Raw genomic sequence first — 72089 nt, 5'->3', positions numbered from 1 at the left:
CCGATTCGAGGAATCAAATCACGCTTTGTCATTGCTGTTCTTAGAGCAGTACAATCCGTGACTGCAGTAAACGGCAGACCCAACAAATACACTCGAAAACGCCTAATCGAATCAACTACCGCTAAGGTTTCCAACTCGTACGAGTGGTAGTTTTCTTCGGTCCGGGTAGTCTGTCTACTGTAGTAGCAAATTGGTCGTAAGGATCCATCGTGTTGTCGCTGTTGCAGCACTCCTCCAAGACCATGTTTAAAGGCGTCAGTGTGCAACCCGGTAATAGCTTCTCTATCGCACGCAAATGTTTTGAGCCTATGGGCGGATCATTTTTGCCTGTCGTCACCGAAGGAGGCGGTCCAAATCGTCCAAGGGCAGAATTTGTAGGTAGGCTCAAACTACAACGAAATTTACGTGCTGACCAAATTCTTACCCTAAATTAGTTTTAATTTTATAAATACCCTATCTAAAATGTTCAGAATATGATGAGTCTATACTTTTTGATTTACCATTCCATTAATATTTTTTGGATTTGTTTATACATACAGGGTGACTATTGAAGAAATCAAGAATTGCAAAACTGAATACATAGAAATCTTGTCAATTAGTTAGAAAAAAAAAACCTGTCCTGCTCTAATAACATCGAGAATATGCTCAAAATCACACTAATATTAGGTCTAATTGTGCCGACCATACTTATAAAATTCACATTAAAGTAAGTCACGGACATTTTTTGAAGTGTATTACATTTCAAAAAGCAAAAAAAATGTTCAGTTTATAAACTTCATAATTTTGGTTTAAAGTTTATCAATCATATTTGACGCTTTATTTTATCCGTTCCATTTGTTATCCTTTACTGCGGTCTCTCTTGGGTCGAGGTGTAAGACCGGACCGAGCGTTCTTCGACCGATAGGATAATTTATTACTTCCGACATCTTTTCGGTGACAAATTTAATCTTTGGATACTTCAGCGTAGTTAGTGAACTCGTTGTGACCACTGAAATATACAAAGAGTAAATTTTGAAATGGAACGAAAGTCGAAGAATACTTTCAAATCCACGATCAAAATGTATTTGCTTATCTTCGCCAAAAAATGCATGACGTCATCGTAAAATTTGATATGATGAGTCTATACCTGTGATTTATCATTGCAGTAATATTTTTTAGATTTACTTATACAGCCTGTCTCAAAAAAAGGTCACTTCGATTTTCGATTTTTCGTTTTTTCGACCGACAGTTTCATCGAATTAGATTTTTCAGTTTCCATTTTTCTATGAACTTTTCGATTTTATTACTTTCCAATTTTCTGATTTTTCAAGTTTGCGGTATTTTGAATTTTCGAGTTTTCAGTTTTTTCGTTTTTCGATTTTTTTATTTTTCGTTTTTTTGATTTTTCGATGTTTCGATTTTTTGATTTACCATTCTTTCAATTTTCGATTTTTCGTCTTTCCATTTTTAGATTTTTGGATTTTTCTGTTCGTCAGCTTTTAGACTTGGCAATTTTTTTGCATTTTTCGATTATATTTTACTTTCCGATTTTTTTGATTTTTGAATTCTCGATTTTTCAATTTTCCGGTTTTTTAATGCTTCTATTCTCGATTTTTCGATTTTCCATTAATCATTAAATTTTCCATTTTTCGGTTGTTTTATTTTTCGACCTTCGATTTTTCAACTTTCGATTATTCGATTTTCCATTTTCTGATTTTACGATTTTTCGATTTGCGATTTTTCGATTTTCGTTTTTCCGCTTTTGAGGTTTTTAGATTTTTCTGTTTGTTTCAGTTTTTGTGGTTCTGCAATTTGTTTTATTTTTCCATTTTTCGATTATTTTACTTTCCGATAGTTTGATTTTTGAATTTTTGGTTTTTCCATTTTTCGATTTGGGATTTTTCAATTTTTCGGTTTTTTAATTTTTCATATTTCGATTTTCGATTTTGCAGGTTTGTGGATTTGTGTCCGTTTTTTCGATTTTTAGAATATTGATTAATCGAATTTTCGATTTTTGAGCATTTCGATTTTTCGATTATCATTTTTACGATTCTTCAAAATCTCGATATTCGAGTTTTCGATTTTCCATTTTTCAAATTTTCAATTTTTAATTTTGCTTTTTTCGATTGTTGCTTTTTAGAATTTTCCCTTCTTCAGCTTTTAGATTTCAATTTTGTTACTTTCCGATTTTCCATTTTCGATTTTATTTTTTTTCGATTTTCATTTTTCCGATTTTTTGATTTTTCAATTTTTAGGCCTTGCAATTTTTTTTACTTTTCGCTTTTTCGAGTACTTGTTTCATCGAATTTTCGATTTTTCGAGTTTTCGATTTTCGATTTTTCGGTTTTTCCATTTTCCGATTTTCCATTTTTAGATATTTTTCGATTTTTTTTGATTTTTCGATTTTTCTGTTCGTCGGTTTTGAGACTTTGCAATTTTTACTTTTCCACTTTTCTATTATTTTAGTTTTGGATTATTCGATTTTTGAATTTTGTTTTTTTTTCATTTTTCGATTTCCGATTTTTTAATTTTTCGATTTTTCGGTTTTTTAATTTGTCGATTATCGATATTCCGATTTTCGATTTTTCGATTTTCCAATCTTCGATTTTTCAATTTCCAGTTTTCGATTTTCCACTTTTTGATTTTACGATTTTTCGATTTTTCTGTTCGTCAGTTTTTAGGCTTTGCAATTTGTTTACTTTTCGATTTTTCGATTATTTTACTTTCCAATTTTTTGATTTTTGAATTGTCGACTTTTAGAGTTTTCAATATTATGAATTTTCGAATTTTCGGTTTCCCTATTTTTCGATTTTTGATTTTTCCATTTTTCGGTTTTTTGATTTTTCAATTCTCGGTTTTTCAATCTTGCAAAGTTTCGATTTTTCAGATTTGTGAATTTACAGTTTTTCGATCGACCTACGTATTAGATTCATTGAATTTTCGATTTCCGGCTTTTCCATTTTTAGATTTTTGATTTTCCAGTTTTGTATTTTCAGATTTTCTGTTTTTCGCGTATCTGATTTATCAAATTTTCGATTTTTCGGTTTTTCGATTTTTCGATATTTGATTTTCGAATTTTCGATTGTTCAGTTTTCCATTTTTCAGCTTTTAAACTTCAATTTTTTTACTTTTCGATTTTCCAAATTTTCGAGTTTCAATTATCAGATTTTTGATTTTTCGATTTTCTTTTTAAATCTTTGAATTTTTCGGTTTTGATTTTTCGAATTTTTGATTTTTAATTTTTCCATTCTTCGGTTTTTAGACTTCAATTTTCTTTCTTTTAAATTTTTCGATATTCTATTTTCCGCTTTTCAGAATTTTCGATTTTCAGTTTTCAGACTTTCGATCATTAGAATTTTGGATTTTTCAGTTTTATGATTTTTCGATTTTTAGAAAATTTGAGTAGTCGAATTTTCGATTTTTCAATTCATCGATTTTTCCATGTTCAATTTTTCAATTTAAATTTTGCGATTTTCAATTTGTCCATTGTCGATTTTTATAATTTTCGGTTTTTCAATTTTTCTATTCTCAACTGTTAGACTTCAATTTTGTTACTTCCCGATTTTTTGGTTTTCGATTTTCCAATTTTCAAAATTTCCAAGTTTCTTTATTCAGATTTTCGATTTTCCACTTTTTCGATTTTAGATTTTTCGAATTTTTGTTTTTCCAATTTTTTGCTTTTTCGATTTTTCTGTTCGTTTCAGTTTTTAGGCTTTGCAATTTTTTCTACTTCATATATATTGATTATTTTAATTTCCGATTTTTTTTATTTTTGTTTTTGATTTTTTTAATTTTCAATATTACTTTTCGATTTTTGAGGTTTGTGAATTTCCACTTTTCGATCGACCTAGGTATTTGATTCATTGAATTTTCGATTTTTTAATTAGCCATTTTATTTTTTTGATTTTTACGATTCGTATTTTTCGATTTTCTGTTTTTTGCATTTGTGAATTTCATTTTTTCAGATTTTTGATTTTGCGCATATTAATCAAATTTTCGAAAAAGTTACCATGCTTACAAAAACTTCAAAACATCTACAATATTTCAAAGTATTCAATTTTGCTATTCTTGATTTCTTCAATAAAATAAATTGACTCAGTCATTATCTTTTTTGAGACAGCCTGTATAACCAAATCTAAAAAATATTAATGCAGTGATAAATCACAAGTATAAAAACTCATCATATTTTATACATTTAAGATAGGATTTATTCTGCAAAATTTTGAGGTGACGTCATAAATTTTTTAGAGGGGACACTTGACAATATCGTTTTTTATTTATTTATTTATTTATTTATTTATTTATTTATTTATTATGAACATTTAAGAGTATTTTATTGGAAAAAGTGATGAAATTTTTTATACGGAACAATTGGTCGAAAGATGTTAGAAAGCAAAATAATTCCTGTCGTTACTCACGAACGAAAGTGACCATTATTTTATGGGAACACTACCTGCTAAATCTTCTCCGACAAATTTGAGAGAACTGGTGTGAGCCATAAATACTTCTTACCAAATGTAAATTTCGTTGTAGTTTGAGCCTACCTACAAATTCTGCCCTTGAAGGATTTGGACCGCCTTCTTCGGTGAGGGCAGGCAAAAATGATCCGCCCATAGGCTCAAAACATTTGCGTGTACAAGGCCAGGACCGGCCGTTCAACTAGTTTGCGCTTCAGGGTTTGAAAAGCGTCTTCTTGTTGCTCTGTCCACGAAAAGGGTACGTCCTTCTTGGTCAGGTTAGTCAAAGGTTTAGCTATCGTTGCAAAATCTTTGATGAACCGTCGAAAATATGATGTCAACCCAATAAACTGCCGAATTTGGTGCACGTTTCGCGGTTTAGGGTATTTACTTACAACCTGAATCTTTTTGTGTTGTGGAATTTGGAACACCAAAAGTACTTCAACAAAATGTTAATGGCTATTTTTACAGATACGTTCATGAATATGAAAACTCTTCTTTAAAAATATAGCTGAATGAATCTGACTGCGATCTAATACTATAATTTTTCGATTATTCTAAAAAAAATAAAGTTTTGTGACAAATATACTTTGGATTAACCCTCCTATTTAATTATTAACTTTGCCGTTTTCATTCATAGCCGTGCACGGTCGTATTGGAACGCCAACCAAGGTCACACGGTTACATACACGACAATCAGAGATAACTGCACCCGAAAAACAAGCGATAGCAACTCGAACCATTGCAGTACAGCCCAGCAACTAATTTAACGATAACTTTTTTCTTAGTCATCGGTATAAAGAAAATAGTAAACTTTAAAATGTGTTGTATAATGTGTGTTGTCGTCGTGTGAAAAGCGCAGCTGCAGTCTTTTTCGGAATTTCAGCCACATTTTGCAAGCACTTGGACAACTGGCCAGTGAGTAAATCATTAAGACTGTTTATTCGACTGTTTATTTTTTCATCCTTTTTATTATGAAAATGTCTTTAGGACGGTCAAGTGCTATCAGCTTATCGCAGACACCCATGATTATGAGTCTACATTTTTAGTCAAATGTTATTCACACTATCGTCAGTAGCGGTAAACAACACACTTTTGGAAAATGGATTATTTCAACCCAAGCAAAAAATCCACTAATCCGGAGAAAACGGGCAACTGGTTTTCGAAGTTATTTTTATGTTAGTTAACAATCAACTCGAAGAATAAAAGTTGGACAATGTGTGTAATTTTAAATTTTAGATATACGAAGGATTAACGGGCTAAAGAACTGAGTTAACTCAAAATAATATATACAAAATCCTTTTACGATAACATAGTCATAATTTCGCCCCGCTTTCAATCATTACTGTTGATTCTAGTGCTTGTTATCAGACGTGTGTACCAATACAATTTTCAGGTAAAACTCTCACAATTTGGTATTAAACTGCGGACTGGTTTCACATCTTTAATGTATAGACATCAACAGCGTCATCAATGGTATAACTATACAATATTTCTAAATTCTTATTGGTAAATGACATTACAAAACATTTCCTTAAATTCGTAGGAAATAAATTAGTATTACTCCACTTACAAAAACGGTCCAGATGATTTTGCAATAATCGACAGTCATCCAAAGAAGAAATTCTTCTGAAAATTTTTAAATCATCTGCATATATAAGTGAAGGTCCAACAACTGTACCTGGCGGTACACCTGACAGAACCAAAATCTTATTAGACACATGACCATAATCCTTAACACATTAGGTAGATAATACGATATTAAAGTCAACAGGAATAAATTATGCAACTTTACCGAAATTACATATTAAAGATATTGGTCTATAATTAACCACATTATTTCTAGCTCCGCCCTTAAAAACAGGTATTATTGTAGATAATTTCCGTACATCAGGTTGTCGTTTTTAAAATTAAATTTAATGTTATGGCCAAAGCTTAACACAAAACCGCAGCACAGTCTGGCAACCAGAATGCAGGAATACCATCATGACCAGCAGTAAGATTGGATTTCAACTTTTTTAGAGCACCCAACCCTACAGACTCAGATATATTTGACAGGCTGATAGACACATTAAGTGTAGACTGTAAAATCATAATCCTCAATCTTGGTGACAGCACAATCACTACAATTGTTGGTAAAATACGCACTAAAGACATTGACAATCTGTTCTGAAATATCAAGTAATTCAATATGTCCAAAATTATTTACAATAGTATTTAATCTTAGATTCCATACCAAGCAAATAGTGGCGCTGTGCACGCTTAATGTCACATTTTAATTCTGATCGTGGTCTCTTGAAGTCATTGATCATCTCAGAGTTATTAATGTTATTGGAGGACCTTAAGGGTGCCCAGTAGCAGACCGAAAAATGAGCTAAATAGAATTTCATTTTGCGGGCGTAATTTCAACTTTGAAAAAAAGATCGACACTTCAATTGATAGATTACGTCTAAATCTCTGGGAAAGACACAATATTTTTTTTAAAATAAGTGATTTTTTAGTGTTTAATTAATCGTTCATTCTTCGAAGGAAATTGCATTTTTAGACGAGGACAGAGCATTTTTCGCTTCAATTTTTATATCAGTGCAAAGACAACATTGAGCTCTATGGGGAAGACCCGGTCATTTTTGTTTAAAATTTATATTTATCAAAATATTTGCTTTTTAAAACAATACTGAATAATGAAAATAAAGTAAATAGGCAACCCTATTTACAAAGATCCGTTTCAATAAATGGTTGAGTTTTACACAGCAGGGAGCCTTGCCGACCGACCGTTCCAGGTAATCAGTTCAGGTACTTTAGGTCATAAAACTCATAAATACTCTTAGCTGACCAACATTGTTGAAACTCTTTTACAAGTCGATTGCTTTCATTGCTGACATAATTTGATTTAAAAGTATGCGAATTTTTATAATTTTATACATTCTACTAAAATATTTTCTTTCAAATATTTTTTATTAATCTGTCATTTTATATATTAATCAATACACAAAACTGACAAGATTTAGATTCTCATCACTTCACTAACCACTTATTTAGCTGAACAATCATATTTATTTAAATTTAATTTTTTGATACTCTTTTCCGCACCACCTATGAGGTAGAGTATTATAGACACGTTTTTTACGTGGTGTCTCCAGTAAACTTATTCCACTAATACTATTTATTCCTGTGTGTGTTTATACTAGAAGGTCGAAAGATTTATATGAACTGCACATGACGCGAATGCAAATAAAAAATTTTAAATGTACAATTTTTTCTTTACAATTTGTCTAATGGGTTGACTTGACTTAATAACGAGAATCTACTCTCTCCGGAAGTAAGGCATATAAATAAAGTTTTTCTAGGGCTCTATCATATTATTTTCCCAAAATTTATCATCTCGTTGAATTAAGCATTATTTAAATTTGACATTTTATATATTTCTACGATAGCGTTTTTATTTATTAAGCCGTCTGGCGATGCCGCTAAAAATGTACAAACCGCGTTGTCTTATTGTCAGTTTGGTGTTACTGCAAAATGCTTCAGTTGCCCTTGCTTCATTTTCTATGCAAAGATTTTGGGAGAGTACATGCTGAACTAGATTTGCAGGGATGTAAAATGTTTTTCACAGTACAGTAGGATTAGCCGTGTTACTTGTTCTCTCATTTTGCAAATTTTACCAAAATAACTTTCGGTTAGTCTAAAGAATTTTTCTGCGCACCATTCTGGATTATTGTGTTCGCCAATTGTGTTTGGTTCGATTAAAAAGACATCAACGAGTTAAGTTTATTGGTTTAATAAACTTGTTTTTAAAAAGAACTTTTTTCTACTCATTAAGGTTGAAGTTTGTCATTTTCCCATCGCTGGCAGTGGATGAAATTTCATTTCACCCTCTAGTGGAAAAATACTCGGCCGTCTACGATTTTAACGGGTCGTCCAGCCTGAGCGTTTCGCAGCTAGCGAAACGTGTCGCGTATCGCCTGCACCGACCGCACCGTCCGCTTCGCGCGCTTCGAAAATCATGACGCCTAGGCTGGACGACCCGTTAGTGTTTGACGTTTAATACTGCTAGTTTACACAAGTGAAAACAATGAACATGAGTGAGACTGACGAAGTTTCTGAAGAAATTTTGAATGCTGCCAATGCGGCATTTTCGAATCTGATACAAGTGCAGTTATTGATACAGGAAGCAGCCAACTAAGTTTAAACAAAGATACAAGTTCAAATAATACTTACGATAAAAGTGTAAATATTAATGGTGATAATTGCACAAATTGTTCTATTACAGTTAATGTATTTCAAAAATAAAATACCTACCATAAACAAACATTTATTTCCTAATTTCTTAGAAAAAATAGTATATGCAACTCGCGGATGAAGAAATTTCAACGGCTCGAGTTTCTTTTTCGCACTCGCTCGTTGCACTCGCTCGTGTGAAAAAATCACTCTCGCCGTTGAAATTCAACTTCATCCACTAGTTCCATAATGTACTATTTTTTTATTCACAAATATTATTATTACACTTGATTATTTATTATTGGATTATTTTATATTGATTGATTATTCACAATTATTTGATTATTCACTTATTTCTACTTCACAATTATTCACTTAAATTATTACAACATATTGGGAGAGCGCGATTATGACGGGCTTATAAACTACGCGGATGACGGATGCTTCTGAACTGTTACGCGGATGACGGATGCTTCTGAACTGAAAAATGAATTATTCCGATGCGTTTTATAAGGAGGAAAACTGCAGAATTGAAGTTCTCATGTTGATATTGATGCAAGTGTGGAAGCGCATCTTGCACGTGGCAGGATATGGGTCTGCAGAATGATTGTCCATTGTGGACTTATGCTGATATCATAACACCTCCCTCGTTAGATTGAAAATCGGGGGAGCCTGCGATGTCGAATTTTCAAAAGTCTTCCGGTGGTGAACCTGACAACCATCGGGAACGATATCTATGAATTCGGGGCTTGATACACTTGTGCCAAATGAAAAAGATTACTGTAACAATGAAAAATATACAAATTAAAATTGTCCAAATATTAGTGGAGTATGTGACGTATCCGTGGTCCTCCTTTTGAAGATCCTGTTGTATTTCGTGCATCCTGTGGTAAATTGGGTCGATGTCTGCCAAGTCGACTGTTTCGAGTTGTAACGGTTCTTGTTTCCAAATTTCTTCCTTGAGTGGTATATTTGATGAGATTTCTAATTTCGGTGTTTGGATTGACTGTTTCTTGAATTCAGGATTCTGGTAGCTTTGAAGGGTCGTTGAGTTGATTCTTAATTTACATCCATCTGGGACGGTGATAACGTAACTTTCTTTTACTGATAAGTGTTCTTCTTGTTGTCCGCATGTTGAAGTGGCTCGTTGCTCAATTGGGAATATTCCAATCCATTGGTTCTTGTCGATTTTTCTGACTTTTGTGGTTTTAAGGTTGACTTTGATAATTTTACACTGCTGGTAATTCTTTGAAAATTTGAGTAGTTGAATTTCACAAGGTGCTTCTTTGGAAATTTTACTGGTTTGTGGTAAGTTGCAGATATAGTCTCCAGGGGTGACTTCATTACATTTATCGTCGTTCAAACTAAAGTAAAGCTCGTTAAGGTAGAGGTATTTGTGGGATGGTAGGGTAAATGTGTACAAGAGTACGCACTTAGTGTAAAACTGTTAACAACTTTTTAATTTTTTTGGATAGACAAATTTTATGATATGGGTTCGTTATATACATGTTTAGAGATCAGATATATTTAATTGTACATCCCAAGACCACTATATTTTAAGAGTAATTTCAATTTTTGTCAAGATGGGTAAATGCGCACTCATAAACAGTTCATTGCACAAGAGTGCGCATTTGATCGCTTATGAGTGCGCATTACATTTTATGAAAAAATATTTGTTTCTAAGGTGAAAATAAATGGGAATAAGTGACTACAGACTACACATAAAACGGGAGACCTATTTCTTTGTACTCTAGGGGTCTTGAAAAGTCGAGAAAACGTAAAAATAGAGAGTCGGTCGACGGACTCGATTACAACACGCTCAGGAAGTAAAAATAAAAAAAAATCACCATAACCACCACCACACAACTTGAGAAGCAGTACAAAGTAGTAGAGTTAAATAATTCATTATCGTATGATATGTATCTCCAAGACTATTAGACTACGTATTACAAGCAATGCGCACTCTTATACAATACCTCGCTGCGCACTCTTGTACATTTGTACATAACCTAATGTTTTCAAAGTTAAAAGCTTTTGATGGATAGAAAGTATAAAACTGTTAGTGTATAACGAGACCTTAAAAGTTACAACTAAAGAAAATTATTACTGCAAAATAAAAGAACTGGTACGTACCTAACAAAAAACTAAAACTATGAGCGGTAAAAATTACATCCACACAACGTGTGAACATAAAATCGTCAGTACGACCAAACTATAAACTATATTCAGGTCACTTTTGCACCTTTATCTCAGGTTTCGCATTAAATTCTGAATGGTATAACTTCACCTTACCCAGATGGCACTAATAAGCAGAAATCATCAGTGCGTACTCTTATACATATTCGCACTCTTGTACACATTTACCCTATAATTATTTGATAAGTTTTGGAGTCATGCCGAATGGGAAATGGGTATAATTGGTAAAAATTGTAGTTATGAGGTTCGGTAAGAGGTATCTCAAAAATAAACGTGATATGTAGATCTTTTTGATAAGCCTTAATTTGGATTATTCTTTCGTAGGTTAAAAGGTTTGCTTCGTTGGCTTCGTAGGCGAGGCTTTTTTTGTCGAGTTTGTTCTCTACTATTTTTAGTTCATTTAACAGGTCCTTTGGGTCGATTATTGAATTGTGCAGTGTGTTCAATTTTGCGAAGCTGATTGCTGTTTCGATTTCTTCTAATACTCTTGGTCCAATACTGATTTATAACTGTGTTCTTCGTTATGTAAACGTGTGGGATTAATTGTATTATTGAAATTATTTTCTAATTCTTTTGCGTGTCTACGGAGATTATCATATTCACTAATAAGCTTTTGTATGTCGAATATTCTTATGAATGTCCAATGATCGATTATGTTTCTGGCAATACCTAATTTTTGGGGTAGTAGTCCAGAGTTTTCGGTGATTTTTGTTATCTGTGGTTGAAGTTGGTTGGATCCATAGATTTTGATGATTATCCTGGAACAGGGGGTCTTAAATTATCCATATGTACTCTCTTGGTTTGTTGATCTTGTGAGCGTATCATGCAGGTGTTATCATTATTGATTGCAGTAATGATGTATGGTCCTATGTATCGATTCTTTGATTTATTTCGGTCAGCTTGGGGGTTTTTCTCGTAAACTTGTTGTCCTAGTACGAATGTAGTTTGATTGGGTTGTTTGTTTCGTCTTTCAATTACATGCTCCTTGTGTTGTTGCATATCTTTAGTGATTTTCTGGTAGATTAATTTCATTCGATTTTTGTGGTCGATGTTGTACTGTTGGAAATATCGGGTGTCGTGATAAATATCAAAAGGGTTTCGTGACGTTGTATGTCCTAATAATAATTCGAGTGGAGTATAATTGGTGGCTGAATGGATTGCGTTGTTGTATCCGATAATTGCGTAAGCCATGGTGGTAATCGGTGGGTCTTTGAAGTATTGTTTCAGAATTCGGTAATGTTCTGTGAGAGTTGAATGTAGTCTTTCAATTAAATAATAACATTTCCCTCCTCTGGAAGTAGCTTTGATCACCTTGGGTGATACGTGCTTCCGAGGTTTACGATGCGTAAGCATAGCAAGTATGATATAATTAAAAGTGACATTGCAAGTCAAAGTAAATATGCATAAAAATAAAAACCATTTGATTGCGGATGTCTTGGTGTTGTAAAGTGAGATTTGATTTTGTAAGTTTCCAAAAGTTTTTTCACGGTATCATTTTGAAATTCTAGTCCTGAGTCAAATGTGATTTTTTCTGGTACTCCATAGTGTTGGAAAAAGATTAATAGTTTGTCACAAATTTCGATAGCGTTTTTGCTTGAAACTTGATATGCTTGGGCTAATTTCGTGAATGCGTCAATAACTGTTAAGAATGTGGTTCCTTCGATTGTAAATAGATCCATGTTTGTTTGTTGAAAGGGTCTGTCAACTTGTTCTGTTAGTTTTAGTGGAATCTCGGGGGGATGTCTTTCGTATTTTGTCCTTTTGCATATTTCACATTTATTGATGTAATCGGCTACGTCTCTGGTTAATTTTGGCCAGTAATATAAGCGTTGTAATCTGGTGTATGTCTCACGTATTCCTCTATGATTGGTCTTTCCTTCATGGTGATCTTTTATTAATTCTTTTTGTTCGTTTTTGTCTGTGATTAGAGTTATTCTTTTGGTACAGCGTTTGAGAATTGGTGCTTCGGCGTTGAATGTTTCGTTGTATACTTTACAAAAATCTGTGTACATTCTTTCGGTGTCGAAAAAGCAATAATAATGTCTTTTTGGTTCGCAATAATCTATTAAAAGATCCTTGATTTGTTGATTATTGTTGTCTTGAGCGATTTGAGCTTTGATTATTGTCATTCCGTTTTCCTTTATAATTTTTGGTCTTGACGAAGGGTTTGCAAAAACTGTGGTTATAAAAATTTGTCTTTCTTTTCGGTCGATTGCATCTTCACAGATGTTGATTGTTCTTGGTGTTTCGTTGTTTTCTCGTCGTGAGGTTACTGATGGTGTGTTTATTGTGTTAGTGATGCTACTTTCAGATTGACTAATTTCTGATTGATTGTAATTTGGTTGGTTATTTCCTGTTTGTCTGGAATTTGATGTATCGGATGGGTTTGTTCCTAAAATTGCTGATATTGTGTCTGATGAATTACTTGGTGATAAGTTTCTTGGTGAACTGCTTCTTGGTGAATGTCTTGGGGTATTGTTTGGCGTTGGTATTCTAAATGTTAATATTGAGAATTCTTCGGGAGTTGTTGGTGAGAAGTCTGTCAAATTTGGAATGGGAAGTGCGTCGTTGTTGCTCATTGTTGGTTCTGGAGTTCGTAACCCTGTATTTTGGTTTTCATTTTCTTGTATTAGCTCGTTTAGTAACCGTTCTAGTTCTTCATCTGGTTGAACTGCAATTGATTGTGCGTCAATGTCCAGAGGGTAAATTTGTATTCTTGAGAGTGCGTCAGCATTTGTGTTAAATTTTCCTTTTTTGTAGACGATGTCGTAATCGTATTCTTCTAGCTTTAATCTCCATCGTACTAATTTTGAATTGGGTTCTTTGAGTGAAAATAGCCATTGAAGTGGGCGATGATCTGTATAGATGGTGAATTTTCTTCCGTATAGGTAGGGTCTGAAATATTTGGTTGCCCATACTATTGCTAATAATTCCTTTTCGATAGTTGAGTATTTTTGTTCAGTCTCATTGAGTGTTCTTGATGCGTAAGCAATTGGTTTATCTTCTCCTAGTTGTCCTTGTGATAAGACTGCTCCTAGGGCGACATTTGATGCGTCTGTTGTTAAGATGAATGGTCTTGAAAAATCTGGGTATTGTAAAATTGGATGGTTGATCAAAATTTTCTTACAGGTCTCGAATGTTGTTATGAATTGTTGGTCATGTGTTATCTTGGCATTTTTCTTCAAGCATTTTGTCAAAGGTTTTGTGAGCTGTGCAAACTTTGGTATGAATTTTCTGTAATAACCGAGTAGTCCTAAAAATCCTTTAATTTCCTTCTGGGTTTTCGGTAATGGGTAGTTCATGACTGCTTTTATTTTGTCTGGGTTTGGTTTTACTCCTTCGGGTGTGATAACGTGTCCTAAATATGCTACTTCTTTTCGTAAGAATTCGCTTTTGTCTAATTGTATTTTGAAGTTTGCTTTCCTTAATCTTTCAAAGACTTCTTTTAATCGTGAGATATGTTCTTCAAGTGATGTTGAAAATATGATGATGTCATCAAGGTAAACGAGGCATTTTTCGTTCTGTATTCCTCTTAGAATATTGTCCATGACTCGTTGGAATGTAGCTGGGGCATTCTTTAATCCAAAGGGCATACGTAGAAATTCGTAATGTCCATTTTCTGTGCTGAAGGCTGTTTTTTCTATGTCGTCAGGGTGCATTTCCACTTGGTGAAATCCTGAGGCTAAGTCGAGTGTGGTGAAGTACATGCTCTTTCCTAGCTTGTCCAAAATGTCATTGATGTTTGGTAATGGATACTTGTCGTCGATTGTTTTTTCATTTAACTTTCGGTAGTCTACTACGAGTCTCCACTTCTTTTCTTTTGAAGCGTCCATTTTCTTATCTACGATCCATATGGGTGATGACCAAGGTGAAATTATAAAAATATTCCTTGTCCTAGCATTGAGTATATTTGTTTTCGTACTTCTTCTTTGTGTACTTCTGGGTATCTGTATGATTTTGTAAAAGTTGGATTTTCATCTTTGGTTCTTATTTGATGCTTGATTTGATTGTTGAACGTTAGGGGTAAACGTCCGGTGTGAAAGATGTCTCGATATGCATGGCATAATTTCCAAATTGCATCTTTTTCTTCTGTGTTCATGTGCTTCAGTCGGAGATTGTATAGATTGTCTTTTAAGATTTCGTCAATATTCGGGTGAATTGGACATAATGGTGGTTGTGGATTGAATTCGTATGTATTGACCGTATTGATTTCTAAAGGCTTGAATAATGTGAAGGTCAATTCTTGATCCGTTGGGTTGATTATGGTGGTCGTTGCTTTTTTGTCCTTGACGATGACGTATGAGGCTGGTATTTCGGCTGCGTCGAATTTTTGGTGATGTAAGATTCCTTCTGTGACATCTTTGTCAACAGGTATTTGAATGATTTGTTCAGTTCTTGGTTGAAGATTCATTTGAAAAACTGGTTTTCTTCTTTTTATTTCATCACATTCAAAGTAAATGGGAACTATGGCTTTTTCTGTTATCAAAAGATTTTTTCCAAAGTCTAAGCATGCGTTTATTGAACGTAGGAAATCAATTCCGATTAATCCATCGTATTTAGGATTGAAGTCAAATAGAAAATATTTTTGTTTGATGTCTGGTCTTCCAAAAATTTGCGAAATTGGGATTGTTACGCTTTCTGAATGTTGAGTGGTTGCGTGAACTGAATGTATTTGAAATGCATCTTCTCTGATGTAAGAAGGATAAAATTGTTGTGCGACTTGAGGGCTTAGCAAACTGCTAGCTGATCCAGTGTCTATCATTAATTTTAAATTTAATTCTGGTGTCCTTATGTATGGCAATCTTGAAATGTAGTTTGTGTCTATGTTGAGTTCGATTGTAGGCTGTTGTGGGCGAAATGTTAAGTCTGGTCCTCGAGAGGCGGGGTTAGCCAAAAATTTTGATTTGGAGAAATTTCTTCGGGTATAACAGCTTCATTAGAATCAGTTGTTGCGAAAGTCGATCCTTGAAATTGTGCAAATGTGCCATTTTCATCTGATTCATTTTCTTCAAGTTCATTCGGAAATGGAAGATAACTTGTTTGAGGTGAGTCATTGTCGTTGTGATATAATTCTTCGAAGGTGTATTTTCTTCTTTGATTTTGATTTGAATTTTGAGTTGGCCTGGCTATCTGTGTGTCCATTGGTACAACTTGATTTCTTATTGTTTGTGTTTCCATTGCAATTGGTCTTGGAAAATTGTGTCTCGCATTCGGATTTGGGGCGAATACATTTCTTTGAAAATTTCTCGGATTCGGATTTTGGTTGAAATTCGGGTATTGATTTTGCTGAAGATTTTGCGAATAATTTTGTTGATAGTTCGGCATTGTGGGAACTTGATGATAAATTGGTTGTCGCGGAAATTTGTTTGAGATATTCCTTTGTCCGGTATTTTGCTGATGTATGCGTTGCATTTGAGGTTGAGGTCGCGAGTGGAACTGTGTGCGTCCTTGATTCGGATGTGAAGGTTGATGATTAGAAGAATGTTGAGTTGCATTTCTATTTATGAAGTGCATAGGACTGTTGTTTGATTTTAATTCACGTGATTTGTTCTGAATTAAATAATTTGTCCGATTTTTTACGTATAAAATATTTTCTTCATTGAGTATTTGTGCTTGTGCTGCTTCCAGCGTTTGTGGATTTCTTGATCGAATTATTGAACCGAGTGGCTCTCGTAAACCACTTAAAAATGATTTGAGGGTTAAATTGTCGAACATGTTTCTTTTTACTATTCGAATTCCTTCATTGGGTTCTGTTACTGCAAGATTTGCAAGAAGAAGACTTTTCATGTCTTGACAGCGAATATAAAATTGTTGCGGGGTTTCGTTTTCTTGTTTTAACAGCATTAAATCTCGTAAGAGCGAGTTTTCGTCTCTTTGATCTGCGAAGTTTAATTGTAAAATATTTTTTAAGGCTCTCCAAGTATTAATTTCTCTTGATCCCGTTACTACTTTTGCCTGTCCGGTTAATTTGTTTTTTATCGCGGTTAATAGGAATTTGTTTATGAATGCTTGTGGATTTGCTGCGTCGTGAAATTGTGTGACGATTAATTCGCAAGCAGAAAGAAAGTCAGCGAGTTCAGATGCTTCTCCAGCGTATTTGGGAATGATGTCCAAAAACGATGAATTAAATTCCGCCATTTTTTGATTTTGATTGTTTTGATTGTCTTCGGTTTCAACGAACAACCGTTCGATTAATTGTACGAGATCCTCAATGGAATCGTTCATGCAAGGGATTTGATTGAGAAAGGAACGAGTTTTTACTTACATTAACGTCAGTGCGAAGTGTGTTTGCATTTTTCTTTTCTTGAAACAAAGTAGGAGTCTGGCGATTCTTGTCCAGGAGTCCTGTGGCGATTGTGGAGAATTCGGCGAGCTTGTCCGAAATTCTGCGGTGTGAAGGCGATGCGGAGATGATGCGAAGTTTCGGCGATGCTTGTCCAAGATTTTCGCGGTTGAGATGGTTCTTTTTCGGAATCGGGTCTCGAACGATTTTTGTTTCTTAACACGATCCGTACGACTGCGCCAGTTAAGTTTATTGGTTTAATAAACTTGTTTTTAAAAAGAACTTTTCTTTTATTCACAAATATTATTATTACACTTGATTATTTATTATTGGATTATTTTATATTGATTGATTATTCACAATTATTTGATTATTCACTTATTTCTACTTCACAATTATTCACTTAAATTATTACAACTTATTGGGAGAGCGCGATTATGACAGGCTTATAAACTACGCGGATGACGGATGCTTCTGAACTGTTACGCGGATGACGGATGCTTCTGAACTGAAAAATGAATTATTCCGATACCTTTTATAAGGAGGAAAACTGCAGAATTGAAGTTCTCATGTTGATATTGATGCAAGTGTGGAAGCGCATCTTGCACGTGGCAGGATATGGGTCTGCAGAATGATTGTCCATTGTGGACTTATGCTGATATCATAACAAACGTTTGAAAGTTTTTTGAGAAATACTATTTGCGCTGTGACATATCAGGTATTTCAACTGCCTCGTTAGATACATCGTCGCCCGAGAACTTCTCAGGCCAATGTCGATTCTATAAGCCTCCAGAACTTCTGTGGGAAATAGTTATTATTTAGATGCTTTTGTTTACACACATCTCACATGTTTCACTCGATTTTGCAACTATTTTTTTGTTTAACTAAGAATTAATTATTTCATTGCGTTTGATACTAACGTCCTAAATTAGCAATACTAGTGGAACAATAATCATGCAATAGATTTTTTTGGGAAAGTACAGTTATTTTTATGTTTTAGCAGCAATGTGTTCTACTTTCTATTAATTTTTACATATTTTTAGTCACAATTTTGGTAGTTATTTTTTACTTTTATTTTTAGCAATAATAAATAGTCCAAACATGAAAAAATGAAAAAAAAAACATAAATTGGAAAATCTAAAATTTAGAAATCGAGAAATTGAACAGTCGTATAGTTGAAAAATCGAAACATCGAAAAACTGGAAAATCGAAAAATTTAAAAAATGGAAAATCAGAAATTTAATAAATTCCGAAAATTGAAAAACTGAAATATGCATAGAGGAACTGAAAACTCGAGAAATCGAAAAATCTAGAATTTTAAAAATTGAAAAATTAAAATATCGAAAAGTTGAAAAATTGCGAAATCGTATCATTGAAACATCGGACAATTGAAAAATCGAAAAATAAAAAAATAGAGAAATCGAAAATTTGAAGAATGGAAAAATTGAAAATGTCAAAAATTGAAATATTGAAAAATTGAAACACCAAAAGTTGAAAAATCGAAAAGCCGAAAAATCTCAATAATGTATTTATAAACCACAAGTTCAGGATTATGCTACTAAAAAATTGATAACGTCATCTCAAAATTTTGCCGAATAAATTCTACTAAAAATGTGCAAAATATGATGAGTTTTTACTTGTAATTTATCATTGCATTCATATTTTTTAGATTTGCTTATATACCTAGGTGGCTTAAAAAAATTAATAAATGAGTCCATTTATTCAATTGATTAAATCAGGAACGACTTACTCCATTTTCCCAGAAATTTTGGGAATACTGTTATTTTTAGTCTAATCCACATTGATTTACGTGTCCTTGCAAAATGTTGATGATTTCATCACCAAATTGTGTACCTAAAGTAAAAATTTAACTCGAAAATGCTGGATATGTTTCATTGTATTTTAGGTGCGAGGGAAGTTCTGTCGAAACAACTTTCCACCAATTTTTTTTTGCTGTTATATTTGAACATAAACACTTTAACCAACCATGGAGGAAAAAAAGACTTACGGAAACGACGTAAGCATTTCTCACGTCGTTAAAATGTAGACAGTCAGAGAAATCAAGGAAATTGTTACGTCCGCAGTGCGTTCGCGTTCACGTTCACGGTTAAATTGGTTGCCTATGCAACTCCCGCGGTCGCATCTGGTATAAAACAAGGTATTTAGAGGTTTGCAAGGTATACTCGGGTTGTACTTTAGAATTGAACGATGCTGTGACGTCACTGGTGTAATCTAGGAGAGAGGAATGGATTATAATATCTTACTGTTATTATTAGTCTGTTCACTGAAATGAAATTCATTTGAAGTGTATTTTTTAACATAGAAAAGTGCTTCCACGTTTTTAATTAAAAGTAACCACAAATAAAAAAAACTGTTTATTTTATTTGTTGTTATTGTAGTTTATGCAGTTATGTATAATTTTTGTGTGTATAATTATATAATTCTTATAATTCAGAAAAAGTGTCATGAGGCAACGATTTTAAGAATTGCACATAGATTGAATAGTATGATGAATTCGGATAAGATCTTGCTTTTACGTCCCCGATCACGTCCATGAAACGACTTTTTTGGACTCAATTGTCACTTTTTTTTAATCAGTGAGAGCGCCAAAAGGAACATTAGATATTTGAAGTCCACCTTCACTGAATATTGTTACATAACTAACGGTACCAATTTTTTACTTAGTAAAGAAGCAACGTATCGCTTTGGTTTTTATTAAATCTGTACCAATTTTCGTCCAACAACGGCCGAAAAAGTTCTTTTTAATGGGTTTGATGCACAAATACTTAATTTTTTTATACAATTTTATTATTTTATACCTATCATATGTTTTATTTACAGATAGGATGCTTTTAAGTGTTATCAAAACTTGCTTCCATTCAGGCCTCAGTGTATATGGTATAAAAAAGGAAAATAAAATAATAGGATGGTTAATTTATGAAAATTAGATATGTTAAAGGCGTTCCAAAAATTTTAAACTAGTACAGACACCCATTTATTGCCGCAGTTCTTCACTTATACTCTACCAAAATGTTCTGCGTTGCAATAATCAAGTTATCTTTCTTGGTGATTTCAATGTTCCTGAATTCATAACTAGGAGTAATAGCGGATTTTGTACTACTTTGAATATATTTCAGAATTTCAACAACCTACAGCAATTTAATACTGTTGTAAATAGATATGGAAGGCTCTTGGATTTGATATATTCTAATCTTGAATGTTCTGTTGAAAATGCTATCTGTCCGTTGGTCGACGAAGATTTCCATCACCCAGCGCTTGAGCTGAATCTAAATTTCCAGTCTGGCAAACCTCCCAGCTCTTTCCGTATGAATAATTAATAGTGTTTCGAACTACAATGTCAAGAAAGCGAACTTTCCTCTTCTCTATGAACTAATTGCAAACGCTGATTGGTCCTTTTTGGAAAATATTAACAATGTCAATTTAGCATGTAAAAAATTTTATGATAAATTGTACAGTCATTTTGATTTATCTGTTCCGAAATCTGTTTATCGTGATCGCCGGTACTACCCACCTTGGTTCTCATCCGAAATTATAAGCAACTTACGCCTTAAGTGGTCTACATACAAACAGCATAAAAAACTCAGAAGTGACCAGTCCTATCACCTATTTAATACTCAGCGTGCAAAATGCAAGAAACTTATTAAAGAGGCACACAATCACTACCATTCATTTATAGAAAATTCAATCATCAATGATGCCAGCAAATTTTGGGCTTACATCCAAAACAAAAAAGGTTCTACGCGTATCCCGGGAGTCATGTGTTATAACAACGAAGAAATCTCAAATCCTGCAGACATTGTTAACGCCTTTGGCAATTACTTTCATAGTGTTTTTATACATTCTACTCCCATCGATCCAGCTGCCTTATCACTTCAACAAGGCGTCTTCAATAGTACCGTTTCAGTAAATGAGATCTCCGTTGATGATGTTCGAAAACACTTGCAGCGATCCAAAAATTCGCAAACTACAGGTGTTGATGGTGTTCCCAGTTTTCTCCTACGTGATTGTGCTTCTGTTTTTGCTGCTCTCTTAGCTAAAATTTTCAATCGGATCTAGCAGTATTCAACTTTTCCAGATATATGGAAAAAAGCCTTTATATGTCCTGTACTTAAAAAAGGCAAAGCCAATGACGTTACAAACTACACACCGATCTCTTTGCTGTGCAATTTTACGAAACTATCTACAATTCAGTCAAACCTTTTATCTCTCCGTATCAGCATGGCTTTATGGCTAACCGTTCAACGGTCTCGAATCTTGCTGTTATCTTCCAGTATTTGTCGGATTCCCTGGATGATAAATGTCAGGTCGATGTAATATACACTGATTTCCAAAAAGCTTTTGATAGGATTGATCATTACGTTTTACTGGAAAAGCTCAGCCGTTAGGGTTTCTCCGAACCACTATTAAAATTAATTCAATCCTATTTATTTGATAGAGAATTCAGAGTTAGATATCGTAATTTTACCTCTGTTGCATTTGTACCCGCCTCGGGCGTGCCACAGGGTTCCAATCTGGGTCCTTTGCTTTTTCTAGTGTTTATCAACGATCTTGTTGAATCGGTATCTTGTGAAAAGTCATTGTTCACCGACGATTTCAAACTCTTTTGTTTTCTTCTGCAACAAAATTTACCCGCTGGTGCGACAACAATCGTCTCCAACTCAATATTTTCAAATGTAGAGTAGTCTCTTACTCAAGAAAACAAGAGATTATCACCTACTCGTACAATGCAAATGGTATTCTAATGGAGCGTTCACAAACATTCAAAGACCTAGGTATAGTTTTTGACAGCAAACTTGCTTTCATTGATCATATTAATACAACCGTTAACAGTGCTTCTAAAATATATGGTTTTATCTATAGAAACTGTCGTCGCTTTTCCAATGTTGAAACTATCAGATTATTGTTTTGTTCGCTTGTAAGGTCGAGATTGGAATATGGTTCCTTAATCTGGTATCCTATTTATGATGTACATTGTCTTAGTTTAGAATCGGTTCACAGAAGTTTCCTCAAATTTATGGTATATTTAGAAGATGGCATTTACCCTCCGACAGGTTGTGAGCAATCCCTATTACTGTCGCGTTATAATTTACTATCATTAGAAACTCGTCGTAATATAATTGCTGTTAGATTTGTATATAATCTTTTTCATAACAAAATCGATTGTGCTGAGCTTCTCAGCCAATTCAACTTACTAGTACCTCGCGTAAACTCCAGACAACTGATGCTATTTTACACTAACTTTAGCAGAACCAATATGTCTATGCGATCGCCTATTATAATTATGTCCAATTTATTTAATAAAATTTCACACTTGCGCGATATGAACCTTGATTCACTTCGACATATTGTATCATGTGTTATAAACTTAGAATAACTTTTTTCCCCTGCTGCATCTGCCTAGCTTATTGTTCAGATGTATATTTATGTCTCAATGAAGCGTGTTTATTTCTTTACTATTAATAGTTGTACAATTTATATTTTGTTAGTTTAGTACTGTTACTACTTATTTAGTTGGTGTTTATTTGATCCTGTAAATGGGTGTCATACCTGTTGGAATCAATAAAGTTATTAATAAGACCCACCACTGACCCGGAAATGACCGGCATTCAGGCAAGACTTCTATCATTACGGGTACTAAGACCAAGTAATGATATGCATTGATTAGATTAACAACACAACTTTCGAGATTCTAGAATTACAGCATACAAATTAGTCTGCTATTATTCTCTAATCTCACCCCATCCCCAAAAGTCTAGCGTAACTACCAATCACTGATCCGCGCATCACTTGGAAAGTGACCTACACTACTCTGACCTACTGGTGCTAATCTAATCTGACTGACATGATCAGACTGTTCAAGAAACTTACGAACAATATGACATGTTCCTAACAAAACAGCTTTTTGAATTTTGACAATTATTGAATCATTCAAATGCAAAGACTTTAAATTCTCAACTAAGCTATTTGGAACTACACCTACATTAGAGATAACTAGGGGTAGAATTGAAATTTTTTTAAGATTCAACATGGATTTCATTTCTATCGATAATTGTAGATATTTTGAAATCTTGGTGTCGTATGTTTGAATAATGTTGTTTGTGTTAGGAATAGCAATGTCAATGAGAATGGCTTCGTTCGTGTGTTTTTTGATAAGTATGATGTCTGGTCTGTTAGCTGTAATGTTTAAGTCTGTAAGTATTGTGCGATCCCAGTATAATTTGTATTTGTTATTTTCAAGGAATGGAGACGGAATGTAAGTGTAATATGGTGTCGTATCTTCGATTAAGTTCATAAGTGTTGCTAATTCTTTGTGAATGATTTTGGCTGCGTTGTCGTGTCTAGCTTTGTAATCAGTTTGTGCTAGGATGCTGCAAGAAGAGATTATGTGCTGGATCGTTTCAGGTTTTGCTTTGCATAGGCGACAGCAGTCGTTTTTTATGTTCGGATCTTTGATGATGTATTTTCTATAATTCTTGGTATTGATTACTTGGTCTTGAATAGCAAACACAAATCCTTCTGTTTCGGCATACAAACTTGATTTTTTTAACCAAATCAATGACATCTTCTTATTGACATGATTTTCTTCTAAGTCTTTGTAGAATTTTCCATGCAGTTGTTTTTGTTTTAGCCCACTTATTATTTTATCTATTGTTTGGGGGGTGTGGATTTCTTCGGTGTTCGACAGATTTAAGGGTGTGTGGTTCAAATCTGCTCTTGTGATGGTGCGAAACATTTCATTTCTTTCCGCTCGTTTCAAGAAATACTTCTTCAAATCTGAGATTTGTCTCTGATATAAGTTTTCTAAGTTCTGGAAACCCCTTCCTCCATTCTGTCTTGGTAATGAGAATCTTTCAATCGACGATTTTGGGTGATGCCTTCTATACTGTGTGAAGATTTTCCTTGTTGCGATGTTTAAATTTTCAAGATCAGTTTTGGACCATTTAATGACTCCAAAAGAATATGTTAGCAGTGGAACGCAGAATGTATTTACTGCTTTCATTAAATTTTTTCCATTTAACTGTGTCTTCAATATTAATTTTAATCTCGCTACGTATTGATCTTTCAACTGTGTTTTCGTTTTGGTATGATTGATGTGGGAGGATTGACAGAAACCCAGATATTTGTATGTATCGTTTCGTTCTTGGGCTTCAATTATTTCCTTATTCTGTGTTATATGTGGTACTTGGTGAAACACGCCTTTTCTGATTGCTTGGGTCTTACATTTCTCAATACCAAAGGACATACCGATATCACCGGAAAATTGTTCAGTCAGATTTAATAGGTTTGTTAACTGATTTTGTGTACTTGCATATATTTTTATGTCATCCATATACAGCAAGTGACTTATTCTGTTTTCTCTTTGTTTGTTAATTCTTATATTGAACCCATAATTGCAGCTGTTCAGGATATCGGAGAGGGGATTTATTGCTAAGCAGAACCATAACGGGCTAAGAGAATCGCCTTGAAAAATTCCTCTTCGGATCATTATTGGGTCTGACTGAATTGTTTGTTCATTTAAGGTTATTTGGAGGGTGGTCTTCCAAAATTCCATGGAACATTTGAGAAAAGTGCAGATTTTAGTATCAATCTTGTATAATTCCAGAATTTTGCATAGCCAGGAATGAGGGACAGAATCGTAAGCTTTCTTATAATCAATAAAAGCAGTATATATGTTTCGGTTTTCTTTTCTAGCTTGTTCACAGATGATGGAATCTATGATTAATTGCTCTTTGCAGCCAAAGGATCCTTTAATACATCCTTTCTGTTCTTCATTAATGATGTCAGAGTTACAACAGTGTTGATATATTTTTTGTGTAATGCATGAGGTTAATATTTTATAGATTGTCGGTAAACATGTGATAGGTCTGTATTTTGATGGATTTTTTGTGTCGTTATCTTTAGGTTTTAAGTATGTTACACCATGACATAAGAATGTTGGAAAAGAGGATGGGTCAAGAAGGAACTGATTTAAGTGATGTAGTAAATGAATATGTACACAATTTAATTTTTTTATCCAAAAATTATGGATTTTGTCTGGTCCTGGTGATTTCCAGTTGTGTGTCTTATTGATGGTATTTATTAATTCGGCAAGTGTTATCTGATGATCATTCATTGGTGTAACTGTGGATAGTTTATTATATATATGAGGAATCCATTTGGCAGATTGGTTAAATTCAAATTCTTGAGACCAAAGTTTTGACCAAAATGTTGTTACATCTTGTGAACTTGGTAGTTCACCGGATAATTGAGTTTTGCTTGAATTAGTTAAATGTTGATAGAATAGTTTTTCGTTGTTTAAAAATTTAGTGTTATGAATTTTTCTGAGATGTGATTGTTTGTATCTTTTAAGTCTTTTGCTATATAAGGAAAGCTTTTGTAATAGTGTATCTTTAATTTCGGATAGTGTTGTGTTGTACTCATCGTAATCAGTTTGATGAAAATTATTGTTGGTCAGTATCGAATGCATACATGTCATGATGTGTGGTGTTTTAACTCCTCTAAGGTACTGTGTTATTTGACCCAGTTGTTTTCTAATGTTATTAATTTTATAATTTAACCGTGTTTCCCAATGAGGGGTGGAGGGTATGCGATTGTTGTTTGTATTTATTATGTTATCTTTACATGTGTTAATTTGAATACAAGTTAAAGCTGCACAGTAGATAATTGTATGAAGTTTTTCAAAAGAGATCGAGTTTGTGAGATATTTTGGTAAAATGAAGGAGTTCATTATTTCTACAATTGCCAGAAACTTTTTAGAATAACACTGGCGGGGAAGTGATTGTCTATCATTTGGTTTTAATTTAGAACATGTTTCGAAAGTTAATTTAAATTGGTCTTCAATTTCATTTTGGAAATTAATGTGAAATTTAAAATTTTTGTTTACAGTTTTGATTAATGTGTCTTCTGTGTTGTAGTACGTGTTTTGTAGATTATCTGTGATGTTAATTTGGTTTTGGATTGTTCTTGATGAATTGTTAAGTGATTTGTCAGTTAATGTGTTGGTAATTTGTGTTACGGTTGTGATCTTATTTTGAGGTGTTTTGTTTAATAAATCTTTAGTAAATCTGTCAGTTCGTGTCTCTGGTGTATTTAATATACTACTATTACTATTTTGTGGTATAATTGGGATCTTATTTTGAGATGTTGTTTTTGACAAATTGGTGACAGATGTGTCAGTCAGTAATGTATTTGGTACTGTGTTGTTGATATCTTCAGGAAGTGGATTAATGGTTTTAGAAAGTTCTTATTATTATTATTATTAATATTAATAATATTATTTTTATTATTAATTTTTGTGAAACTATTGTTTCAGTACCACTATTTCGCTAACAGCTTTTACAAGATCTGGGCTATTTAAAATTGTTGCATGGTCACCATCTACTGTAGTCACTTGTACAACATCATCGCATATTGTTGATAATTGATAATCATCTGTTTCATGAACCATTGGATACTTTGCTTTGAACAGATGTACTGACGATTGGATTTTCTTATTTTTAAATGTATAGTCAAGCATAGCTTTACAACGTTTATACAGTGCAATGCCAGCTTGTTTTTCTAATTTCACTTCGTCTCTTATTTTGGGAGGTAACAAAGACAAAAATAAGTCAATTTGTTCTTCAAAGTTATTAGACTTCATCAGCATTTCCTAAAAGATACGATTGCGCACGGTGAATACAATATGAATACAAATAGTCGTTTACCAGTTACCTCATATTGCGAAAATACGTTCAATGGAATCAAAAGAGAAGAGACTTTTCTCAAAACGGCGGTTTGAAATTGGGCTTCCGTTTCATGCGGAAAGTGTTTTTTTAAAGAAGAAGATGAATAAGCTGGTGAACCATCGATTAAAATCAGAATACCAGTGTAGCCCTTTTCTTCCAACAAACTGGTCATTTCTAGAGCGACTAGAGTTCCAAATGAATATCCAATAATGTAGAAGGATGTGTCTTTGGATAGAAAACTTTCTATATGCTAAAAATAGAAGCATATAAAATTAATCAACTTTAAAATATGTAAATTTTAGAGAACCGGCAGTGTGTTTTGTGCAGTTCTTTCAATAGAATCCTCTGGATTGTTATAGTTGTACTGTACTCCAACTACATGAGCTTTTAATGAATTTATCAAAAATTCTAGTGGTTTGAAGATGCTTTCCACTCCTGGTAACACGAAAACCGTTGGAACCTCTAGGTGTGAGTCAATATGACTATTTAATTTAATAGCAGGCAAATGAACAGTTTCGCGATTGGGAATATACGCAATGAATAAATTTTCGCCTTCTTCTGTTTTTTTGTCTAAAACTTCTACAGATTTTTTGAATTTCCCTTCTTCCATTTCAGTTAATCTGAAATTCAGCACTAAATTAAACCACTTTGTTAAACACATAATAATTACTTTGCGAATGTTAAACTTCTCACATCTTTGGATGTCACGTAGATTTCAAAATCTTTCTCTAAAACTTGAACAATTTCTGTACCCATCATCGAATCCATACCGAGTTCCGCAAATGTCGTATTGTGACTTACTGTTTTCATGTCTTTTATTCCCAAAACATAAGCAACCGTTTCTGCTGCACTAAGGCTGTTACCTTCCTGTCGTTTTTCGGTAACCACCATACTAGAAACAACCGGATAGTTATGTTTTAACAGGACATCTAGCACCTCAAGACAGCTGGAAATTTTTTGTTGAACGATACCACCAAACACTAACTCTTTATTTTCCCTCTGCATTTTTGCCGCCAAACCGACCTTTAAAATATTTGTAACCTTAAGAAACCTTTGAAAATGTGTTACGTACTTCACCGATTGCGCCCCATTGGATAGCCACAGCTGGTAATCCTTCTCGCTTTCGATTCTCACATATTCTTTCCATAACAGAATTTGCCATACCATAGTTGCTTTGACCCGGATTTCCACGACCACAAGATAGTGACGAAAATATGACAAAATACCTAAAACATATCGTCAGAATGAACCGGTACTTTTAAGTTGTACGTAAACCTTAGTTTTGGGCACAGTTTCCTAGTGACTCGATCCAAATATAGTGTAGCGCGAGCTTTTGGTGCTAATGAAGTTTCGAAAGTTTCTTGAGTTTGATCTTCAAATAGTGCATCTTTAAGAACAACAGCTAAGTTAAAAATAGCATCGACAGGTCCAAGCTCAGTCGCTTCATTGATTAAATCTTCACATCCTCGCTCAGTGGTTACGTCTCTCACAGAAATTTTAACTTCGACGCCGTATGTTGTCCAAATACTAGAATTGCTAGTGTGTATCTTTACTAGGTGATGAGATTATATTTTACTGTATTCTTTGCTGATGATAACCAGTTTGAATACCCGATCTCGAACTTAATACTAGTTTTCTTGCACCTCTCAAGACCAACCAGTCGCTTAATTCTAAACCAACTCCACCTAACCCTCCAATAACGATATAGGTGTAACGCACATCACAATGGAAACTTAAAAAACCATAATTTTGACGTACCTATTCTCAGTGACAACTTACCGTGGATTTGACATCATGTGGAGTGGACCGACACTATCTTCTTCTTCATTCCGCAGTTTGATCAGTATTCTACCAATATGTTTACCCGTCATCATGTATCTATACGATTTTTCAATTTCATTTGCACTGAACACAGTCCTGGGAAGTGGTTTTACAAAACCTGCCCCAATTCCGTCTATTAAACCTTTCATCACTTTAGCTTTCATTTCCGTAAAGCTTCTAAAAACGACATCAAACAATATACCGTGATAGCTAACTTCTTTTTCCATGAACAAAAGATTTAAAGAATTGTTAGTCGCCAAATCGTATTTCCCAATTTCCATAAATTTTCCTCCTCGTGCTAAACACCTAATCGAAGCCTGCAATTTATCCTCACTTAGGGAGTTCAAAATCATGTCAACCCCTTTATTTCGGGTTTCTGTTTTGATCATTTGTTCAAATGAGGTGTCTCGTGAATTTCCAATGTGATTGTCTGGAATTTGTGGATAATTTTCTTTTAAATATGTTCGTTTTTCCTGAGTGCCAACGGTTACATAAATTTCGCATTTATAGTGAAGGCAAATGTTCAAGGCAGCTAGTCCAACACCACCAGTGACGGAGTGAATAAGAATTGTGGAACCAGGTTTCAGATCGCCAACCTTAAAAAGACGATTATAAGGAGATTAATTTTGTCCATATGCGTACCATTAAAAGAGCATAAATAATAGTGCAATACACAATGGGAATCGTTGCTGCATCTTCAAGTGTCCATGAGTCCGGTATTTTCCAAATTAAGGAAGAATCGAAAGTAACATGGGATGAAATACCCTGTTCGTTAGTCATCGCAGACATTCTACGACCACTGTAAATAGTGTGTATTTGTTTGTTGTTTCCAATAAATAAATAACATCACCTTAAATCTTTTCCGGAAAATTCAAATCCTATTAGTATCTCTTGGTCAAGTCGATGCGGTTGTAATATTTCGAGATTTACGCGTCCAGAAGCGGCCATAATGTCTTTAAAGTTAACTGATGAATAACATGTCTGCAAACAGTTATCATTTCGTTAGAACCACATAATATATAACTTACTGAAACCAAAAGTTGTCTTTCTTTTAGTGGTACTTCTTCAGATAAATGTCCCTCTAACCATTCGAAACTGGATATGTCTCCTCTACTTTTTAAATCTGCATAAGAATGTTCACAGTCAATCTTTTGTATTTCCTCCAAAAGCAAATATCGATATGTTCCCCACGATTTATCCTTATAAATGTTTACAGCCAAATTTTTACTAATTTGTTCACCGTAGAACGAATGGTGAGGATCGAATTCCGGAGCATCGTCCATCATGAAGAAACACTTAACTAAATTTCCATTTGGTTCTCGCCTGATGCAATTTATCAAACCTAGTATTCCATCGGGATCTCTATTTGTTGCATATGTTATAACATCTTTCCTAAGAGTTAAAGCGTTTTGTAACTCTGGGATCCAGCCAAAATTACTCGAAGATACTTTAATAAACTCGGGTCTGACGTTTTCCACTTTTCTTCGCAATAAAATTATTCTTTCGTTTGGTGTTAAATAATCGGTCAGAACGTCTACTTCAGTAATATCGTTTTTTAAACTGAAATTGATATCTTCACGTGTTAGGATAAATCCGTTTTTGTTAAGTGGCGTGAAGAATTGTTTTAAAGTGTTTCTTTGTTGTAGAATTTTACTACCAACGTACAAATGTATATTGCTTTCAGGTGTTAAAGTAACAGTTTCGAATTTTATTCCAGGTGTTTCATCCATGGTTGTTTTTGACGAAATGGTTAGATCAGGAGTTACTCCAGGGATGCGTTCTAAGATTTTATTGACAAAACCTAAGATGTGTTCACTATTTACATTCGTGAATTCGTTGATGATTTCCACAGATTTAAATCTGTTATCTAAACTATTTTCTAAGATAATTTGAGTGTTGACTATTACTGCTTCTTCTAATCCTAACGATGAAATATTTGAGATGAATACGTTCTTTTCCAGAACTGGTTCCAATCGCATTTTTTTCTTGAAAATAGATTTTACTTGAATTCCGTGTATTTCAATTCCACCAGACCTAAACAAGACCAAGCTCTTTGTTTAACTGCAATCTAGTAAATAGTTTATATAGTTACTTGATCAAGTTGCAAGTCTTATTCACATAAACAGGTAGAAGACATTCTTCTCCATCCTGTTCGTTCACGATTTGTATGTGCCTTAAGGGATCTATAATGATTTTCTTAATGCCAGTAGGAACGAAAAGCAACCTTGTGTCAGACTGAAGAATATTCATTTGAAGCATATTATCCATAAAAGCACACCAGTTGTCCTTCCATTTAATCAGACCGGCAGAAGCGTCTACATTGCATCGTTTAATTGATTTGAATAAACCACTAAAAAACTAGATACAACAAGCTGTATCTTGTTGGAATGAAACCGACCTGTAATTGTAACCTCTTAGGTTAAATTCTCGATAGATATCGTCTTGTTCCAATATTTTTCGTTTATCGTCACTCAAAGAATCAAATTTTGCTAGGATAACTTGTTGGCTTGCATTTGGACAAAGTCTGATACGGCCACTAACTATTAACGAACCTTTCTCGAGAATTTCAAAGTTGCCTGTGCCTCTTTGAACCGTTACAAGTAATTTTACGTAACCACTCTTAGGTAATGTAACGGCTTTGATAAACTTACAATTTTCAAATAATACAAGAATATCGACGGCTAAAAATCCTCGAGATTCTGCGTATGATTGCCACACTAAATTTAAATATTCGGTAGCAGGAACAAGGTTACGTCCTGAAAACGTTGTTTTTAATGTTAAGACCATATGACCGAAAAAAAGTCTTCTAGTAGGCCACGAAATTTATTTTTAAAATATAAATATTGCCTTTGCAGTTATTTGTTTGACATTTTTGACATCATTTTTAATGTATCGTTTGAAAATATGAATGCATTGATAAACCACAAGTATAGAATCATCATACATTGCACATTTAAGATTTATTCAGCAATATTTTGATGCGACGACATTAATTTTTTAGGTAGGATGAACAACTAAATTTTGATCAGAAAGTTATCATGATTAAAATAACTCGAAACATTTTCAAGATTTCAAAGCATTCACTTTTGCAGTTCCTGATTAATTCAATAAAATAAATTCATGCATTTATTAGTTTGTTGAGCCACCAAAAGTTACTAGACAATTTTTTTCTCGATAATATGGTATCCTCTTTAGTGCTAGTTTAAATACGAGTATATTACCATCGATGCAATGGCCTTTCATAAACTGATGTTCGTCCTTTGAAAGTGAAATACTATATTCCCTCTGCTCAGCATCCGATAATGTATATTTGGTAAATTTATATGTATACCATGATTTTTCGTGATTCCATTGAATCGAAGGTGAAATCATGGAGGTGCCTCTACTGACTGGAAATTGTATTTGAGGATACAGTTTATGAATTTGGGGAAGATACCCTTCTGTATACAATCTACAAATTTATTTTATGATCTTTAAATTTCTTTGGTGTTCACTTCTTACCTTCCAAACAGACCGAGTAAATTGCCGGTGCCATCTTGTACTAGTAAATTGTTTTCACCACTGAGCTCCCGATCGGATAAATTTAATATTATTGTGCCTTTCGACGGTTTAATAAAATCTTCGTAGTTTAAGTAAACCTTTTTCATTGACTCTTTATCTTTTGAATCCAATAATTTCGCTGATGTTTGGAAATTCATATTAGAAACAAAATTTACTTTACCAAGCTCGATCGCTGCCAACACGGCCTCTTCCAGCTTGATCACGTTGTGATAATAAGCACTAACGATTGTACCACAAGTGTCACCGAAAATGCCAGTAGGACACAATTCCAACTCTTTTATAACATCTACCAATATCAGTTGCAAACATATTGACCCCAATGCGTCTTCATTTACTTTTGTTTGAGATTCTAAAATTTCTTTAAGAGCTTTCACTTTGTTGAACACCAAAATTTGATTAATCCTTCACCAAGAAAAGAATTTCTTCATTAGGAACACACAAATAAAATCTTAACATACCTTGATTCGATGCATTCGAAAATCGAAAATTTCTTCAAATAAGAAGCCAGTTTGCGGAAATTAGTGACGAATTGTCCAAAAAATACGTAAAGATGTGGTTTCTGTAAAGGCAATAATTTTGATGACATTGATACAATACCGCGTTTGGAAACAACTGCATATCCTCGATGTAAATGATTTGGGTTGTTAATTTTATATAACTGATGGAGAAGACCGACGTATTCTTCATCCAAACTTTTGTTACTAACGTCGTTTAAAATTTTCAAAACTGCTTCATTAGTACGACCACTGACACAAATTAATCTAGGAAGATCATCTTTCGGCAGTCCACCATCGATTTTTTGCTTTTTAAACCTCTGCAATATCACATGACAGTTGCTACCTCCGAAACCAAAGTTGTTAACGCCTATAATCGCATCATTGTCTAAAAGCTCAGTAGCTTCTGTCACAATTTTTATGCGTTGTTGCTTTATCCCTTCCAGTCCTTCTCGGACCCTTTTGAGGTTGATATTAGGTGGTATAAATCCTGTTTCCATTGCAATTAATACTTTTATAATCGAACACAGACCTGATACAGGTTCTGTATGACCTATATTTGATTTTACTGAACCTATGAGAAGCTGTTTTCCATTTTTTTTCGCCAGAGCCCTGTCTACAGCACTAATTTCTTCAGGATCCCCAGCTCGAGTACCAGTACTATGTGCTTCGAAATATCTCACTTGTGAAGGATTAATATTACTTTCTCGATATATTTCAGTCAAAAGCTCTTCTTGCGTTAACGATGAAGGATGTGTTATCCCTTCTTTTTTAAAACCGTCTGAGTTCACTTTCGTATTAATAATTTGTGCGTAAATTCGTTTCGCATTTTTAGACTTTTGAAGCAAAATACATACGCCAGCCTCACTTCTAACGTAACCGTTTGCATCCTGATCGAATACTCTGGATACTCCGTCCGGACTTAAAGCTCCCAGGCTACAAATGTATTGTTGTAAAAAGGAAATTATTATCGTGTATAAATAATAATTGTACCGAAAATATTGCATTGTGCCTCTAGGATGAATGGTTAAATTACAACCAGCGACAATTGCATTTTCACATTCACCACTTCTCATGAATTTAAAAGCTGAATGAAGAGCATTTCCAGAGCTGCTACAAGCCGTATCAATAGCGAATGATGGTCCTTTTAATTTCAAATAATAACTCAGACGATGAGCAAGCAAAGATGTGAGAAAGCTGAAAGAAATACCATTATAAATAGAAATTAAGTATATTGTATAAGGTACTAACTGCACTATTAATTTTGTACAAGATTTAGGTTTCTGATATTTTGTTTAAAACGATTCAAGCAAATATTTTCTCCAGCTCCAATCATCTTGATTTTTTTTTTAATTAAGTACAGTACTCATAACAACCGAATTGTTTGATTCGAAGAGTAAAATAAATTTGTTTTACTAATTAGTTTTTTGAGAAATCTCCCTAACATGTGTGTACATTGCACTACGGATAAAAAATGAAGACGTACTTTAAAGAATGATGTTAATATCTGATAATAATATACTAAAACTCAATTTTGAGCGATTTTGAGTTTTGCTTGTAAACAGGTGTGTGAATAGCGCTCCGTAATTAAACTTGTTGTAACAGGAGATTACGACGGTTACACACACGAATTTTGGAGTAGACTACGATAGTAAGGTGTTGAAGATTGGGGGAGAGCAGGAAAGAACGACAACCAGAAGGAACACCCAAAAATTGGCTGGACAAGCGATTTAAGGTTAGTCACAATTATCTCCGCTGTGGTGATAAAAAGAGAGATAAGTTTTTTTGAGAGCTAGCCTTTCCACAAATAGGTAACACAGAATACACGCTTACGAACTTGATTGTTGGAAATAAATGTCGGACTGCGACACAGACGATTATTCAACAGAAGACGGGAAGAGGAAGAGAGAGTACAGCCCGAGGGAGACCAGACCAAGTAAAAAAGCACAAAGAACACACACGAAGAAAATAAGCATCGAGAACGATATGGAAGAGTTGAAGAGCATGTTAAAAACTGTCATGCAGGACGTAAAGGATATCAAAACAGACCAAAAAGCGTACCAAGAAGAGATCAGAAGTATAAGAGAAGAAAATGCTAAAATGAGAGAGAAGCTATTAGCGCTGGAACGGAAATAATAGAGAAAAAAGAAAGGAAAAATAATATTGTTATTAAAGGACTGGAAACGGATGAGACGAACATAAAAGAAAAGGAAGAGGAGTTTCTAAAAAACCAAGTAGGAGTCGAAGTTGGCCTTGAAAGCGTATATCAAGTACAAACCCAGAAGGCAAATCCTTTAATAATAGCCAAAGCCAACAACTGGCAAGAGAAAATGTTGATAATGAAGAATAAGAAAAACTTGAAGGGTAGTAAGAAGTTTATCGAGGACGATATGACGAGTATGGAGAGAGAAACACAATGGAAGCTGAAATGAATAGCAAGAGAAAACAGGGCGATGAGGAAAACAGCGAAAGTCATGTACCAGAAGATAATAATTGATGGGGAAGGTTGGAAATGGAACCCAGTAGATGAAGTATTAGTAAGGGAGAAGATGGACGAACGAGCAAAAAACTAGTAGCAGTCGAAACAGTGGGAGAAACAAATATGATGGCAATGGCTAAGACACGGACAATGGAAAAGGTTAACCAAAAACGAAGAGAAACAAAAAAGCGAAGGGTGCAAGTAAAAAATAAGGAGAGAGGATTGTTTGTGGGGACATGGAATGTGAGAGGTATATATGAGGAACGGGGAGTAGAGAATCTAATCAATCAGGTCAATATGCGTAAACTGGATATCTTGGCGCTACAGGAGACTAAACTAAAGAGTTGTGAAGTAAAGCAAATAGGGAATTATATTTTGTTCTGTAGTGGAGGTGACAATACAAGGCTAGGCATAGGTTTCCTAGTCCATGTAAGGCTCAAGCCTGCAATAGTGGAATTCAAGGCAGTTTCAGACAGAATGTGTATGCTCAGAATGAGGGGTAAATATCAAAAAATTAGTTTTATAAATATTCATGCGCCAACGGAGGTCATGCAGATGGGAAAAAAGGAGGAATTTTATAGCCAACTAGAGATAGAATATGAGCCGATCCCAAAATATGATGCGAAAGTAGTCTTAGGGGACGCGAATGCGCAGATTGGTAAAGAGCCAATGTACAGATCGACAATAGGTAATTTTAGCAAGCACCAAGTGAGTAATGAAAATGGAAAGTTATTAATTTCATTTGCAACAAGCAGAGCCATGAAGGTGAAAAGTACTTTTTTTCCGCGTAAAGAAATTTATAAAGGTACTTGGAGAAGTCCAGATGGTAGAGTAGTACCTAAATCAAATAGACCATGTTTTAATGGATGGTAGGAACGAGAGATGCATTATACCAGTGGCGGCTCCTCGGGGTGGGCAGGGTGGGCAATGCCCACCCTATTTGATTGTTTACGATACGAAGTAAAATATTGATTTTTTTTCTTTTTTAAATTCTTTTATATGTATACACAAATAATTATCGTCATAAACATCATTTAAGCCAACGGATTTTCTTTATTACATCCCGCAGTTTCCGCAACTGAGAAATTGCAGTTGTAAAAAAGTGCGTCAGATCTCGGCGTTATACGGTTCATGTGAGGATGGGCTAGTCCACCCTGGTCCATCCTCTTGATTGTAAGCAACGACATACGTTCGGTTTTCTATGTACGTAATTGAGAGTAAAGAATTCGAAACGCGCGTCTTTGCATATCCGTGTTTTCTTGCTTCAAGCGGGGCAGGACGCCCTGGCCTCAACGTATATCTCAAACGCTGCAGAATCGGATCTCTCGATATTCGATTCAAGGATTCAATAAATTTATTTCGATTTTTTTACTTCTTCTGTATTGTAAAAGTATAGAGGTAATTATTTTTATTACTCTATTGAAATATGGGTAAGATAGTAAGGAAAATAATGTTATGCGAAAATTATTGAATACTATTGTTATAGAAAAGAGCAACACCATAATAATTAATAAATACTTTTTCATATCAAATGAAAATTTGTAATAACCATGTTCTTGTATTATGACACCGTGTAAACTTTTTAATGAATTATAAATTTAAAAATCCGAATAACCAATGATGAGAATAAGTAATACATTTATTATTGCAGTATGTATCTGACATGTGTATTTTTTTATTATTACATATGCATTTTTGTTTCATAAATATAACTGTAGCAGAGTCAACAAAAGTTAAATATACGCTTAATTTATTATTTAATTCAAACTGTCCGCACAGGTTTGTTAAGCGTTCGCTCTAGCATGGGTGGGCAAATCCACCCTGAAAATCGGAAGCACTCGGCATGGTTCGTCCTCGTCGGAGACACGACTCAATTGAATTCAGTCAGATCAGAAACTGCATTGTGGATAGTGCATTTAATTATAAAATGTAGCTTATTCAAATTACCAAATAGTTAGGCGGGTACCAAAGTAGGTACTTTCTAGCAATTTTTTTTAATGGCAAATCCTACTGTAAGCTGTGCAAATAATATTAGAGAGGTGGTAAAGAAGGCATTAAAGACATTGAGTTTTTGTTTTTAATAAATAAATTCAGTAGTATGGAACTTGATATTTATGAATTATTTGTTTATAAATTAAGATCATGTCCCGAAATGAAACAATTGGTCATCACAAACTCTCGTGGCAGTAATAAAGGCTTTAATCAAAGTTCGGACAATAAATATTACCTTCCTATTGGTTGATCGGTAGTGAAACAACAAACAAAACTGTTGGAATTATCTGCTATTTAACTTAAAATTAAATTACTAACACTTTAAAATTCCACAAGAAGAGCGATATAAAATATATTGCTACTGCTTTACAAAAACATGACCAATCTGAATAAACGAAAATTACTTGGAAAACGAAGTTAAACTATAGAAAATTCTCTTAAATTCGGCGTTTATTCGATATGATAATTTTCTTGGCTACACAAAAACATACATTTCGGGGACAAGATGAATCGCAAATTTCTCTTAAAGTAAATTCGATGATAAATTTAAAAAGTTTTTTGGAGGAGTCTTTGGTAATTAGTGGTCTTCAGAACGATTATTTTGGAATTATTTTTATTTTATTTGTTATTGTTAACTTTGTTAGTATTTTGAGAATTTATTTTTTGTTTCATTTGGCATTTTTAATTTTGCTTTTATAATAATTTTCCAAATTGCTGCTTTTTCTAAGTGTAGCTTATCTCAAAGGTTTAAAATTTAATGTTTTCTCATCATGTTATTTCAAAATCTTTACATGTTGGGATCATTATTTGAGTTTATAGTTCTATAAACACCTAACAAATCTATTTATGTGCTGAACCTTTTTTTTGCTCCTCTTTCCTCTTCTAGCAAGAGTCTTCGACGTTCTCTTTGGTTCTTGCTGACCGACATTGTAAGTAACATTTATAAAATAATATATATGTAATATACATAAAATATTTGTTATACTTATTATATTGATTGACATGCAGTACCAAAACAAAAACACGTTTTCGCAAAAATGATTAATTATATATATGTATATATATTTTTTTCATACATGTTATAACCTACCTATAATGCTTTGCCCACCCATCAAAAATCACCACGAGCCGCCACTGCATTATACATGTGGTAGGCGCTAGCCACGGTGCACATCGCTCTCGATTTTAACAAGTTTATTATTATTACATTACTCAATCATGCCGCCGAAGAAAAATAGTAAAGAAAGTGGTGACGACATTAATTTTAATGTAAACGATATAACAAAAATAATTTCGGACACAGTAAAGGCTGAAAACAACATTTTATTGAAGAAAATCACCGAATTAGAAGACCGACTAAGTGATATGAGTGTTACAAATCAGCAACTACTATTATTACTGCAAACGAGACACTGTAAGTGCGAAATATCATGCGAGAAGAGTGGTCCAAATAAAGAAATAGAAGACGACATGAGCGACCTGGAGACATCAGATGATACGATTATCTCGATTCCAATAGATAAACAAGCAGAAAAACCTCAAAAAACCTCCACAAACAATGAGCAAAAGAAGAACCTTATCAAGTCGACAAAACCGATAAACACTAGAAAGGATGCAAAGAAAACTGCAAATATACGAGGGACGCTCGAAAATGCCACAAATTTTAAGGCAACCTCTCGGAAACTTTGGCTACATGTTCGAAGTGGAAAAACTATCATCGAAAGGATCCAATGCTTCCTTTAGGTTGAGCGTTGATTATCATACAGACCTAATACAAACATTGTACGACCCAAATTGCTGACCCAATGGTATTGTGGTTAAACAATTTAAATTTTTTCGAACAGCGCAAAAACTTATTAAACTGTCAAGCCATCACAGCAAATAACTGTGACATATAATATACGGATATTCTCCAAGAATATGATAAGATAAAATTTTTGTGTCTTACTGAAACCTGGTGCACTGTTACCAACGTAGAAGCAGTACATATCCAGAGGTATAAACTGGTAGCATCATTCTCCAGGAAAAATTGCAAGGGTGGTGGTGTTGGTATTTGGTGTGCTACTAACTTGTCGGTTAATGGGCTAAATTTAAATTTATCAGAGCATTGCGTTGAAAAACATTTTGAAATTTGTGGAATATCTTGGTCCTTTGGAGAGAAAAAAATATTCTTATTTACTTGTTACAGGTCTCCTGACAGCGATATTCAAATGTTTTACAATAATATTGGTATTATCTTAGATTTATACTTTAAAAGAAATAATTATTTTATACTTTGCGGTGACTTTAATATTGATCCAAAACGAGATAAAAAACAATTTGAGTATTTAAATCAAATTTTTGCGTCATTTGGTCTTAGAAATAAAGTTAATCGTCCCACTAGAGGTATTAATACACTTGATCATCTTTTCACCAATCTTAGTAACTCTGATTTTTGCTGTATTCAGGATACTGTTTTGTCGGACCATAGGATTGCTTACTTTCAAACTGATTTGATAAAATTACAAAGTGATTCACTCGCATATATGACGATTTGAAAATTCAAAACTTCTTAAGGGATATTTATTATGAAAACTGGACACCTTTGTACACATATAAGGACAGTATCGAAGCTTTTTATTACTTCCATACAATTTTTATAAACTATTTCGAACAACATTTTCCTTTTAAAAAAATTAATGCTCGGGAAGGAAAATTCTGGTTAAATAACGAGGTCAAATTGTCCAGTACAAAACTAAGAGATTTATTTATGCTACAAAAATCTTTTAGTGAACTAGAACCGATCTATAAATTGGCTAAAGAGGAACATTGTGCTTTGATCAATCAAACAAAAAGAAAATTTTATCAAAATAAACTTGATAAATCGGATAACATAACAAAGACTGCTTGGGGCATCTTCAATGCGGTAACAAACCAGCAAAAACAGCCTCCTAGTAACATTAAGTTAAACTTGGATAACCAAGTAATACAAAATGCGCACAATATTGCAGATGCATTTAACTCTTTTTTTGTCAATGCACCGAGAAACATAGTAAATCAGATAAAGAGTTCAGATCCTTCAAACACTCTAAGTTTCAGAGACTGCAAAAATTTATTTTTGACACCGTTCACCGTCAGCGAATTGTCAAGTCTGCTTTTGGCTAGGCTTCATGCAAAAGGCTCTGGCGGTTTTGACGATGTGCCTGGATTTTTATTAAAAAAAAACAGTCCCCATATTAAGTTCGCAATTTACGTACCTGGTCAACTTGTCATTTGAAACTGGCTGTTTTCCCGAAAAAATAAAACTTAATAAAGTCATACCACTTCATAAAAAAGATAATTCTTCAGACATGAATAATTACAGACCGATAGCACTAACATCCAGCTTTTCAAAAATATACCAATACTGCTTTCAATCGCGATTGCAAACACACCTTGAACGTAACAATATTTTAACAAAAAATCAGTTCGGTTTCAGGCCTAATACATCGACATTTCACGCCCTAAATCATTTTTATGACCACATTCTATCCTGTTTAGCGAAAAAGGAGTACCCAATTGGAATTTTCTGTGATTTAACTAAGGCTTTTGATACTATCTGTCATAAGCGTCTTTTAAATAAACTGGAAAATTACGGCATTCGCGGCGTTCCGTTAGAATGGATACAATCGTATCTACTAAAACGAACACAGTATGTAGCGTACAAATATTTTGACACAAATACTAATTCAACAAAAAATGCATTTTCAAATATTATGGAAGTAAGTCTTGGAGTCCCTCAAGGGTCCATATTAGGGCCAACATTATTTATATGCTATATCAATGATTTAAACCACAATCTTGAAAGTAGTGTAAATACTACACTTTATGCTGACGATGCCACAATAATCATTTCTGACAGATTCTCTCACGAACTGCAACTTAAATGTGACAATACCACTAAAAATATGTCCAACTATTTTAACTCCAACAGCCTGTATTTAAATGGAACAAAAACCAAATATCTCAGATTCCATCAACATAATGTAAAAGCTGACATAAATGACGTAAGAATAATGCTTAATAATACGATTTTAGATAAAACAAATACTGTAAAATTCTTAGGACTAACTTTAGATGATAAACTGAATTGGACTTTACATTGCAATCAACTTATCGGTCAGCTTTCAAAAGTATGCTGTTTGATTAGAAATGTTAGGTCTTTGTTGGATTTGAACCACTTGTTAATGATTTACTATGGACAACTAGAGTCCGGTTTAAGATATGGCATCTGTTTTTGGGGTATGTCTCCATCTGCACAAGATGTCATGCCGCGAACTTTTCAAAAAATATAATTTAATGACTGTACCGTCCTTGTATGTTTTTGAATGTTGTATGTACGTACATAAAAATAAAAAAAAAATGTTAAAAATAGTGAAGTCCACGACAAAAACACTAAACAAAAGAACTTATTCCACGTTCCTACAAAAAAATTGAACGTTACAAAAAATTCACTTTGTTCTTTAGGACTTGACTTGTATAATAACCAACGAAATTAAAAATCTTTTATTTATTGACGCCTTTAGGCACAGATTAAGAGACTATCTTGTTACTAGATGTTTATACTGTGTAAAAGATTTTGTGTAGCAGATGTCTGTATTTATTTATCTAATTGTCTTTCATGTTCTGACGATTTTCCACACTGTATGTAGTCTATGGAAATAAAGTATTATTATATTATTATTACAAATGTAAGAACATACAGAGGGCCGGATACAAACTCAGACCACTATTTGGTGGGTATTAAAATAATACACGGCATACCATATAGTGCCAAGAAAGTAACATTTAAACAACGACGATACAACATGTCAAGTTGGGTACAAAACGACGAGGAAAATATGAAGTATAGGGTGAAATTGGAAGAACAGCTGGCAAGAACAATGGGAGGAAATGGAAGCGCAGTAGAAAAGATGGCAAAGCATTAAGGAAGCGATTAAAGAAGCGGAAAGACAAATCCTACAAGAAGGACTGGTAAAGAAAGCGAGTTGGTTTGACGAGGAATGTAGGAAGGAAATGCAAAAAAGAGCGTAGCTACGTTTATTGAAATTGGGAAACGCATATAGTACGGAGGTAGTGGCGAAAAATAAACAGCAAAGGAAGAAGTGTAAAATGTTATGCAGAACCAAAAAGAGAATTTATGAAGAGCGACGCTTGCGTAATTTAGAAGACAGGTATAAAAATAAAGAATTGCTAATTTTTCATTTTACTCACAATACCAACCTGTTTCCTATTTTTGTAGCTTCAAAGCAAGTCTTTTTGAAAATTAAAAATAATATATGTTTTAAGAAACATAAATTAATGACTTTTGAAATTTGTGAATAAAATTGTCTTACCCGGTAATGGAAAACTTTTGCGGTTCAGTCTTTCCGCCGAATAAGGCAATATTTGCCACTTCTGAATGAGAAAAACCGATGAATACGCCAGTTTTGCTTCCTTCCAACTCCAACGGATTTACTCCAGCATCTATAACAGCTTCTATGGTCGTTTCCATCAAAACTCTCATGGCAGGATCTATATTATGAGCTTGACGATAATGTAACCCAAAATACCCAGCATCCAGTTTGTCAATATTATTAATGTGAGCACTTCGTTTCGGTAAATCGCAATTATCGACTTTCCATCTTTTTTCATTTTCAGTAACCATGTCTGTTTTGTTAAATAGATTGTCTCGTAATTCGCAAACATTATCACAATCAGGAAAACGACCAGACATGCCAGATATGACCACTTCTTCGCCGGCTGGCGGAGAGGACAACCAACGGCCATATTGAAAATTGGCATTAAATAATTCTTTTTGTTGAGTTTCGTTTAAATTCATAATGATCTACGGAACAACGTTAACAAAGTAAACGGAAACAGACACAAACGAAATACACGACGTGCAGTTATATATATAGAAAAAATAATCGATTATTTGGCTTACGAAATATCTATTTATAAATTGAACACGGAAATAGAGGGGAAGTTAGGTGCATTAACAATTCAAAACAAAAATTCATGAAGTGATTGCACACGAAAATGATTCATTAAATATTTAAATTTAACTGCACCTTATAATATAACGTTAAGCTTAACATATATCTAACATACTCGTATAATACGAGTAATAAGTTCTACATTTTCGAAAATTATTTGCCCAAATAATGAATAGGCTTCGGATCTTTGGTTTTTTGCCTTTTTATATCTACTTCAGACATTGCAGCGAAACTTATTTATTAATCCAAATTTAAAAAAATCTGTTTATTTAACGCACATTTATTACTACCTAAAATGCCTAATTTACCGTTAGAGACCTAAAGTGTTAATTAAACGACCTAATTGTAAATTTTAAAAGACTTAAAATAAGATTCTACAACCAACGAAGCGGACGTGTTTGCACGATAGAGATTTTCTGTGAATTCATTGCTTTGGGTGGCAGATTGTTTAAAAATGGGTTGTAAACAACGCCCTTGAGTTTAATGGTACGGGTTGGTGTCGCCAACTGACATGGCTGGCCTGCATTTCATTTAGATTATAGCCGGAAAGAGGTGAATCTCTGAAAAAGCATTTTATTTTAGAAGCTTATTGTAAGTGATACTGAGTGTCTTTGCGTGTTAGTGAGTGTGCTGGGGCCGGTTTTGATTTTTGTGCATACAGTAAAGAATCCTCAAAATCCCTAAGGTAAAATCATCAATGGAAGGTAAAATCAAATTATGGTTAGGGAATAATTTGGACACTATTTTTCAATTTCGTTCTTCAACCAAAGACAATGAGTTATTCTGCAAAGTGTGTGGAAAAGTTGTAAGGAAACATTTAAAATACTGAATCTTGAATTATATTCATATTTTTGTTTCCTAGTTTAAGTGCGAAAAAAAATCACTGTTTGAACAACACTGCAGTGGCGATGCAAATAAAATGAACGAGAATAAATCCAGTAAACAGCCTTTATTAAACATTCGTTCCGACAATGATTTTACGCAATTTTGCACCGATTTATGTAGGGCATCTACCAGATGGTGCTTCATACATGATCAAAACTGCTACTAATTTGAAGGTGTTTTATGAAAATATAACACACTTAACATGTATGGCACATGGGTTACATTTAGTGTCTGAAACAATTAGACTGAATTATCCAGATGTCAATGGGATAATTAGCAATGTTAAGAAAATCTTTTCAAAAGCACCAACAAGAGTAGAGTTTTATAAAAACAGTTTACCAAATACACCTCTCCCACCTGAACCTGCATTAACCAGGTGGGGCACTTGGATTCAAGCAGCATTGTTTTATGCAGAACACTGATGTTTTAAAACAAGTCAATAAATATATAATGGTTCTTTACTATCATTCTTGTATTGAATATTTTTAGGTTTTAATGTCATTTGAAGCCACAGATGCACAAAGCATTAAAAAACTCAAGAATTCCTGAATAAAGCAAACGTTAAAAATGAACTCTCGTACATTAAAACTCACTTTAAAATTATTGCTGATGCAATAGAAATTGTGGAAAAAGTGTATACATATTTAAAAAACACACCAGGAAAGGTGGGGGAAATGGCGTTCCAAAAATTAAATTCTCTATTAAAAAAGAATCCAGGATACGATTTTATATGTTCAGTAAATAACGTAATTTGCGGTAATGGAAATGCTACCAACAATACATACATAAATGAAAACGTAGATTGTTCAATATTTAATTTTGCACCCATCACTTCTTGTGATGTGGAACGCACGTTTTCAAAACTTAAAAGTGTTTTAAGCGATCAAAGGTGTAAATTTACAATCGAAAATTTAGAGAAATATATAGTTCGCTTTTGTAACTCATTTTAAATACCTGAATTAATATTTTATTTTTTGTTAAATGCGACTTGCTTTAATTTTATCACCATTTTTTTACGATAACTTATTACTCTTATTAGTGAATTAGTGGACTATAGATCGTTTATTTATTTAATATTTGTTTCTATAATCTTTTGTTTAGTGTTTTTTTTTAAATATATATTTTTTTGACGTATTCTTTTTCGTTGAGCAAATATTTTTCTCCAGGTTTTTAACCTAAACCAAGATTTTTATAACCTAATTCGTCAATTTTTGTGCCTAAAAATGTCTCCTTTTATTTATTTTTTAACGACCTAAAATCCGAAGCCTAATAATGATTAATGAATAACAGAAACCAGTCGAACTACGGAATAAAAATCGGGACTCGCAATCAGACATAACTCTACTCTACAAGCTGTCAAACTCCATTAATTTACACTCTTGTAACAATAGTCCTGTTGCAATTCTTCCCTCGACTATCGTCCTGGGAACTGTCTTAAGTCGTAACAAAAGAAATATCAAAAAATAACCACAATACACCTATCTTAGACCATTTTATTATTATGTTTAAACAAAATTTGCAAATCATCATGCCACATATACGAGCTGTTTAAAAATTTAATAACTATTTAACCTGTCTGTCCAGGGATGAATATGCGCTTTTGTTTCCACCCAATTCATTTATTCATTACACAAGGAAACAATAAAGAATAAAATTTTATGCAGCATTGACTTTGATTGCACTTTTAAATACTACTATTGTTGCAGTAGTTTGCAGCATATTTAAAATGGCTATATGTAGTTCGCAAATATAGCTCTTCAGGAAAAGTCATCAAAAAATGATGTTTTCAGGTATTTCCCACCAAACCTTTCTGTTTCTTTATTACAGTTTTGTCTCACTGGTCAAAAATTTGTTGGGAAGTCCTAAAATAAGAGGGCATTGCGATTTAGTCGCCAATAACCTAGACTTTTGAAAAATTAAGGACCAACATGAGCGTTAATATATGAATGCACAAAACAAGCAATGGACTACGGCACTTCAGTTGGCGTGTCATGTTGACACATTAATTTTTGATGGAACAAACGTGAACATTAGAAATAGTGGCAACAAAAATACATTAAACATTACATTAGATTACACATCGAAAAGGAATCGAAATGATGCCGGTGAACACCACGATGATTCTGTAAAATAGAATACAGCGTATCGATAGTAAATAAAGTGTAAAATACCTTAACGATGTTTTAAATACCCCTAATTGCCACTTTTTGGTTTAACATTGTAGAAATATTCTGTTGTCTTGTAATTCCTTCTATTAAAATATTACCTACTTAGTTCAATAGTCTTCACTATTTTACCTAATATATTCAAGATAACACAATATAAGCGGGAGAAACGTTCATTATTTACATACTTGTGAATTGTTTGAACTTATATTTATATTTTTTAAAAGAATTATATACTCTCTGTATTTTTTTATTGTTTGTATCTTTTGTATTTAATGCTTAAGTATGTTGTATGAAATTATTGTAAACTATAGATAGTAAAAACAGGTGCTCTTATCTCTGCTCTTCTTAAATTTATTCCGTTTTTAAGTACAAAAATTTCAATTTTTAATTTACTTTTTTTAAATGAGGAAAATTTAAATGTGGCATGAAAAATGTAAGACCTTTAACACATTGGGTCCCCTGACTATACACTGGTCCAGACATAACGTTACGGTATACGCATGTCTGCCTTTTAATTTACTCTCAAGGAATGAAAAGTGTCTAAAATGGGGATATTAAACAAAAATAAATTCCCCAAAAATTCAAAACCGAAAAACATAAGTATTGCGTTTACGAAACATAAATATTGCAAAATTACTTTTTTTTGAGAAAAAAACTCAATCTAATACATAAAATTTACACGGATACGATCCAGAAATCTATAAAAAAATTATGGCGTATCTAGGCCATAAATTTCAGCTTAGGACGGGCGTTCGCAAAAATGTTATGTTTCACCTACGTATATAAAAGTGACAGAAAGTTAACCACTGATAGTGTTATCATTGAAAAAATAACATAAAAAATTAAGCTTGTTAACTCCAATGCCATTCATACAGTTTAAAATCTTCCGGATAATTAAGACAACGAGTTATTTAAATAAAGCTTTGTAGCAAATGTAATCACTGTATATAGCGGTTACACTTATAGTTTAATTTATAGTCACATAAACGTTTCTTAAATGGCCGCTTTATTCGATTTCTATTCTAAACACAAACATTAAAGCATTTTAGTAAGTAGTAGTACTAGTTTTCCAAACCAAGACGAATAATTTTTCAATGGATTCACCGAAAACAAAAAAGATTATAATTAATAATACACCGAAGAATATTCATCCCAAGGACGAGGCAAATTTCTTGTCTCATTTTTTGTTCTGGTATAGATTTTCCACCGTTTAGCTATATTGTATCTTCAAATTTTAGTTGGCAACTGAAAACAATTTTGAAATGTTGGAAAAATGGAGTAACTGACGACGACTTCATAACACCGACAAGAGATCATGAGACACAACTATCAGGAGACAGACTGGAAGCACTATGGAATAAAGAAAAAATTTCAAGAAAAAAACCTTCCTTGACTAGAACATTGGCACAATTTTTAGGCATCAAATATGTGCTTTGTGGATTATTTTTTTGTATAGCAGATTCACTATCAATGTAAGCATAAAATCATACCTACAAGTAAGAAATCGTAATATATATATTTATAATCCTAAGCATTCTCCATTACGCAGTCCAACAAAACATTTGATAAAACCAAAGTTTACATAATGCGTAATGGAAAACTTAAAATGAAAGCAAAACGCAAATTTCCTTTAAAAATAGTTTCGAAAAATAGATTATCGTATTTATTAGTCGACATTCGTTTGGTACTTAATAACGACGTCAAAATACGTGATTCTAAATTACTGGTGAATGGTGCGGCTTTTACAAATTAAAGACTGGAATAAGGAGATACTGTGTACTACAAAAAAAAAAGTTATATAAATGATACTGTTACACACTCTTTCAATCTTGCCGTAAATTCTCCTGAATATATAACAGATATAAATTTTTCAGCCCACTTTGATTATGTCCCGCACTAAAAATTCGGACTATTGCAGGTTCCTTCAATCCCTATATCTGGGTAAACTATTGGAATATTTTTCACAAAACCAAAAACTCACGGCAAGGGAGGCATATATTTATGGACTAGCCGTGGTTTTGTCTATTTTAATTCGAGTTCTAAGTTTCCAGTTCCATTATTTGGAAACTTACAGCACTGGTTTGAAAGTTCGTACATCTTGTTCCTCTTTAATTTATAGGAAGATTGTAAGTGCGAAATTAGCTACTATACAACAGAATACTTTAGCACATATACTAAACTTGTTCTCTACCGACGTTGACAAATTTGAAACGGTTTTTTGTTTTTTTCACCGCATGTGGAACGGTATTTTGAAAATCATCGTAGCAACATTGTTGTTTCTTTCATTGTCTAGTTATCAAGGAGTCGTTGGACTAGGAATAATGGTTATTTTTTCACTTTCTCAATGTTAGTATATTTCTTATCATTCCTTCGGACGTAATGTACCGATATTTCAGATTTTTTTTTCACTAGAGCTGTTGGTCGAGGACAAAAAGTGACTAGAGAAAGAGACAATCGGATACGTATAATGAACGATATTATTTTTAGAATGAGGGAAATCAAAACCTATGCTTGGGAGACGCCTTACGCTGAGCTCATAAATAAAATTAGAAGGTTTTAATTTTTTTTATTCAAGCCACTGTTATTAACTTGTTAAATTTTAGATGTGAACTTACCCATGTGAAAAAACTGAATCACATATCAAACGAAAACATTACAATTGTGACGTACATTCACAAAATAGCTGTTTACGTATTTATTTTAGTTTTAACAACGACTGGTACTCCTTTAGAACCACATTTGATTTTTATGTCTATAAACATATACAATTTACTTAAAACATCGGTGCATCATGCAACTTTTGCTGTTAATTTAATATCAGAAGTGAAAGTGTGTATAACCCGCATCGAAATATTTTTGCTATCGGATCACGAAGCAGCTATTGGCAAACAAAAAACAGAAGAAATGCAAGGTTGTAAAATATATGCTCGTAATTTAACGGCTCAATGGAACTCATCAAAAAGAGCGACAATAAAAGACGTAAATTTCAAACTTGATTGTGGTCAGCTAGTAGCAGTTACCGGAGACACAGGGAGCGGAAAGTCTTCTTTATTCCAAACTATATTGCAAGAACTACTTATAGTCGACGGAATTCTCTCCCAGGATGGTTTGATATCTTATGCATCCCAAAATCCATGGGTGTTTTCGGCAACCATCCAAGAAAACATCATTTTTAATGAAACCTTTAACAAGAACAAGTATTTGAATGTTCTTAACATTTGCGCTTTGAAGTATGACATATCTCTTTTTTCGCATGGAGACAAAACATTGGTGGGAGAAAGAGGAGCTATGTTAAGTGGAGGCCAGAAAGCCAGAATTAACTTGGCACGAGCTATATACAAAGATGCAGACATCTATCTTTTAGATAATCCTCTAGCGGCGATGGATGTATGTGTCGCTCAACAAATTTTTACTCAATGTATTTTGCAATATCTAAAAACCAAAAGTGTTGTACTAATAACAGACAATTTAAAATTTCTCAACTATTCCGACAGAGTATACGTTCTAAAAGATGGGACGGTAAAGTTTTCTGGAAGATATAAAACATTAGAAGAGGCACCAAATAACATACCAGAAAACAGTAACAAAACACTGACAAAACCCTCTGAAAAACATTATAAAGCCCAAATTGAAACTAGAGAACACAGAGGTAGTGATGAAGTCAACACATATACAACATATTTATTTGCCAATGGAAGCAAGTTCTTCGTCTATCTTCAGTGCTTCCTTTTCATTTTAAGTCAAGTTTTTATGAACGGTTCAGACGTGTTCTTGTCTTTCTGGATCAACCTGAGGCAAAATCCTACTAAATTTAGCATAACACTGCTGCAATACTTTTCCGACGTCAAATGTTTGTACATTTACAGTGGATTTATCCTAATAATGGTATTTTTGTTTCACATGGGTTCTTTAAACTTTGTAGAATGCTGCAATAAGTACTCCGTTAAGTTACACGATACGCTATTCAACAAAATACTGTATGGAACTATGAAGTTTTTCGACAATCATCCATCTGGTCGAATTGTTAATAGAATTTCTAGTGATATGGGTACCATCGATGAGACCATTCCGAAATATATGTATCAAGCTGCAAGACAAATTTGTACTGTGTTAGGTATTTATGTCGTTGTCAATGCAGTAAATTATTACATGATTGCACCAACACTGGTTTTGTTGGTAATTTTTTATTACTATGTGCAAGCTTTCCGGCCAGTACTTAACAAACTGAAGAGAATCGCCTCCACACGTAAACGTGTAGCAAAGATCGGGACTACATCTTCCATTGATTTCATTTTTTTAGGTAAGAGCCCTATTTATACTCACGTGGTAGCTACCATTGACGGATTGACAACCATTAGAGTTTCAGAAGCCCAAAAATACTGTTTGTCAAAATTTGAACGCTATCAAGATTCTTATAACTCGATTAGATATCTCTATCACGCTTTGCACGCTTCTTATGCATTTTGGACAGATTTCACTTGCATGTTGTATGTAGCTGTTGTTATTTTCTTTCTAATAATCTTCAAAAAAAGCAAGTAATTTATTAACTGTTGACGGTATTCTTATGCAGCTTTTTTAGGTGATATGGTAGGAAACGTTGGTTTATCCATTACAGAATCGCTCTTAATGATTTCAGCGATACAGTACATGGTCAAGATTTATGGTGAGCTTGAAACACAGATGACTTCAGTTGAAAGAGTTGCGGAATACGATGACCTAACAGTTGAAGATAATAATAAAAGCGAAATTAACCCTCCTGCCGCATGGCCTGCAGAAGGCCAAATACTATTTCAATCGGTTTCCATGCGATATTCTCCGGAAAAGCCGTCTGTCCTTAGGAACATCTATCTCGAATTTCAAGCTGGTGAAAAAATTGGAATCGTTGGAAGAACTGGTGCCGGAAAATCATCTTTGATAAATGCGCTCTTTCACTTGTACGAATTCGAAGGAACAATCTTAATAGACAACGTCGATATAAAAACGGTTCCTCTTGGCACTCTGAGATCTCGAATAGCGACTGTTCCTCAAAATCCTGTTCTTTTCTCAGGAACCATACGCGAAAATTTAGATCCTTTCAAAGAATTCACGGACTGCCAGCTATGGACTGCTCTAGAAGAAGTGAATCTGAAACTCATTGTTTCAGATTTACCCTCTGGTTTGAACAATTCTCTTTCGGAAGGCGGGGTCAATTTTAGTGCGGGACAGAAACAGCTAATGTGTTTAGTTAGAGCTATTTTAAAAAAATGCACCATTATTGTTCTTGACGAAGCAACTGCTTTTCTTGATTTAAACACGGAGAAATTGATTCAAAATACAATTCAGAAGAGATTTCATAAAGCAACGATTTTAAGAATTGCACATAGACTGGACAGCGTTATGCATTCGGACAAGATTTTGGTTTTAGATAATGGTTGTGCCGTGGAATTTGGCACCCCAAATGGACTTCTACAAAACGTTAATGGTTATTTTTACAGATACGTCCATGAATATGAAAATTCTTCTTTAAATATGCAGACCTCTACATGAAAATTATTTTAGAAAGAATTTCTAAACTCTGCTTTTCATTTTGTGTTAAGTTGAAATAACGCAGCTTTTATTGTGAAGTAATGTTTGTCTTATTTATTAATAAAACGTATTTAACAAATGTTATAAGCGCTTTTGACTTTGTGATATATTGTTATTCGGACAAAAATTCTCTGTAGGCATAAGTGTACTTAATAAATGCCTCTATAACTCTCCTTTTGACGAAAACTTCTTCTTTATGAGCGTTGGTTAAAGAAGTATTGTAACCGAGGCCATTAAATGATTGGATACTTTCATATTTTCTTGACAATTCATAGGTTTCCCGTTTCCGTCGGTTTCACTGCCTGTCTGTCTGATTTGCCGTCCGTCCGGACTTTCATTAGACAGAGAATCTCCGAAAATACTGGACCGATTGTTGTCAAATTGTGCATGTGTCTTACGAATATCGTGCAGATGGCAAAACGCTGACCAAAATAATTGAATAATCGACCCCATCATCAGGATACCCTCACCTCCAGAATTTACATTAGTAAATATTACAATTAATTTTAAAAATAAGATACTCCTGCATATCGCACAATGAGAGCAAGACGGACGTAAGTCAAAATTTGTAAAATTTTAAAATGTAGGTATGTGGGATGTACCTAAATAAAATGTTCTATAGAGAAAATGAAAATTCTGTATAGGTCTATGTAGTTTTTCGACAACCATGTATCTGGTCGAATTATTAATAGAATTTCTAGTGATATGAGTGCAATCGATGAGACCATTCCCAAAAATTTGTATCAAGTCGTAAGACAAGCTTATACTGTGTTAGGTGTCTGTCTTGTTGTTACTACAGTAAATTATTACATGATTCTTCCGACACTTGTTTTGTTGATAATTTTTTATTGCTATTTGCAAGCTTTCCGGCTAGTGCTTAACAGACTGAAGAAAATGGCTGCCACACGTGAACTTATACCAAATATATAGGAGCACATCTTTCACTAATTAGAGCTTTTAAGTAAAAGTCAAATTTATACTCATGTGGTTGCTTCCTTTGACGGATTATAAACCATCAAAATATCAAGAGCCCAAAAATACTCTTTGTCAAAATTTGAACGCCATCAAAATTGTTATAATTCGATCAAATGCATCAACATTGTGCATCAAGCTCTGGACGGTTCTAATGCTTTTTGGACAGATTTTACTTATATGGAGAGGAGCAACGAATCACTTTGGTTTATATCATATCTGCACTTTCCTTCCAACAATGAAAAAATTTTCAGATCGACCGAAAAAGTTCTTCTTTCTGGGCTTGATACACAAATTATTAAAATTTATTATACAACTTTATAATTTCAAAATTATCAATATCTGTAAAAGAGTAATCTGTGACAGCCTGGGTTCGGTTACTTCCATTCGGGCCTCAGTGTAGGTATATAATATAAAAAAGGAAAATAAAAAAGCATGATGGTTAATTTATGTGAAGCTATCGTTTCAGGACCACGATTTCGCTAACCGGGTTCTTTTTGTCGTCACCGCCGGCCCCAAGTCCAGGAGGAAGTCGCCGCCCAGGAGAAACGACCGTGCCGCACGTTTTATTCTGTTTGTTTATTTAATTTGCTTTGTAGTTATTCAAAACCTAGCCGTAAATTTTGTTATTGTAGCCGTGTAGCTGGTGGCCGGGAATAAACCCTATTTATTGTATAAAAAATTCGTGCCGTTTTATTTTATTATCTTGTTTTCGCGGGCGCTCACCACCTGAAATCCGTGTCTCCGACTTGAGAGCACACCCCGGCGCTTCCTCCCCTGACCGAAGGCGCACCCCCGGCGGCGTGAAGATCGGCCAGACGTCAGCGACACTTGTCGGCCCAAGACTTGGCACCCACGTACGCCGCCATCACACGTTATCGCCAAGATTCCGGACCGTCTGTCCGTCACACCGGAATTTGGTCGCACCATTATATATATATGTAAATAAATTCGATATGTGAAGTCCTTGTGGTTTTTATACATCAATATTAATTTTAATCTTCAATAAGCAGCGTTTGTGATTATTATCGAACAGGATCCATATTGCTTGGTCTTTCGGTACACAACATAAAGTATGTATAGCTTACATCCAAAAGCTTTTGCTTTTTAAGAGTAGCACATGGATTGGACAGTGTGATGAATTGTGATAACATCTTGGTTTTACATGATGGTTGTGTTGTGAAATTTGGGACCCCAAAAGAACTTCAACAGAATGTTAATGGCTATTTCTACAGATACGTTCATGAATATGAAATCACTTTATTAAAAATGTAGGTGAATGAAGCAAATCATCTGAGTGCGATCTAATACTACAATTTTTCGATTATTCTAAAAAAAAATAAAGTTTTCTGACAAATATACTTTGACTTAATTCCCTCTATTTTTTATTTGTAAATCATCTATTTTGTGACGTATGCGGCTACAATGATTGGAATTAATAAACGCCTCAACGTAAAAATGTGCTAAAGAATAAACGTTGCCGTTTTCATTCATAGTCGTGCACAGTCGTATTCGAACGCCAATCAAGGTCGCACGGTTTCATACACGATAAATGGTTGCCAGCGATACTCAACATGTGCAATGGGTACTCGACAAATATATGTAGGTGTTTACTGCACCTGAAAAAGAAGCGATAGCAACTCGAACAATTACAGTGCAGCCGAGCAACTAATTTAACGATAAGTTTTTTCTTTGTCCTCGGTACTATTTGTATGAACGGTTTTCCATAATGACGATAATATAAAGAATATAAACTTTAAAATGTCTTGTATAATGTAATTTGTGTGAAAACCACAGATGCAGTCCTTATCAGAATTTGGGCCATATTTTGCAACCACTTGGATGACGGGACGTTAAAACTGTTTATTCGACTGTTTATTTCTTTATCTTTTCTACTATTAAAATGTATTTAGTACGGTTAAGTGTTATCAGCTTATCACTCATTGGATATGGGTCTACGTTTTTAGTCAAATGATATTCACACTGTCGTCAGTAGAGCTAAACAATACATTTTTGGAAACAGTAGTAACTATTGAAAGTATTAATTATCAAACTTAAATGGACTACTACAAACCAAACAAAAAATCCACTAATCCCGAGAAAAAAGGCAACTGGTTTTCGAATTTATTTTTTCTGTTAGTTAACAATCAACTCGAAAAACAAAACCTGGACAATGTGAGTAATTTTAAATTCTAGATATACAAAGGACACTTTCATCAAGGGCTATAACACCGAGTTAACTCAAAATGATATATACGAAGTGCTTCCAGCGCATAAGTCAGAAACATTAGGAGATAAATTAGAAAATGAGTGGGAGACACAAATAGATGAAAATAAGACATCTATACCTAGACTTCTTTGGAAATGTTTTGGTAGGCAATATGTTTTAATATTAATCAGCTTGGTCATCCCACTGACGACAACGTATTTACGATAAAGTAGTAATAATTTCACCTAACTTTTAATCATTTCTTTAGGTTATTGCAACCGAGAATTGTAAAAAAAATCGTTTCATATTTTGCACCAGGCCACAATAATCTAAGCCGAACTGATGCGAGCTTTTATGGAGTACTGTTGATTCTAGTGCTGGTTATCAGACGTGTGTACCAATACAATTTTCAGCTAAAGCTTTCACAATTTGGCATTAAACTGCGGACTGGATTCACATCTTTAATTTATAGACAACTTTTAAAAATTAACCCGTCACTAGCTGACAGTGGCAATATGATAAATCTGATAACCAGAGATGTGAACGAATTTGAAGAAGCCATATATAAAATAACCAACACGATAAGAGACCTATGTAAGCTTGTGGCAGTATGTTGTGTCCTATATTCAGAAATTGGTTGGTTATTTCTTATACTCCCCACGATAATTTTTATTATCATGTTCATCAACAGTAAGCTGGCAAAAACTAAGTTAATCAGTTAGCTTTTATATTTTTTCAGCATGTATCGCAATTTCAGTAAATAAACTTAAATTGAAATCTTTACGCAAAACTGATGAAAGATATCAGTTAATTAAAGAAACATTAGGGGCAATAAAAGTCATCAAAATGAACCTTTGGGAAGAAAGCTATGAAAGTAAAGTTGCTAAAATCAGAAAGTAAGGAGGTAAATAAGCGAGTAATTGTGTGTTTTTTTTTTATTTATAGTAAAGAAGTTCATCTTATACGCAACATAAATATACTGCTATTTCTAAAATTGCTACTTTCTGAATCAATTCACAACACGTCGTGGTACATAGTTGTAGCAATATCGATATGGTTTAAGATCAAATCAAATGCTGGGACACTATTTCTTATAATGAACAGTCTAACTATTATTGCTTTTGGTGTAAAAAACAATTTTCCAACAGCAATACATGAAGTAGCTACAATGATTGCTGTTTTTAAGCGAATTGGATATACACTTCGAATTAATAGTAAAGATTTATTAAACCTAGAAGGCAGTAAGCTTACACCGAGAATTAAAATGAATTTGAAAGTTCATACTGCACATAACGATGCACTAATAAATTTGAAAAACTGTAATTTTATAAAAGGAATAACAGCGGTAACAGGACCTGTTGGAACCGGAAAAAGCCTTCTGCTTAAAGTTCTCACTAAAGAATACAAAAATATAGAAGGCGAGTTAGAAGTCGTCGGGAGTATTTCTTATGCATCCCAAGAACCCTGGCTTTTTCCATCAACCATCAAACAGAACATCTTATTTGGAAGTAGTTACGACGAAAATCGTTACTTAGAGGTTCTGCGAGTTTGTGCTCTACTTGAAGAATTGCGTTCTTTAAGTGAGGGTGATTCGGCTATTATAACCGACGGAGGGGCTAATCTAAGTAAAGGACAACAAGCTAGAATAAATTTAGCGCGAGCTGTTTATAAAGTACGCGATATATATTTACTAGATGATTGTATGGCGAATTTGGATGCGATTGTTGCTGATTTTGTATTTGAACAATGCATAAAAAACTTTTTGAAGGACAAAATAGTGATTTTGGTTACTCAATCCATAAAGTTTGTCAATCGTGCAGATAAGGTCATAACAGTGAAGACTGGTAAAATGCAAATATCGCACACTATCCACACGAAAGCTCCAAAAAACGCAGACACTAAAAACATGACATATATTCAAAAAGACGAAATAAATAGCAAATCAAATGCAGAAGAAAATTTTGACCATAAAACTCCATTAATTAAAACAAACCAAGAGACCAGAAAACTCTACACAGAAACAAAGGTACAAGGAAAAGTACACTTCGATGCTTATAAAAAATATATTGAAGCTAATGGAGGTTTGTTCAAAATTGTTTTAGTTTTGCTTCTCACTGGAATAATTCAGTTTTTGAAAAGTTCCATCAATAAAATGGAATCTATCTGGTAAGTCTGAAATTTGACAACTTCCTTTGATTGACTTGCACTTGTAGGATAAATGCAGAGCAAGTATTATTTAGCAATGCCACAGACAAGGAAATCTCTATTGAGGCAAATGAAAAACGTCACCAGATGTTAATTTTTCTGCCTATAATAATTTCAACTACGACCATATTAATGTTATTAAATGCATGTTTTTTCTGGGTGCTTGCTGCCAGAGCTTCACTAAAGCTTCACAAATTACTTTTCTCCAAAGTGGTTCGCAGTTTCATGGAATTCTTTGACAAATATAGAATAGGAATTATTTTGAATAGATTTTCAGAAGACATACTGTACATTGATGAAATAGTACCCTTAACGCTTTTTCAACTAATGAGTGTAAATATTTAGTTTAATATTATAATGTGGCTTATAATTTTCCTGGATTTTAGTATTTTGCCGCAACAGTTGGAATTATTATTCTGATGGCTACCATTAATGTAACGTTCCTAATTCCATGTATTTTGATTACTGTATTAATAGTTTTCGTACAAATGCTCTACTTAAAGATAGGAAACGCTCTAAAACGACTCGAATTCTTAAGTAAGCATATTATCAAAACTCTTTAAAATGATAACTCTTATTATGACAGCACGAAGTCCCCTAATTGGATACATAAATTCAACTTTAGATGGCCTAACAACCATAAGAACCTCAAGAATTCAAGACACATTACGTAAAGAATTTGACCAACACCAAGATTTGTATGCTTCCTCTTCTTACATGTATAAATGTTGTGAGAAAGCATTTCACTTTGTGGTAGGAGCCGACCAATTTATTCTCCTTATTTTCGCAATAATCCTTTTTTTAACACTAAATGACAGTAAATTAAAATACTGAAAACTAAATAACTTTAACTAATAATATTTTTTAGAAACGGCAGCAGCAAAAGTTGGACTTATCTTGTCGCAAATATTTAATCTGACAAATGCGCAGCATTTCCTATACCGTATGATGACTACTCTTGAGAATCAAATGGTAACAGTAGAAAGAGTTTTAGAATACACTAAACAAAAGCAGGAAAACAAAGATGGTTTAGTAATTGAAAATTGGCCAAAGGGATGTGAAATACGATTCAAAGACGTGTACCTTTCCTACAAAAACGACCAAGATCATATTTTAAAACATTTAAACTTCGCCATCAAAAATAAAGAAAAGGTAGCCATTGTTGGCAGAACTGGTTCAGGAAAAACATCTTTGATTTCTACACTCGTCCGACTTTATGATTTCGAAGGAAACATTTTTATTGACAACATAGACATCAAAACACTTCCGGTGGATTTCCTCAGGTCAAAAATATCTGTAATTCCACAGGAACCTACTATATTCTCAGGAACGTTACGTGAAAATATTGATCCTACAGGACAACATTCAGACAATGACATTTGGAAAGCTATCGCAACCGTGAATTTGTCATTTTTTCAAAGTTTGGACGAGAAAATTGACATGAACTTAAGCGTCTGTCAAAAACAACTCATTTGTTTGTGTAGAACTATGGTTCGGCGTAACAAAATCGTAATTTTAGACGAAAGTAATGCCAGTGTAGATTCCGATACTGAAGCATTGATTCAAAAAATAATAACGGAAAATTTTGGCGAATGTACCGTCATTTCAATTATGCACAAATTGCGTTACGTTTTAGATTTTGACTTAGTATTGGTTGTAGATAAAGGTATGATTATTGAGTCTGGTGATCCGTCTAGCTTGCTGAAGAAAAAAAATGGCATGCTTAGCATCTTATTTAACAGACAATGAAATAATAAAATTATAAAACCAGAGAAAGTGAAGCACTCAGAAGTGCCATCATATGAACATATTAAAAGGTAAATTTGGTAGAGATTAGTTTCATAATTTTGTTCAAACAAATTAAATAAATCATGTTTTCCGTGTCTCCTTTTTGTCATTAATTCTTAAATTCTTATGAGATGGCTAATTAGCAAATTACCATATTTGTGTTAAAATCATATTTTAACATCGCCTGCATAAAGAGAATAGCTGACAGTCAACTCAGCAGTTATGTCATCAACAAACAGTAAGAAAAGAAGAGGGCCTAGGATAGAGCCTGCGGCACACCCGATGTAACATTTATAATATAAAGCCAGAATTATGATCTGACGAAGTTTTGACTAATAATATAGATACAATTACAGAAGTACGTACTGGATCTTTCTTTACCAGTGGATCATCTGATTTTAGCACAGAACAAGATGTATTAGTTAGAACCAGATCTAATAAATAATAATCGATTATTTTTATTAAGAATATTTTGCATTGTTTCACAGAGTGTCCATAAGAGAAAAAAGCGCAAAACTTTTACCACTTACCAGGCCACCGGCAGATGCAAAAAACTCGGGAACATTGAAATCACCCACAATAACTATATTAGAATTATATGCTGCATCTAGCATTACAAAAACATCAAATATTTGGTGATAATATTCTAAAGGCAGTGTACTAAAATTATGGAAAAAGAGGATATTGATACTTTTACTGCTAAAATATCAACAAGATGTAAATTAGAAAAAGGCGTACTGGACAAGTCCACTTCTGAAAATATAAGATCAGATCTGATACAAATGAGTACTCCTCCGCCCCTTGATTTATTGGTATTCAAGAAGTCTATCTTTTCGAACCACCAAATAATTACTATTAAAAAGCTGACTGTCAAAAACACCACTGTGAAGCCATATTTCTGATAAAGCAATTAAGTCAAAGTCACAAGAAGATACTGAATTCAAAAAATGGGTTAATTTGGAGTTTAAACCACGAACATTCTGATGGTACTTTGACAAAAATTTTTCTTGGGAGACTGTAATTGCTATGGAACTTCAACAAACACATCTTGTTTAATTTTTTCAAGCATTCGCTGATATGATATACATTTCTGATACTCCCAAACACCATGACCAACATTTAAATCTTCATTGTGATTTTTGCGGTTAACAGCGGCACGATTTAAGCACTTTAATTCGACAGCATTGCAGTCTTTTAGCAAATGTAATTCAGCACAACGAGGACATGATGGCTCTTTACTCTTGCAAGTCTTGGATGTATGGTTAAATCCATTACACTGGTAACATCTTTTGATTTCAACTGCATCATATATGTTGCAACCATCCAAACCCACTATACAGTGCCCAATGTTAAATGCTTTCTTGTAAGTGTCATAATCAACCTCTAACAGTACTTGCGAATACTCATTCTTTCCATTTTTTTTTTTCATAGGAAATATTTTCAGAATTTTACAGTAAGAATCCGGAGTAAAAATAAACTCATTTTGCTTAGTAATAGGTTTAAGCGGTTTCACTTCCTTTATTTCATAAGTCTGAGACAATTTTTCTTTAGTTATTTTTTTGAGCTCTCTGACATCATTACATCCCAACAATACAACCCCTTCTTTTAGATTTTTTACTTTGCCTATCTGAACTGTTGAATTCAAAGCATCAATAGAACGAATAACATCTGATTTTGTTTTAGTAACCAATTGTTTTTTGTCTTTAGGCTTAACTGTTATAGACTCAGCCGATTTTTCACGAAGAGATCCCGCATAACTCCTTTTATTATTCAAGTGCTGTTTATTAGGTTTTCATAGACCTGTTTGAGATGTGTTTCTAATCACTTGATTTGAACTGAATACTTATTTTCTGCAGTTAACTTTGTAACCTGAGTATTCAAAGTACCTAGTTGGACCATAATAGGATCAACATTGAATAGAAAAAACTTTATGTAACATATAGACAAGATTTCGACAGAGAAGAACTTGTAAGAGAATCTAGGACATTAGAGGCAGTTCCTGAATTCTGTTCACTCCACAAAGATTACAACACCAAGTACTGATTTGCTTTGATTTTTTAAGGCGATTAAAAGTGTCCTCATCCAGATTGGCACAAAATTAATGATAATTTCCACCGCATTGAGCTGAACGTGTTATGTGATCCTCACTTCTGGTAATTTGCCGATTACATTTGTTGTATTTGATTGCCATTTCAGTATAAAAATATTAACACCGAACCAACAAGTAAAACACAAAATAATCAGATTTCGATAAATAAAAAGTGCTCCAGTCACACTTTTTCTCCGATAAGATGTTATAGATACTGATATCCACTAATGAATCACTAATATTGTTAAAGGAGGAAAAATGGGGTTACGTTAAATAAGAACCCTAAAAATATAACTTACCGACCCCTAAGAGGTCACAAAGGTTACAGCACCTAGGCAAACCAATCCAGGAAAAAGCGGCTTCCCAACGAAAAAGAAATATTCACTAATAATATACACAAACTGAGATTAGTGTCCCGCAATGTTATTATTAAGTATGTACAAAATATAATGTTATTGGCACTATTTAATTTACCACAGAAGTTCGCTTGCCACACAATAATTTTTTTATTAATTACAAGCGTAACAAATGCACTGTTCAGGCGGTGGGAAAAAATACGTTCTCTAAGTTTCCTAAGCTGATAGCTGAATTCTTACACTTACCAGAACCAGATTCTGCTCTATACACAAGACATTGCTTCCGCCGATCCTCGGCGTCATTTTTAGTTGACGGCGGTGGAGATCTACCAACTTTAAAGAATCACAGTGGATGGAAGTCTTCTACTGTTGCGGACAGCTACCTAAAAAAAAATATCAGTTGCTAAGAAGATTTTTTCTTGTGTTGATGAAGCGGAGGCAAATACTTCAAAAAATACACTCATTACAAGCGCAGCCACTAGATCTCCTAGTAACTTTAACCTCCCAAAATTGAACTATTTAGAGAGTGTAGCGATCGTATCAAAAATTGTAATATTAATATTAACTTATGCAGCAAAAATATGTAGTAAGTATTAATAGTATGTAATGTACCAAGGAATTAAATACCTCATGTTTCTGAGTTGCTACCCGTCTTTTCAGGAAGCGAAAGTTTAAATTTTTGTAACTCCCTAGGGATTAAGCACTTATTACATTGCAAAAAGTGGGTATTAAAATTGTGTTGAAAACAAGCATTAATTATTTAGATTAGAACCAACGATAACAGACTATCGATAAGTAGATGGGGTAAGAGTTTATCATGATGCACAAAAATGATTTTTAGTAAACACTGTTGTGCGGTATCTTATCACTTATCAGCTTATCACACAAAAATATATTTCTATTTATTTGTTACAATTTTTTTTCATACATTTCCACAAGTGTGCCTGTGTTCACAAGTTAAAGCATGCCTGCAAACGTTCTGGAATATCCTGCCACATTACAAAAGTAAGTAAATAAACAATGAATATTTAAAAATAATTTAGTAAAAACTCAGTTAGTGGATTTGACCATTTTGTCGCTTTCTGGAACATTTTATAATCAGGTGAATCACAATTTTGATAACAATAATTTTCTGATTATAACATTTGGTTTCCAAAGAAATTGCAATGCACTCGAGAGAAATGCAGAAAAATAAATCATAATTTTTGTATTTTTTTATTTCCGCAGGCATGGGAAGAATTTTAATTCGAACTAAAACTCAAGCAGAATTTTCTATATTGGATTCTGTACTGGATATTTAAACACCAACATAGAAGAAAAAATAGTAAATGGATACATCTAAACCTAGTCGGAGCGAAGCTCATGGACTTCTTGATGAGTCGATTTCATCAACTTCAACAGCGTGTTGTAATTCACAGATTGTTGACGCAAAAGTAAGTCTATGTTTAATGGCTTGGTAGTAAATAGGAAGACGCTTTAAAATGATTACGAAATTTTACATTACAGCTGTCCGAAAACATGAGTAAGCTGTCAGTTCAAAACAACTTATCCAGTAAAAGGGGACTTGTTGAACCGCAACAGTCGACAATTTCCTCAAAACGTGACAAGCATTCAGTAAGTGTAAGTCAATCTCTTACTTACGCGGCATAAATATATTTCGCATGAAAAAGATCCACCTAATGAATGTATAAATATTTCAGAACCAATCGCAAAATGTGACACCACAAACTGAGACTACCTACTCAAAAAGAAAAGGCACTGTAGATTATGGCAGAGGATACGAATATCTGACATGTGCTCTTTTCGCTTTGAAGTTTAGCACAAGCGACGATGTGACCGATTTTAGAATATTTACCAATGACCAAATTTCGGGGAATTTTGATGATATTAGAATAGAAGTTACATTTAACAGTGGTAAACAACACACTTTTCTTTTTCAACTGAAACACAAATACAACAAAGAGCGAATCACGAACGACACGTTGATGAAGGAATATATACAAAAAGGAAAGAAACAAGAAAAAAATAAGTTTCATTTACCAAGTTACTTAAAGTGCATATCTGAAATCGATTCCAAGGAAAACACGACTTTCATTCTTTACACGAACAGTCCAACAAATATAGAACGCGATTCCAAATTGTCTTCTAAAAAGTATTCTTTCAGAGCAGAGGAGTCCAGAAGCTTTGAGTTTGACAACTTGCTTTTAAATACTGAAGATACAAGAAGTGTTTGGCAATTTAAGGTAGACGGCAACTGTGGAGACGAAACAGAACAACTGAAAAATGCTTGTGAAATGTTTTATTTGTTTTCAAACCAAGCATGCATAGAAACAGTCAGAAAACGCATCAAGTCTTTAGTAGAAGATCTGGTGCACTGCGATATCTTTGACTCATTCACGAAATATATGGAAGATTGGTGGTGCCAGAATTTCGTTCTGACAAAAGACGACATATTAGGCAAATTAGCGACGCTAGCGACATATCCTTTCATCGAAACTATATCTAGTAAGCCCATGAACGAAAAAATACAACTGCTCAAACACATGATGATACAGTTTGAAATAACGATGGTAGAAAATAGTGAAAAAGAGATAGTTAAAAATATGTGGGGCGAAATTCACCAAGAGCTCGACTGGAAGTCAACGCACTTTATAAATTTGGAAGTTAACGACTACAAGCCCACCGATCTAGAAAAATCAATTATTTTGTGGTATTTGGGTACAGTTCCGCTTATTCTGAGGGTGGACGACTCTAATGTGATGCTAATTAACGACGTCGTTGCACTGCTACGAAAAAAAGTCAGTGCCACAAAACTTGTTTTAGTGGGGGATACGACAGGAATCGACTCTGATAAGTGGAAAGTTTTTACCAACTTAGCTGATGTGATGAAGAGGTGCTGTGATGAAGAAAACTACTTACACATTATGGATGATTTTAGAATTTCACTACAAGGAAGAGAAAGTATATCTTTGAGACAACTGATTGACACTGATTCCAATATTGCAGAATTCATTAAAATAAAGCATTTGTTTATAATGGCTCGCCAACAACATATTCTCATTGGTGAGGAAGGTAAAAAACTGCACGATTTACATGTAGTACGCTCAGTATCTGCTGTTTTACTTAACAAGAAACATCTTCTTAAGTTGTATAATGCCCCAGAAAATCTGATAATAATCAACTGTCATGAAAAATTGCAAGATTTATTACCTAGAATGAACAGTATAAAAACCGTACAATTACCTACGTATTTTTCTAACGAAAACATACAAGCTCATGACAGATTCGTTCTACTATCAACAGGTAATAGATGTACATCTGTAGAATTTGATAAAATATGCAAGATATCGAACGCACGAAATATCTACTTACTTCAAGTCCTTGATGACGACCGCTTCATGTTATTGTTCAAGAAAAACAACGATCTACCACCTGATCATCAAAAAATCTGTATTGAAGAATCGAAAATTTTTGATTATTTTTCTAATTCTCCGAATGTTTTGTGTGCTCCGCCAGGAATGGGCAAATCACGTTTGATGCAATGTTTGCACAACACTTGCCCAAATGATTGTTGGGCAATCTACGTTGATTTGATCAAATACCATTCTTTACTATCGACAAATCCGACTTTTCAGTCAATTGAGACCACTGTATTGGAAACAAACGTACCTACAAGCGATTTATTGGTGACCCAAATTAAAAATATGTTATGGCAAAAAGGAAAAGTTCACGTATTTCTCGACGGATTAGATGAAATGAAGACCGAATATGTGTGTGCAGTTTTCCATTTTGTGAAAGAATTATGTTCACGAAATATATCGGTTTGGATATCTTCAAGGGAAAATTTACGCAAGCAAATTTTCCAAAATCTGCGTGCCGTGGCTGTAGAAATTCTAGAACTGGAAAGAGAGCAACAAGAGAAATATATAGATGATAGACTTAAAGATGCGTACGAAATTGAAGCGATTGAAAAAATTAAAACTGCAGTTTTTTATAATGTGAACCTTAACAACAGCCGAGAATTGCTCGGAATTCCATTGCAGTTGTACATACTGACGGAAATATTTCTCAAGAGTAAAGAAACCTACGAATCACTACAACAAAGTATCTTTGTTTTAACTCAAATGTATAAGGTATTTTTCGACGGAAAACTGAAAACAGCCATGCTCAAAGTTGCTGGGGAATATCAAGATCATCAATTCATACTGATGGATTTTATTTTTAATTTGTATGAAATTCTCGCTCTGAAAACTTGTTTAAATGACTTCGATTTTGAGAAATTACATTTAAACAATACGAAAACGGATAAATATATTTCTGAAATCAAAGAGAATGGTGATAAATATGGAATAATAAAAGACGTTACTAAAAGCGGAGAGGCAGTATTTTATCATCAAACTTTTGCCGAATATTTCGCCTGTTCGTGGTTAAACAACAACCGAGACAAAGTCTTACTTCTGCGTGAAGAAATTTTTTCCAACAAATATGAGAATTTACGACTGATGCTGGACATAATGTTGGCTGAAAAGAATCCTTTACATCTTGCCATCATCTATAAAAGTATCGACTACTTTGAAAATAATATTACTAATATCAATATCAGAGATGAAGGTGGTCGAAGTGGACTACATCTAGTATGTACGTATGGAATCAAATATCCTGAAGTACAAGTCGCACTTGTAGAAATAAGCAAAGAGGAAGATTGGTATCTGCAAATGATTAAACGTCTTATAAAAGACTTGAGTGTTTCTGAGACTGATGTTCTGTTTAAATTCGATTGCTTGGACTATTCAGTTGCATCGAAATGTTTGTATCCACTAGAACTGTTCTTAGAAAGACAAGTTGTTAGCTACAATGATTTTAAAGACAAAATTCTTAAGAGCTACGATGAAGAAAGCTTGGCATACTATGCCGCAAAATTAGGATATCCTAATATTTTATCTGCTGTCATCAAAGAAAATCCAGAACTTGTGCATAAAAGAATCTACGACAGCCACCTTTTGGAGATAGCAACTTTAGGACTGGAAAATGATGTATGCACAACCCCAAGACAAGACAATATTTCAGTGGTGAAGTTATTGCTACAAAATGGCGCAGAACCAAATAAAGAGAACAATGGCTTCACAGTCCTAGATCAAATTTGTCGTTTCAGAAAATATGACATGGTGTTAGTACTTCTTGAAAAGGAAGCACGATGTTCATCTGGCAACACTATATTGCACCAACTTATAAAATCATCTGTTGAATTAAGTGTCCTAGAGAACATCTTCCAAAGTGTAGACCTAGATGTCGATGCTAAAAATGATAATGGAGTAACAGCATTACATCTGGCCTGTGAGCATGGAAGTTTTGATATTGCCAAGTTGCTAATCAAAAAGAATGCGAACGTACAAGCTTTAGACGATAATAACAAAAACGCCTTACATTATGCTTGTCAGGCGCCTGAAAACAGCGAAGTTATAACAAAACTGTTAATAGAGAACAACGTTGACATAAACTGTCAAGATAAATGGGGTAATACTGCTTTACACTTTGCATGCGAATATGGCAATATCGAAGTTATTCAGAATTTAGTTGAAGGAGGAGCAGATGTGAATTTAGGTAACAGCAAAGGCGAAAATGTTTTACATTGTACATCAAAAGCACAAACAAATTGTGAAGAAATAATTATCCTGTTACTGAAATGTGGAATTGGCATTGATAGCCGAGCTAACATGGGAACAACACCATTACAACTTGCCTGTAAACATGGCAACTATAAAGCAACAAATAGTCTACTTAAACATGGAGCTAATGTAAACTGCATAGATCATATTGGCGAAAATGCTTTACATCACTCGTTGGACCTAAATGATAACATGGAAGTGATAAATCTGCTCTTAAGTAACGGTATCGACATAAATGCCCAAAATGAGAGAGGAACAACAGTATTACAACTGGCATGTCAATATAATAACTTTGAAAGTGCAAAAACGTTTCTTGATAATGGGTCAGACATAAATATGACCGATAACGATAAGAACACTGCTTTACATTATGTTTGTTACAACGAAGCTGAAAACGATTGGTGGAGTGATATTTCAATTAAGTTGTTGATAGACAACGGTATAGATATTAACGCTCAAAATACAACTGGTACTACAGCATTACACATTGCGTGCCAGAATGCTAACTGGGAACTTACAGAAATCTTGGTTGAGAACAAAGCAAGTGTAGATATTAAAGATCATGATGATAAAAATGCTTTACATTGCGCACTACGCTCAGGAATATACGACGACAGTATTTTCGAACTGTTAGTAGCTGAAAGTTTCGATGTTGATGCTGCAGACAAATATGGAACAACACCCTTAAAACTGGCAAGTCAGTTTGGTTACTTTGACATCATGGAATCATTAATTGCAAAAGGAGCGAAATTTTCATCAACGTCAGCAGTAAATCCGGGTGAGAACGCCATTTTGATAGAAACTGAAAATGTAGATGTCGATGAAAAAGATAAAAATGGATCAACAGCGTTGCAGCGCGTATGTCGAGACACTGGAGATATTGAAACAGTGAAGCAGTTACTTAAACTCGGTGCAGAAGTTAATAATACAGATAATAATAAGGATAGTGCTTTACATTATGCATCAGGATCAGATGTGGAGAATGCAGATTTGATCAATTTATTGATAAGTTATATAACTAATGTGGATGTTCAAAACAAAGATGGTTTAACACCCCTTCATCTTGCATGTGAAACTGGTAAATTTCTGACAGCAAAGATATTACTTGAACACGGAGCAGATGGAAATCTTGTCGACAAGTATAACCAAAATGCTTTACATTACGCTGCGTCAGAAGAAAATCAAAATGAGGAATTAATACGTTTACTGGTCAACAGAAGTGTAGATGTAAATGCGCAAGATATAGATGGAATAACGCCCTTACAAGTAGCTTGTCAAAAGTGCAATTATGTGGTAACAAAATCATTACTAGAAAATGGAGCAAATGCAAAAGTTGTGGACATGGACTACAGAAATGCTTTGCATTATGCTCTATCAACAGAAAAACCAAATGAAGATATCATACATTTACTAACACAAAATGGTGCAGATGTCAACGCTAAAGATAATGATGGGACTACAGCAGTACACCTTGCATGTAGAGCTGGTAATTTAAATATTCTGAATCTATTACTTCAAAATAGAGGAGAACTTAGACTTTTGGACAACGATGGAGAAAACGTTTTGCACTATGCGGCATCTCAAAAAAACAGAGATATAAATCTAATACTACTCTTAATACGTAATGGTTTGAGCGTTAACAGCAAGGATAACACCAAAACAACACCTCTACACCTGGCCTGCGAACACGGTAATATGGTAGTTGCCCAAACATTACTTTCAAAAGGAGCAGAAGTTGATAGCTTAGATACGGAAAAAGAGAATGCTCTTCACTACGCGATGTGTACTACCAACAACAATTCAGGTATATTACGCCTACTAATCAACGGAGGCATCGACATTAATGCCCAGAACAGTGAGGGAGCAACGCCGCTACATCTTGCCTGCAACCGCGAAAACAATCTATTTGTTTATGAATTGCTCAAAAACGGAGCCCTCATCAATGTGTTGGACAATGATAATGAAACTGTTTTGCATTATGCAGTAAGAAAATTAAACGAAGAAACATCATTTGGGCTAAGTTTACTTCTGAAGTTTGGTGTTGACATAAATGCACAGAACAATGAAGGGACTACGGCACTTCAGTTGGCTTGCCAAGGTGGTCTTCTGTCTTATGTTGAAACATTAATTCTTCATAGAGCTAACGTGAACGTTAGAGATAATGGGAACAAAAATGCATTAGATTACATATCGAAGACATCTAAATATAAATTGGATATTGAAAATCTATTGGTTCTAAGAGGAATCGACAGAAACGATGTAAATTGACACCACGACGATGTGTTACATTGTTACAATTAAAATATTACTTAGTTCAATTGTGTTCAATTTTTTGCCGTAATATTCACGATAAAATAATATAAGCGGTAGAAACGTTAATTATTTACATACTTATGAATAGTTTGAACTGATATTTAAAATTTTTAAAAGAATTGTACACTCTCTGTATTTTTTTATTGTTTATATGTTTTGTATTTAATGCTCAAATATGTTGTATGAAATTGTTATAATCTATAAATACTAAAAAAGGTGCTCCTATCTCTGCTCTTCTTAAATTTATTCCCCTTTTTAAGTACAAAAATTTCAAATTTTTATTTACTTGTTTTAAATGAGGAAAATGTAAATGTTGTCATGAACAACGTCACCCCTTTAAAACATTGGGTCAGCTCAGAATCCTGTGTGCCCAGACATAATGTTATGGTACATGCTTGTTTTCCTTAGAATTCACTTTGAAGGAATGAAGTATTTCTAAATTTTGTTTTTCATTTTGTGCTAAGTTGAAATAACGCAGCTTTTATTGTGAAGTAATGTTTGTATTTATTACCGCTATTATTTATTATGTTTTTTCAACTATGTTAATAAAACGTATTTAACAAATGTTATAAGCGCTTTCGCTTAGATATGGTTTTTCTATTTTCTCCTTGTCAATCATTTGACTTTGTGATATATTGCTATTCGGAGAAAAATTTTCTTTTTCGGACTGGTAGGCATAAGTGTACTTAATAAATACCTTTATAACTCTCCTTTTAACGAAAACTTTTTCTTCATGAGCGTTAGCTAAAAAACTATTTTAACCGAGGCCATTAAATGACTGGATACTTTCATATTTTCTTGACATTCCATAGGTCTCCCGTTTCCGTCTGTTTCATTGCCTCTCTGTCTGGTTTGCCGTCGGTCCGGACTTTTATTAGACAGAGAATCTCCGAAAATACTGAACCGATTGTTGTCAAATTTTACATTCTCATAAGGATATCCTGAAGATGGCAAAACACTAACCAAAATAATTGAATAGTTGACCCCATCATCAGGCTGACCTCACGTCCAAAATTTACATTAGCTAATATTATAATTAATTTTATAATATAAGATAGATCCATTTTACAATCTACGTTTGAAAATCCAAAATCAAATTCTCTGAACTCGTACGAAAGTTTTAAGGTTATAGGTAAGACGCATGAAAAATCGTTAATGAAAATTAATACGTTGATAGCCTCTCCAAAAAATCATGAAGTCATAGAATTGTGCCGTTGTTGCATAATGTTTTTCGTATGAAAAATTTTCACCTCCTGGATATCCACAGGTACAATTCTTATCAAAATTTCAGTATTATCATTATTTTACTATAACAATACAGTAAATTGCTTCAAACTATCACACTTCTATGAAAGTAGCTCTATATATAAGTATATTCAAATAAGTATTAATCATACTTTAATATAGCAACATAACATTACTTGACGATAAATAGCAGAGTTAAACAATATATTTTTCCAAACGATAGTAACTATTGAAAATATTACCCCAAAGCTTAAATGGACTACTACAAAACAAACAAAAAATCAAATAATCCGGAGAAAAACAGACATTGGTTTTGGAATCTATTTTTTTTGTAAGTTAATAATCAACTCAAAAAAAAAAAAACTTGAACAATATGAGTAATTACGAATTTTAGATATACAAAGAATACATTCATCAAGGGTTACAGAACAGACCTGACTCAAAATGATATATATGAAGTGCTTCCCGAACATAAGTCAAAAACATTAGGAGATAAATTAGAAAAGGAGTGGAAGGCACAAATGGATGAAAATAAGACATCTATCCCAAACCTTCTTTGGAAATGCTTTGGCAGACAATATCTTTTAATAATATTCAGTTTGGTCATCCCAGTGACAATAACGTATTTAAGATAACGCTTATAATTACACCTCGCTTTTAATCATTCCTTTAGGATCTTGCAACCAAAGATACTAAAACAATTCATATCATATTTTACACCAAGACACAATAATCTAAGGAGAGCTGATGCGAGCTTGTATGGACTATTGTTGATCATAGTTTCAGTTATAAGACGTCTGCACATACACAACTTTTTTCTAAGGGTTTCAGAATTTGGGGTTAAAATGCGTGCTGGATTCACATCTTTAATCTACAGACAAGTTTTAAGAATGAACCCATCAGTAGTTCAAAGTGGCAAGATTATAAATCTGATAACCACAGATGTGAGTGAATTTGAAGAAGCTGTATCTAAAATAACTAGTATGATGAAAGATCTATCTAAGACTGTGGCAGTATGTTGTGTCCTATATTCAGAAATTGGATGGTTATTTCTTATAATCCCCACGATAATTTTTATTAGCATGTTCGTCAACAGTAAGCAGGCAAGAACTAAGATAACCATTTAGACTTTAAATTTTTTCAACATGCATAGCAGCTTTAGTGCGTAAACTTAAATTGAAATCTTTGAGAAAAACTGATGAAAGATATCAAATAATAAAAGAAGTATTAAGTGCAATAAAAGTCGTCAAAATGAACCTTCGGGAAGACAGTTATGAAAAGAAAATTGCTAAAATAAGAAAGTAAGCAGCTAAACAAAGAACTGATTTTATATTTCTTTTTCTTTATTTACAGAGAAGAAATTCATCTAACACGCAATATAAATATATTGTTATTTCTAAAACTGG

The 72089-nt window shown here is 33.7% G+C and overlaps 5 protein-coding genes across 6 annotated transcripts; 4 read left to right on the top strand and 1 right to left on the bottom strand.

Moving 5' to 3' along the window:
- Window positions 1–26455: 26455 nt before the first annotated feature.
- On the bottom strand, window positions 26456–43092 carry LOC135138500 (fatty acid synthase-like). The gene is made up of 18 exons (XM_064068474.1): window positions 42581–43092; window positions 33749–33952; window positions 32720–33691; window positions 32202–32663; window positions 31922–32151; window positions 31099–31456; window positions 30793–31050; window positions 29729–30734; window positions 29551–29681; window positions 29343–29499; window positions 28659–29296; window positions 28456–28611; window positions 28155–28406; window positions 27952–28105; window positions 27550–27902; window positions 27187–27499; window positions 26866–27129; window positions 26456–26803 (listed from the first exon to the last, which is right to left on the bottom strand). Exons 1-18 carry the CDS (start codon window positions 43063–43065, stop codon window positions 26456–26458), a joined length of 6741 nt encoding a protein of 2246 aa, XP_063924544.1. The 5' UTR covers window positions 43066–43092.
- Window positions 43093–47548: 4456 nt separating this feature from the next.
- Window positions 47549–52283, top strand: LOC135138499 (multidrug resistance-associated protein 1-like). Its single transcript, XM_064068473.1, has 8 exons — window positions 47549–47553; window positions 48194–48401; window positions 48569–48621; window positions 48688–48828; window positions 48879–50389; window positions 50576–50656; window positions 50846–51736; window positions 52252–52283. Exons 1-8 carry the CDS (start codon window positions 47549–47551, stop codon window positions 52281–52283), a joined length of 2922 nt encoding a protein of 973 aa, XP_063924543.1.
- Window positions 52284–54870: 2587 nt separating this feature from the next.
- Window positions 54871–57239, top strand: LOC135138498 (ATP-binding cassette sub-family C member 4-like). The gene is made up of 6 exons (XM_064068472.1): window positions 54871–54947; window positions 55009–55184; window positions 55340–55615; window positions 55761–55917; window positions 55967–57102; window positions 57235–57239. Exons 1-6 carry the CDS (start codon window positions 54871–54873, stop codon window positions 57237–57239), a joined length of 1827 nt encoding a protein of 608 aa, XP_063924542.1.
- A 935-nt stretch (window positions 57240–58174) lies between these two features.
- On the top strand, window positions 58175–59513 carry LOC135138497 (uncharacterized). The gene is made up of 2 exons (XM_064068471.1): window positions 58175–58892; window positions 59503–59513. Exons 1-2 carry the CDS (start codon window positions 58175–58177, stop codon window positions 59511–59513), a joined length of 729 nt encoding a protein of 242 aa, XP_063924541.1.
- Window positions 59514–62386: 2873 nt separating this feature from the next.
- Window positions 62387–70004, top strand: LOC135138192 (uncharacterized). 2 transcript variants are annotated; one of them, XM_064068107.1, is made up of 4 exons: window positions 62387–62464; window positions 62687–62892; window positions 62966–63073; window positions 63160–70004. In XM_064068107.1, the coding sequence occupies exons 2-4, from the start codon at window positions 62788–62790 to the stop codon at window positions 69391–69393; spliced, it is 6447 nt and encodes a 2148-aa protein (XP_063924177.1). In that variant the 5' UTR covers window positions 62387–62464; window positions 62687–62787; the 3' UTR covers window positions 69394–70004. The 2 variants fall into 2 exon arrangements, with proteins under 2 accessions (XP_063924177.1, XP_063924176.1); XM_064068106.1 differs by having other exon boundaries at window positions 62966–63079.
- The last annotated feature ends 2085 nt before the right edge of the window (window positions 70005–72089 follow it).

The sequence above is a fragment of the Zophobas morio genome, unplaced genomic scaffold (assembly GCF_036711695.1).
Source record: "Zophobas morio isolate AGI-343-1 ecotype UQ-CSIRO unplaced genomic scaffold, CSIRO_AGI_Zmor_V1 ptg000030l, whole genome shotgun sequence".
Lineage (NCBI taxonomy): Eukaryota > Metazoa > Arthropoda > Insecta > Coleoptera > Tenebrionidae > Zophobas > Zophobas morio.
The sequence above is the reverse complement of the archived record's forward strand: the minus strand, read 5'-3'. Positions and strand labels throughout refer to the sequence as shown.

What these genes read in the sequence shown, in the direction of transcription:
- LOC135138192 (XM_064068106.1), top strand. Translation starts at nt 62,788, where the DNA reads ATGGATACATCTAAACCTAGTCGGAGCGAAGCTCATGGACTTCTTGAT. An exon ending in CACAGATTGTTGACGCAAAA is followed by an intron (nt 62,893 to 62,965) that starts GTAAGTCTATGT and finishes TTTACATTACAG; the next exon opens with CTGTCCGAAAACATGAGTAA. An exon ending in GTGACAAGCATTCAGTAAGT is followed by an intron (nt 63,080 to 63,159) that starts GTAAGTCAATCT and finishes TAAATATTTCAG; the next exon opens with AACCAATCGCAAAATGTGAC.
- LOC135138499 (XM_064068473.1), top strand. An exon ending in CTTTAATTTATAGGAAGATT is followed by an intron (nt 48,402 to 48,568) that starts GTAAGTGCGAAA and finishes TTCATTGTCTAG; the next exon opens with TTATCAAGGAGTCGTTGGAC. An exon ending in CTCATAAATAAAATTAGAAG is followed by an intron (nt 48,829 to 48,878) that starts GTTTTAATTTTT and finishes GTTAAATTTTAG; the next exon opens with ATGTGAACTTACCCATGTGA.
- LOC135138498 (XM_064068472.1), top strand. Translation starts at nt 54,871, where the DNA reads ATGGACTACTACAAACCAAACAAAAAATCCACTAATCCCGAGAAAAAA. An exon ending in ACTTCTTTGGAAATGTTTTG is followed by an intron (nt 55,185 to 55,339) that starts GTAGGCAATATG and finishes ATTTTGCACCAG; the next exon opens with GCCACAATAATCTAAGCCGA. An exon ending in CAACACGATAAGAGACCTAT is followed by an intron (nt 55,616 to 55,760) that starts GTAAGCTTGTGG and finishes ATATTTTTTCAG; the next exon opens with CATGTATCGCAATTTCAGTA.
- LOC135138500 (XM_064068474.1), bottom strand. Translation starts at nt 43,065, where the DNA reads ATGAATTTAAACGAAACTCAACAAAAAGAATTATTTAATGCCAATTTT. An exon ending in CTGCACAAAACACACTGCCG is followed by an intron (nt 27,130 to 27,186) that starts GTTCTCTAAAAT and finishes TTCTATTTTTAG; the next exon opens with CATATAGAAAGTTTTCTATC. An exon ending in ACGTATTTTCGCAATATGAG is followed by an intron (nt 26,804 to 26,865) that starts GTAACTGGTAAA and finishes CGTATCTTTTAG; the next exon opens with GAAATGCTGATGAAGTCTAA.
- LOC135138497 (XM_064068471.1), top strand. Translation starts at nt 58,175, where the DNA reads ATGACTACTCTTGAGAATCAAATGGTAACAGTAGAAAGAGTTTTAGAA.